Source organism: Lissotriton helveticus, chromosome 10, assembly GCF_964261635.1.
Source record: "Lissotriton helveticus chromosome 10, aLisHel1.1, whole genome shotgun sequence".
In the NCBI taxonomy this organism is placed as follows: domain Eukaryota; kingdom Metazoa; phylum Chordata; class Amphibia; order Caudata; family Salamandridae; genus Lissotriton; species Lissotriton helveticus.
This window is the reverse complement of record NC_136071.1, coordinates 757183859-757255947: the sequence shown is the minus strand read 5'-3', so window position 1 is coordinate 757255947 and position 72089 is coordinate 757183859.

The following is a 72089-nucleotide window of genomic DNA, read 5'->3' as shown; positions in this document are numbered from 1 at the left end:
CACTTATACATCCACTCATTCTTCAATATGTAAGACATATTTTAACTTTACAGAAACATACAGTCACTGGATGTTGTCATCAGTGATGTCATCAGTGATGTCATTCGAGATGTCTCCGACCATGTCATGAGTGATATAATATGTGAGGTCATAAGCAGCGCACTGTGGGGGCGTAAGTTATAGTTAGCTTTTCTATGTTTTTTAAAAATTCTATTTCCAAACTATAACATGCCTGTAACTTTTGTTTTTTTCAATGTATAAATATATTCTGCTCTTGCAAGTTTGTAAAGCTTGCTAAATCACCTAATCATGCATATATATATATATATATATATATATATATATATATATATATATATATATCCAGCCGAACGAGTCGCTTGAAAACCCTGCCGCTTTCCAAAGGCGGGCCACGGATGGGATAGCGAGTCCCTAAGTATCCAACCAGAAAGCTTTCTTCGATACAAGAAAGGAGATCCGGGCCACTTTGCATCTTCAAGTGGCCCGGATCTCCTTTCTTGTATCGAAGAAAGTTTTCTGGTTGGATATATATATATATATATATATATATATATATATATATATATATATATATATATATATATATATATATATATATTACCTACTGGCGGTCGCCAGTAGGTATATATAGTTAGGATTTTTTCTCTATGGGTTTTTTGAAAATTCTATGTCTAATAACTTTGGCGTTTGTGGACGGAATCGGCTGAAATTTTCAGGAAAATGGCACATTTTGTTTCTGAGCAGCCCTTGAAAATTTGGGGGGGGTTCGTCCAGTGGGGGCCGAGAAAAAAGGGGGGTCCCAAAACGTGTTTTTAACATTGAGTTTTCCATAGGGCGGTTGGCCTCACTTTTAGCCCGAACGGCTGAATGGATTTGCACGAAACTTGGCAAAATTGTAGGGACTGGTAGCCCGATGTGCCTTTTGTAGGTCTCAATATATGTGCTCCAGTGGATTTTGAGAAATTAACGTTTAAAAAAAGATATATATCTGTAACAGCGGACCGGTTAGCGCTCTGGTTCGCGGACTTTTCGCGCAACGGAGCTTTGTGAAGCGAAGCTGATTGGCTCTCCGGCGTCTGTCAACATTCCAAACAGTCCGTAGCGGCCGCCATCTTGTCTCTCGGTAGGATCGAGAGACAAGAGGAGGTCAAAACAAAGGGGGAAATAACTATAAGGGGGCATAGTAGATCCTCGCTGACCCCCTAGGTTTGATGTGGAGGTTTTAAAAGGGCCCCGCGGGGCAAAAAAAAATAATAATAATAATAATCGAACGGCTGAATGGATTTGCACGAAACTTGGCAAAATTGTAGGGACTGGTAGCCCGATGTGCCTTTGCTAGGTCTCAATATATGTGCTTCAGTGGATTTTGAGAAATTAACGTTCAAAAAAAGATATATATCTGTAACAGCGCACCGCTTCGCGTACTTTTCGCGTTACGGAGCTTTGCGAAGCGAAGCTGATTGGCTCTCCGGTGTCTGTAAACATTCCAAACAGTACGTAGCGGCCGCCATCTTGTCTCTCGGTAGGATCGAGAGACAAGAGGAGGCCAAAGCGAAGGGGCAAATGACCATAAGGGGGCATAGTAGATCCTCGCTGACCCCCTAGGTTTGATGTGGAGGTTTTAAAAGGGCCCCGCGGGGCAAAAAAAAAATAATAATAATAATCGAACGGCTGATGACCATAAGGGGGCATAGTAGATCCTCGCTGACCCCCTAGGTTTGATGTGGAGGTTTTAAAAGGGCCCCGCGGGGCAAAAAAAAATAATAATAATAATAATCGAACGGCTGAATGGATTTGCACGAAACTTGGTAAAATATTAGGGACTGGTAGCCCGATGTGCCTTTGCTATGTCTCAATATATGTGCTTCAGTGCATTTTGAGAAATTAACGTTCAAAAACAAAATATATATCTGTATTACCTAGCTGTTGCTAACACCAGTTAGCGACGGCTAGTAGGAGATAGCGACCATCTTGGGTCCCACTTTGCATGTGAGTGATATTTATCACTAATGACATGCAAAGTGGGCATGCCAAGATGTTAGCGACTGGAAACAGTCGCTAACATCGCTATCTCCTATTATCAACTTTTGGAAATATTCGAGATAAGCGCGAATATCTCCAAAAAGTAACAGCTGCCCTGAGCAGTTCTTAGCCATGTTATCCAATGGGAGGTGGATAACATGGCTAAGAGCATTAGCTCGGTAATGCATGAATATCGCGGAGTTTTCAGCGACATTAATGCATTGCGCTCGTTTTTTATCGTATTTGCGATAAACCTTGATAATAGCAAGGTTTATCTGCGATAATTTCTGACGGTAAAAAAATCTTTGCAATGCATCGTTAGGGATAAATATCGCTTAACTTTGGTAATATGCCCCAACGTCTGTTAACGTTCGATTCGAAGGAAATCAGGAATTGTTGAAAAACATTGTGTGCGCCATCTTGTCTTTTTTCAAATGCCACACTTTTGTCATGCACGGCAGCCATTTTAGATGCCTTGACCAGATCCACTCTGTGAACGCTGTCGATCCTTAGCATGGCTCCCCACCCTCGCAAGCATCTCCCCCAGGCAGTGGTCACCCCCGCTCTCTGTTTTATGCATGGGTAATAAACCTCCCCCCATCTGCGCTGTTCTTCCCTGAGAATCACACCCTGTGCCCGCCCGACACCTCCCTTTCGCCCTATTCACTACCGCACCCTCTGACACTCCTTTTCCTCTGTGTCCGATTGTCCAGGCCGGTCCTAGGCTATCAGCTAGCCCTGCAGATGTAGTTTATGGCCACAGCTGTAAAGAATCACCCGTCTTCAAAGGAGTTATAGTAGATCAAGGCCCACACTCGATGAGATCCGTCACAGCAGAAGCGTTGCTATTATCTGAAAACCATTCTGTATTGTGATTGGGGAGGGGACCGAGCGTGAAGCGGAAGATTCCAGGGATGACTCTTTGTACATCAAAGTTTTTACAATTATGTGTCACATTAAAAATATATAGCACTCCGACAAAGTAGTAAGATTATAAAACTTTAATAATTTATAAATATATACAAGAAAACAAAAATAGTAATAACATATAAACATTTTTAGAGAAAAACAACGAAGTAGCGGTCGGCTGTGCGAATAGTCCCAACGCAGCACAACGTCCAGATTTCCGGCGTGGGGCGTCGCGGGGGGTGGGTGATCAGTAGCAAACTGTTGTGCGAATAGTTCCAAGGCAGCAGAACGCGCCGAAATCTAGATGACACAAAAGTGATGTCTAGTAAGTTGCCACCCAGCAAATAACGGCGTGGGGCGTCGCGGGGGGTGGGTCATCAGTAGCAAACTGTTGTGCGAATAGTTCCAAGGCAGCAGAACGATGGCACCAAGGTGATGTCCAGTAAGTTGCCGCACTGGTTTTGGTATCCTACAATGCTGCTCCGAATAACGGCGTGGAGCGCCCCGGGGGAGGCGGCGTGAACGGGCCTCTCCAGGTGGAGTCTCGTCTGTTGTAGTGGGGCGCCCCTTTACCGTTTCAGTTGCCATTCCGTCCGCTTTTGGTCCACTGTGTCAAAATCCGCCATTCAGCTGAGTTGCGCCCACTCTTGCGGTGCAGCGATAGGCGGCTGTCACAGGACTCTCAAAATGGCGGCAGGCTGTTTCCTTTTTGGGCCTGGTCCACTGAAATGGCCCTGGGACACCTTGGAAATCGGACGCTTGTCTGCTAGGTCTTGGACCCCATTCTCGAAAGCGTCCCCTCCGCCTTGAGAATTCATCAAAAGTTTTGGGGGCCCCGACTCCTGCAGGCTTCTGGTGGGGAGCGGCTGCCATGATTGCTCGCGGAATGACCACGACGGAGCTACGAGATGGTGGTGCTCTCATGGTGACGCCAGCTTCAGTCTGAAACATCCAGAAACAAGGTGGGGCTTTCATCGTTTGGGGGGAAAAAAAAGTTTTCATCCAATGAAAAGTGTTGTTTTTAGGTCATATGATCAAGCCTTCCATCATTAGGAAACCAAAAGTAAAATGAACCAATGAAAAGTTTTATAAACAAGTCACATGACCTGTTATGCGGCATAGGGTATAAAATACGGAGAAAATACGTTGGCACGTGAGGCGGCGTCAGTAGCGGACCGATGTGCGAATAGGCCGAAGGCAATACAACGCGCCAAGATCCGGATGGCATCGAGGTGGTGTCATAGTTGAGAGTTCTGAGCAGCGGTTGTAACACTGTCTGAAGCTTATTTGCAGCTGCTGCAGCTTCACTACGCGCCAAGATCCGGATGGCACCGAGGTGGTGTGTAGGAAGTTGCCGCACTGGTGTGGCCATCCTACAATGCTGAAAGTCGGCGTGGGGCGCCCCGTTGGCCTGTGAGTTTGCGTCAGTAGCGGACCGATGTGCGAATAGGCCGAAGGCAGCACAACGCGCCAAGATCCGGATGGCACCGAGGTGGTGTCTAGTAAGTTGTCGCACTTCTGTGGCCATCCTACAATGTTGAAAGTCGGCGTGGGGCGCCCCGTTGGCCTGTGAGATGGCGTCAGTAGCGGACCGATGTGCGAATGGGGCCAAAGGCAGCGCAACAATATTTTCTACTATATTTCCGGTGTAGAAGAGACCACAAGGCGCTGAGATGCCAAGATCCGGATGGCACCGAGGTGGTGTGTAGCAAGTTGCCGCACTGGTGTGGCCATCCTACAATGCTGAAAGTCGGCGTGGGGCGCCCCGTTGGCCTGTGAGATGGCGTCAGTAGCGGACCGATGTGCGAATAGGCCGAAGGCAGCACAACAATATTTTCTGACTGACACCACAAGGCGCTGAGATGCCAAGATCCGGATGGCACCGAGGTGATGTCTAAGTTGCGGACTGATGTGCGAATGGGGCCAAAGGCAGCGTAACAATATTTTTTGTATGGAAGATACCACTAGGCGTTGAGATGCCAAGATTCGGATGGCACTGAGGTGATGTCTAGCAAGTTGGTGTGGTCATCCTACAATGCTGAAACTCGGCGTGGGTCACCCCATTAGCCTGTGAGATGGCGTCAGTAGCGGACCGATGTGCGAATAGGCCGAAGGCAGCACAACGCGCCAAGATCCGGATGTCACCGTGGTGGTTTCATAGTTGAGAGGCACTTCATCTGCAGTGGGGCGCCGAGATCCGGATGGCACCGAGGTGATGTCTAGCAAGTTGCTGTACTGGTGTGGTCATCCTACAATGCTGAAACTCGGCGTGGGTCGCCCCATTAGCCTGTGAGATGGCGTCAGTAGCGGACCGATGTGCGAATAGGCCGAAGGCAGCACAACGCGCCAAGATCCGGATGTCACCGTGGTGGTTTCATAGTTGAGAGGCACTTCATCTGCAGTGGGGCGCCGAGATCCGGATGGCACCGAGGTGATGTCTAGCAAGTTGCTGTACTGGTGTGGTCATCCTACAATGCTGAAACTCGGCGTGGGTCGCCCCATTAGCCTGTGAGATGGCGTCAGTAGCGGACCGATGTGCGAATAGGCCGAAGGCAGCACAACGCGCCAAGATCCGGATGTCACCGTGGTGGTTTCATAGTTGAGGCACTTCATCTGCAGTGGGGCGCCGAGATCCGGATGGCACCGAGGTGATGTCTAGCAAGTTGCTGTACTTGTGTGGTCATCCTACAATGCTGAAACTCGGCGTGGGTCGCCCCATTAGCCTGTGAGATAGCAGTTCTTTGGATTTGGGCCTGGCTCGTCTGCTGTAGTGGGGCGCCCCTTTACCGTTTCAGTTGCCATTCAGCTGAGTTTCGGCTGCTCTTGATGCTACAGCGACAGGCGGCTGCAACAGGACTCTCAAAATGGCGGCCTGTTCTTTGGATTTGGGCCTGGTCCACTAAAATGGCCCTGGGACACCTTAGAACTCGGACGCTCGATTTTTTTTTCCTTTCCTGTACATGCAAAAAAAGGTAAATGCCCGGTACGTTACACGCTTCATCTGCCACGATGAACTCTCTAGAGGAACCGAAAAAAAATATAGTTGTGGTAACTATACCATGCATCGTCATATGGAGAGGTGGCACCAATTAATTATAGTGCTGCATAAAAGAGAGATTTGGAGGAGAACCCCTGACCTGCTAGTACATTCATCAAAGAAGTGGCACTGAGAGCTTCAGAGGCAAGGGAAACGGTCCCAAATATTTAGAAGAACTTTGGAAAGATTAAAATGACATGTTTAGATTGTGGCAAATTTATTTCATGTGGACATCTGAGTGTTACTCTAATAAATACAGCATATGAACATCATCATAGTCGATGGTTGGTAGAGACATTTTGACTATATCCTGGACCTGCCCGTCCTCGCCCAAAATGGCGCCAGAATAAATGGGACTCGTAACTCCTTGTTGTGTACTGGTTGCAGAACCTTGAAATCACGAGATACGTATGCAGTTTTGAAGCACATGGCGGGCGGGGACGAGAATTGATTGAATATTTCGACATCCCTATTGATATTAAGTTCTGATGTGTTATTGATTACTGTACTGTTGAAAGTTCGAATTAACGTCACCCATGGTACTTGCCCGCAAATGTATATCTAGATAATTTTATTGTAACTGGCCCTGTCGTATTTTAATTATAAAATGTACGTCCACCGATTCCGTAACTGTTAGACACCTTAGTTCTTGCAACCTAATGGCCCGCCCGTTACGTTCCTCTACAGTGTAAATGTCTATTCATCATATACGATTACAGTTTGCTCCGTGGCCGGCCAACGTGGTTATAGGCTCGTATTTGTATAATGAAATTTTCACAATAAAGGTTTTTAAAAGAAAACATGGTAGTAGTATATACATTGGTAAAGTTTTTAATAATAGTCACTGTTTTAGAATCATTAAAAGGCAAGTGAAATAAAGCAGACCAATTACATGAAGGGTAAAAGGTATAATACGAAGGAACGCAGTAAAGATAAATGGTCAAGGGCTGTTGTGTTTTCTATTCCTGCAACATAAAGTGATCGATAAGAATCTCATATTCAGGCGTATCGGCGACTAAGACAGCAGGTCGACCCTCTTTTGCTCAACGGCTCCGTCATGGGACGAAGAAACGCTCTTTTTCTCGAAAAAAGAATATATTTTACTTGCAGGACAGTTGTAAAATTTCCGGGAAAGTACATTAGCCTGGAACATTATAACATATATTTAAGAAAAAATAATGTTCGGAAGTAATGAAAAGCGTAATTTTTAGGTCATATGACCAAGCCTTTCATCATTACAATAAGAAAAGTAAAATGAACCAATGAAAAGTTTTATTAACAAGTCACATGACTTGTTATGCTTACGTTACGCGCTGCGCGCCCCGGATGACTTCCGGATGCGCTAACGCGGCGCGTCATATGACGCATTACGCGACAACGCAGGTACAGAATATAGTCAAAATGTCTCCACCAACCAGCGGTCGGAACACAACCCCTTTCAGCAGGCTAAATAGTTCTGTTAAATGACAACAGAAGGGACAGGCAACAAGAACCATCAGTCAAAGAGGGGAGGGCTAGTTCTTCTCTACCGGGTTACATTGGGGCGCTACCGGAACTGATCGAATTGGTAGTCTACAGTGTTTCTGGATGTTTCAGACTGAAGCTGGGGTTAGCATGAGAGCAGCACCATTTCGTAGCTCCGTCGTGGTCATTCCGCAACCAATCATGGCAGCCGTTCTTTATCGTTATTTTGGGCGGGGTGGGTGGCGGAGCAGAGCTGTTTTGCAGCCATCATTGTGTGGAGTTCAGTTCATCTCACTAGTTTTGTATTTGTCATGAGGGGTTGTTCCTAATGTTTCTATTTTAGCGAGGTCAAAAAGAGATCCCATTAGTGGCCTACTGATTTTGCTCGATTCCTTTTCTTTTTTTTTACACGATTTTTCGTTATCTGCAAAGACTAAACAGAGTATTGCGACTCTGTGTTTGTTTGTAAATAGAGAATGAACCAAAGAGAACTAATTCTAAAACAGTAAATACTTGGATAACAATGAATCAAATGGAGAGAGAAGCAGGCACGACGGATTACAATGGGGGCAAAGACCTGCGTTAACTACCTTTCACTATCTGCAAAGAGAGAGTACTCCTAATAGAAATGAGGGGGGGGGCACCATTCAAAGCAGATCAGTGTGCATAAACACGAAAATGTTTTCACTTACCACGTACTTGACATTCGACAGCTTATGATATTTGCTATTAAAAAACCATTGAAATTCACTGAAAAAACCATAGGTTATAGACCATATATAGTTAGGAATTAGCATTTACAAAACCTTGAAAATTCACTGAAAAAACCATAGGTTATAGACCATATATAGTTAGGAATTAGCATTTAAAAAACCTTATTTTACTCACACAAAACCATTGAAATTCCATATATAGTTAGTTGCACTAACTATATATCGCGCACCTGCAATCCACTGCTGATGATGTCACATATTACATCATTCATGACATGGTCAGTGACATCACTGATGACATCACTGATGACATCTCAAATGACATCACTGATGACATCACTGATGACAACATCCAGTGACTGTATGTTTCTGTAAAGTTAAAATGTGTCTTACATATTGAAGAATGAGTGGAAGTATAAGTGTCTGGACAAAGGATTTAGTAGGTGCATGACTGAATGCATGAGTGAGTGATTAAATGTGTCTCACTGAGTGCATGGGTTAGTGACTAAAGTGTCTTAATTTGTGCATCATTATGTCTGTTGTTCTGTAAACTGCTGCATGTTTTGATCAGTAGCTATATGATTAACTATATGGGTTACTGATTGATTGTCCAAGTATTTGTATGGGAGACTGAGTGTGTGTGTGGCTGGCTGGGAGGTGTGTGACTCTGTGCAGATCAATGTGTACTTGTATCAATGATTGTATAACAAGGTAAGTATGTGTTAGTATATGTTTGAAAATGTAAGGTGCTCTATGTTTAACTGTATAGACAAGAAAATGGAAGTGTCATTGATTCTTTACAGGACTGACTAGGTGTGTGAGTAACTCCATGGATGAGTGGCAGACTGTGAGTGTCTGTATAGGTGTATGAGTGCATATGATAGTGTTGTAAAGATGAGTGATTGTATGTATGAATGATAGTATGGGTGAATGAGTGAAGGTGTGTGTAGACGTAGGAATCAGTGAGTGCGTATGTAGTAACTAGTATTGGTGTGTCAATGGTTTCAAAAATTATATTCTGTATTTAACACTGGGTGAAACAGAGGTTATATTAAAATGTGAGGAGATGCATTGTATTGTCACATGAATGATATCATCAGTGATGTGGTCATTGATGTCAAATGAGATGTCATCAGTGATGTCATCAGTGATGTCATTTGAGATGTCATCAGTGATGTCATCAGTGATGTCACTGACCATGTCATGAATGATGTAATATGTGACATCATCAGCAGTGGATTGCAGGTGCGCGATATATAGTTAGTGCAACTAACTATATATGGAATTTCAATGGTTTTGTGTGAGTAAAATAAGGTTTTTTAAATGCTAATTCCTAACTATATATGGTCTATAACCTATGGTTTTTTCAGTGAATTTTCAAGGTTTTGTAAATGCTAATTCCTAACTATATATGGTCTATAACCTATGGTTTTTTCAGTGAATATATATATATATATATATATATATGTGTGTGTATATATCTATCTATATATATATATATATATATATATATATATATATATATTCTACACTTGCAAGTTTGTAAAGCTATGTCCGCTTGGTATATTTGTGGACATATGGATACTCTGTCCCAAAGAAGTGCTGCTGTGCTGTTACAAGGACTACCACTCTACTGAACTGCTGCTCTAAAGGAACTGCTGTCCTTCTGTGCTGACCTTCTGCCCTCTTGCCTGGGGAAAATAAACTGGATCTGCAACTTCATCTTGAACCCAGGACCCCAGAAATATTTAAAGGGCAAGTCTGCTGGCCTCCTGATCTGAACCTCAGGGACAGAAAAAGGCTCCCCAACTGGCTCCTGAATCCATCTGCAGCAGGTTTGTGCTTCAAAGTGGTGCCTTTCAGGTGCTGGACACTTGGTGTGGCTCACAGGTTCTTAAATCAAGCTTTTGGGCTCTTCGCGACTGCGAATGGACCTGTTCAAACAGACACCGCACTGCTGGCACCGAAAATCAGTGAGACACCAGCAGCACAGCAGCCTTGACTGCCTGTGGGGGACTGCCAATTTAAAGCTCCAGGTCACCCACCTGAGAAACCCGTCCTGCTCTTTTTGCCACACCGAATTCCGCCTGCAATGCTCTCCTTGCATTCCACAATCCTCTCCAACATTAATGGGACTCTTGGCTCAAAACTTGTGAAGGTAAAACCTCAGTGGGACTGTGTCGGACCTGTGCTCTATCGCTGTTCACCTGATCTGTTGACTTTGACCCAATCCAGTGTCACCAGATAGCCGCTGTTGTTGCTTTCTTCATTTAGGTGCAAATCTACACCTTTTTTTTTTTTAAATGTATCATTCTGGATCTACCGATTGGATTTTTGTTGTTTTGGTCTTGTTTTTTTAGTTTAATTTTGCTCTATTTGTCTAACATGGCGTGGGATGTTTTTGTGATGTGGTTTCACAGCTTTACTGTTTGAAATGTTGCACAAATACTTTACACTTTGCCTCTAAGTTAAGCCTGACTGCTATCTGTCAAGCTACCAGAAGGTTAAACACAGGTTATTTTGGGGTTGGCTTGTACCTTACCCTGACAAGGATTGTGATTTCTGCTTGACCCGGGTTCACATCCCGGTCAACCAGTAAACCGATTTGGCATGATCAACGATGTACACCCTACTGAGGATCCCCAACAAGGGTTAAACTGGTATTGGGTTGCTGGTGTTCAGGAAGGACTTAGCCTGGTAGTTTGGGCTGGACTGTTCGAAGGGTTGGAATGCTACACTGAGTGATTACCAGTGGTTAGACATATTGTAAGCATTCTTCTCAACTTTTGTGTGTTTTATGTAATGCCCTAAGTGGCCAGGATATGCCCAGACGTCGGCCCAGTGCTCACTGTGCCACTGGATACAAGGTACACTGGGCTAATGAGCCCTGATCATTGTGCAACCAGTGCTGGGTTGATTGTGTTCATGTTCAGGGAGGTATAGAACCAAACTGGTGGGTCACTGTTCCTATATGGACAATCTTGTTGTCCACAGAAAGAGAAAGAATAGACTAGGTCTAAACCTCACAAGATAGGGACAATCACAGATCTTGTCTCTTGTTGCCCTCACCAATCCCATGGGATGTCATGCTTCATCATTGGGCATTGCTCCTCGTGGGGCCTGCGCTGCAATGCCCTACGGGTCCTCCAGAGGGTCTCTTTGGCAGAGATCTTTAAGTAATGCGGTGTGATGAGTGAGGGTGTGAGATTTGCAGTGGGAAAAAAGGTTTATGAGAGAGAGTGAGTGAGTGAGTTAGTAACTCAAACTGGCTAGGGGATACCAAAAAAGGCTTTTTAATGTGTGGGTTCCCCTGACAGGTTAAAAAACCCATAAGTTGGTTGTTACTGGCTAGGCAATAATGTGCCTCAGTAACTCTTCAGTCGACATGTTTTGAGCCCTTCAGTTGTCATAATGATCCCTGGCGCTTCCTCAGGACCAATAAAGTTGATTGTAAAAAAGTCTGAAATGTGAATAGGTGAAGAGCCCTAATGTAGAAAGATGAGCGGCCCCCCTTGTGAAAACTACAAGGTGGCCTAGGCTCAAATAGTGACCGCTCTTGATGCAAATTATTTTTAAATTTGTGATCACTTCATATGCTATCATGTGTTTGTCCGCACAGTAACAGGGGTTGTCGTTGGGTGCACTGTGCTCCAACACCTACCCTACACAGAGGGCTGACCAAACAGTCAGGGCCCACAGCATTGGGCTAGCCACTCCTCCCTTGCCCTTCAGCAGACCCGCCCACCCTCCCGCCCCAACCAATCCCTTCTGCTTTCTCGCAGTGTGAGAATCAGAAACATAAAATGGTAGTTTTACCACTTTATGTTTCTGCTTCTCGCACTGCGAGAAAGCAGTGGGGTTATGCTCCTCTGCCCTAATGGAAGAGCTGCTACACAGGGTTATTTCACGTGTACATTAAAAAGCCACGGTCATATTTAATTTTCTTTCTGGCTCTATGAATGCTGTATAGCTGCATTCCTTACATGCCAATGCTTAATAGAGGAAACATGGGCGGGGACGTGCAATATGGAATTTCTACCTTTGTGAGTGGTTGATCTGCCGTTATGATGTTTATGGGGTGGATGTCTTGCACAAATAAATTCCATGGAGTCTATATTTTTTTCCATTAATTTGATGATTCTTGAAACGATACAGGGGTCACAGAAGTAATTACACCCAGGCAGCACTTTGTTTTAAGGCAACAACGTTCAGGCAAGCTCACACCTTTCTTCACAAATCCTATTGCGACACTTTCTTGCAGTGAAATGTAGAATAGACAAAGAAAGATTTCAGAAAAGAGTAGCAAATAAAAATGCTTGAAAATGTTACATATGGGAGAAGTTTTGACATAGAATAAAGAACTTAAAATGTTATAGTGATTTTAAAAGCAGTAAGACTGTCTAATTGTAATGAACAAGCAATGTGTGCTTTTAGTTTATTTTCTGTTGTATCCTGCCACCATGTGCATGCCTGACAGGTGGCTCATGTCATGGGCGAAACCTCCATCAAGTTCAGGCTCTGAAGCAAATAAAATTCAGCACTTGGAACATGTCTCTTTTCTTTTATCATTATATGCATGAACTCAAACTTCTTAGGTTGTAAAATCTGCTAGCTAAAACCAGGCCAGCTTGAAAGTTTGACACATTAATAAATCCCTCATACTTTACCTTACAAGGTGTCTACACCCCATTTCACCTTCTGCATCTCATCCTGTTATCATGTATTGAATATCACCATATCCTCCCTTGATGCTTGAGACCCTGCCCTCCCACGAGGAACATCACACATTGATACATATGTACTTATTACTTTTCCCATACCCACAAAAATAAAGAAAATATATTTGAAACATCCTATCTTTGCTCTTAGGAGGCACATCCCTGATTGGTAACCCATAGCACATCACTCCGTGTTTCCTTGAGGTGTATCATCCAATGTTCCCTTGAGGTGAGTCACTAGTTGTCCCCTGGTGCACACCATAATATGTTTCTCTGATGTGCATCACTGTGTACCACCCTGGTGCACTCTATCATACACCACATAGTCAATATTGTCTTATGCTCTGAAGATGCATAGCAAGTGGCATATCTACAGCAGGTGGTAATGTATCAATGTTGGCTTTTGGACATTTGTACTTCTATGTCTCCTGATTTTATGAAAATAGTTGCTTGTAGGTGTGTTGGTTTGTGTGCTTGGTCTAAGCGTGCATATATACTTGCATATTGCGTGGCTTCACATGCACTAAAAAAAACTAAACCTACTCTTGTGAATGTGTTGTATTCAAATCTTGAACACAACTCCTTCGATCACCCTCTCACGTCAATTCCTTTGCATATATTGTTTCTAAGTCTTAAAACCACTTTGGTTTGCATTCTACTCCAACCCTTTGTTACAGAGTATAGAAACTGAAGTGAGTTGGTAGGAGGGTTTTAATCAACACGATTTGGTGTCAGAAGTAGTGTCAGTGAGAGCTGCCATAAAACTGAATATGGCAGAAATGTAAGAAAGAGACAATCCTAGGAGGCACCTGTTCAAAGGATGCTCAGATTGGTGTGAGGTGGAAGATAAAAGAGTAAATAAATAGAGGAATGAAGGCAGATTTACTGATCAAATTGAGAACACAGAAATAAATATGTGCAGATAAAAACAACAGTAAATTTCGATCAATGCGAAAGTATTAGATGTCACGCACAGGGCTTTGCCAACTTGACCTCTGCCACCTGAGGTTTCTCTTTAATCCATCATAAACAAAGAGGGCACACAAGTTAGCAAATCCCAGCCAACCTAGTTGGAGTGCAATGGTTTTCAGGGCACAAGAAACATTGGGGGATATGTACAAGTAAGTGGAGGAGAGAGGCGTTAGCCTTCCTGGTTTAATGCTTCTCTACTCCACTTCTGAAACACAAGGCTGCACAATATTTACAAGAATGTGGTGCAGCTTTGTGTTTCCCCATGCGCTGGTGCTAAGTTTAGCAACTTCGTACCATCGCAGGCAACCTTTCACCAAAGTGCAAGGGTGTCTGCGTGTAGGTGAGGATTGTTTAGGTGTAGGAAGGTTTCCCTTTCTGAACATAAACACTCCTAGAAATGTCATCCTGTCACTTTCATGTGTGCTGCTTCATGCAAAATGGCATTTGTTTTAAAGTTTGTTTATGTGCAGGAAATGACACCTTCCTACAGATAAACATACCATGGCATTTTGCTTTGCAGCACAGATAGAAAAAGCAAAAACGAGGAGAAATAATGCATTCCTCCTCGTTTCGCCATCTTAAGACCAGTTTTTAGCTGGTCTTAATTTTGGCGCTTCCTGCTATGTAAACCACCCTTGTACATAGGGGCAGCGTCAAAATGAATGGGTGTAGCGGTGAAACGCCCACAGCAATGCCCACTGCCCACCTCTTTTACGCTAACCATAGCGTGAAAGGGGGCCTTATGTACCAGGATTGCACAGCTTGGTCATTAGTAGGCAGAGTGCCCTAAACTGGTACCTTCCAGCGCAAATAATTTGAGATGCAGACGAAAGAGAATAGAAAGTAAAGCAAAGTTGAACATGTGACTTAAGATAGTTGGGCTCAAATACAAAAGCATTTATGAGTATGGGAAGTAAAACCTTTGTATATTTTTACGTGCATTCACGACCCAGCGCCGGAATACCCAAATCCCTATAAGTGAAAGAGTGCACAATCATTTCTATCTGACCCAACTGTATATGAATATTCCATGAATATTGCCATTTTATTACCATTTTTAGATATTTTGGGGCCAATTGACAAGGGCTTGTAAAAGAACATTGACAGTATGTTTAAAATGGCATTGTGGAGAATCATTTGAAAGAACAGAGAGAATGCTAATTTAGAATCACAAAAACATTGTATGACAAGTGAATTGAGAATATTATTTCTGGGTGAGGGAAAGTGTACATTGGAAAAGCAGGTGACTCAGAACTGAACCCATGGATTGGATAGAGAAGGAAATAGCACATCCGATGGATTAATACTAATTGAGAGGTCATTGCAAACATTGAAAAGAACATTAAGTAAAGAAGAAGAGGATAGATTTGAAAACAGGTTCATGATCAGAAGAGATAGTATTCAGGTGTAGCTTTTTGGGATATTCTGAATACTAAAACAGATAATAAAATAATAAACTGAGAAAGATGGAGGCGTGAGGAAAGTCACAGGAAAAAGAGAAACATTTTAGGGAAGGAAGTAGAAAAGTCAGAGGCAGTGAGCAGATCTGGGAGGATGAAGTTGTTGTTTAAAGATACAACTATTCCTTAAGTATGGGGAAACGTCATGAGTAGGGCTTTGTGTGGAAGTGATTTTGTTGATGAAAACAAATTGGCAAGCTGAGGGTGAGGAAGTTTGAAGGGTTTGCTGATGAATGTGTGCAGTTTGAAGACGCAATGAAACTGAACTATAAAGGTTAAATGCTTGATAAGGATTAGATGGGAAAAGGAGCTGAAGTGTGGTAAAATTAACAAAAAATCAATGAATGAAAGTGTCTGGCAGTAGATGTTGTCTACCAGGAAGGTGATGAAAAAGTATAAAGCCATGATGCAATAGGAGTTTTGACAAAAAAAAAGGGAAAAATAATCAATACATCATCTCATTTCAATAGAGAGAGGGGTAAGAGTGATTTCAAACATGATGTTGAATATAAAATAGCACCCAGGATGAAATGGAACAAAATATGTGGTAAGTGTGTGGGATGTAGAAAATATTGATGAGAGTTGATGACTGGGAGGGCAGGAGAGTTAATATGGATAATTTCAAGACAATCAGTGAACTTGCCAAGCAGATAGACCACTGTAGAATAAGGGGCACATGCCGAGATCAGGTTGTTTAGATGTTAATAGCAGATCGGAATCAGATCAGTGGCATCTTAGACGATATGATGTTATTGGTATATGGATGGGCACATACATTAATATGGGACCCAAAGGCAAAAGGTGTAGGGAGTGTAAGTGAGGCCCATAATGGATCAAAAATGTCATGGCTTCAACACCTTTTCTGGAAGCACACTGAAGCAGTCATGACTTGGAAGTAACATGTCACTTGGGATGTGGTTTAGTCTCTCAGACTGCGTTTTATGCATCAGAAGCTATGTCCATGCATAAAGTCTATGTGCCCTCGCAGTCTCTGGGTTCAGACACAGCAGAAATAAAAGCCATCTCCGTAGGCCAACACTTGCTGCTATTGTTTTCCTAGTATGACTTACCATGCTGACTCCCGTTTTCATGAACTCCTGTTTTTCACCTCCCTACTTGTCTTCAAATTCTCGGGGAGTCCTGATGTTGGTTTATCAGCTAACCCACTACTCTTGGAATCTGCTAAAAAGAAAAGAAAAGCTCTTACTAACATGTGATACCCAGAGTCGACAACTGAGCTGCACCTTACAATGACTCTTTATTGTGCACCAACCATAAAGCCTTCAAATGACAAAATATAAAAAGTGAAAAATGTGTATGATGGAAACGTATGTATTTCTGAATCGCATACAAAATACTGAGTTTAGGACCAGTATTACTTCATATACCCTACAGGAGTCTTGGAGGTTTGTTGTTTAATGTTATTGGAAAGCTCTTTGGAATGGTTTTTGACATTGTCTGATGTGCTGTGGATTAAAGAAGCTTTTTCATTCCTGATGTGTTTTAATATATTTCCTGCATTCCTTTTTGAGCTGGCCAAGGTGGGTTATGGTTGGGCTTGTTCACCAAAGTCTTTCAGCGGCTCTGAGCTGTCTTCTTCCAGAGTTGAGGTCTTTATTGAACCAGGATCTCTTTTTTTAAATAAAAAAAACAATTACTGAGCAAAGCCATCAAGAAGCATCCAATATTTGCACTTAACAAATTCTACAAACTTAGACCAAAATACAAAATCTTTGTACATTAATCATTGATTACGGATAGCACCAGCCAAAAAATCATCATCAAATTAACACTCAATAAAATACTCCCAAACCCGTGAATATTTCTTAATTGCCCCCACCCGTTTGGCATAGGCTTCTTTGAACTGCTTCGTTCGTTTCATCTTCATAAACCATTTCTCAAACAAAGTAATTTCCGATGATCTCCAGTTTTGTAAGGTCAATGAACGAGCAACCAACATAACAAGAGCAAGAAAAAGTCCCTCGGTTTTTGATAGTATAGCCTCCCTAGTAGCTATCCCAAACAAAGCAGATTCTGCTGTGGGTTTGTACGTTCTTTAGTAGCTCTACTAAAATAAGCAAATATTTTTTCCCAAAACATTATCAGCTTGGGACAAGAAAACAAAATATGCCGCCAACCCCCTTCCCCTAGAGTACCACAGCAAAAACAACTATTTGCCACCGCTGGAAACATTGTATTTAATGCTTCTGGAGTATAATATGCCATCCAGTGGGCAAGAAATGACATTCTTTTATAGTTAGCAGCTCTCAAAACCGTGTTTCCTCTGGTTGAAATCGTTTTCCATTCTTTTAAAAAAAAAAAAAAAATGTTGTCCTCATTTGCCCCTCCTCACCCTTTTCTCTTACGATGGCACCCTAGGGTGGTTTCATCTCATATAATAGGACATTTTTACTCTCTTGGGAGGGAGTATACTCCCTAAAAAACTGACCTAAGAGAGAGCATATTTCCACCAAGATTTGGAGAGACGTAATCATAGGACTTTCTTCCACCCTTGCTTTCACCAACATTCCCATAACCTTCACCCGTAACAATTTAGAAAAGGAGTCCAGAATCTATATCTCTTCTTGTACTGTCCGACCATATCCAGCTTTGCTACAGCCCTCATGGCTCGTATCCAAGACAGATCTGACGGAGAATCAGCAGAGACCCAAAGCTTGCAGATTTCCCTCCGGGCCAACAATATAGCATAGAACACCAATTTTACTTTATCATCAATGCTCTTACCTTGTAGATCTGCTCTTCCTGTGATAACAAGTTCAGGGCTTACCTCAATATGTTGGGCCAGTGCAGTTGACAAGCATCTACTCACATCACCCCAGAAAACTTTTATCGCTGGGCAAGTAACGAACATATGCATATCATCCTCGTTTGGGCTACTGCATTTAGGGCATCTCACAATTCCTCCGTCTTTAAATTTCGCCAATTTTTTTTTTAGACCAATACGCCCTGTGGAGAGTGAACAAGTGATTCCTTCTTAAATTCGCTGGTTTTACCACCTTATATAGAATCAACATAGTTACTTGCCATTGGTCTTTTGTGGCGATCCTCGGCAAGCACTCTGGAGAAGTGTGGCTCAGGGGTTAGAGGCAGCAGACCCGGAAGCTGAGATCGGTCCTGGACCAGGGTTCGATTCCCCGCCTCGGCGGGGTCTTGGGCTAAAAATTCCACGGACTCGATAATTCTCGCCCCGGTGCCTCCTCGACTCACGGGTTCACACTCTGCGACTCTGGGCAATAGCTTGCTTAATCTCCACAACGGCCCCTCGCGGCGGGATGCCTGACTTTCACCTTGTGGATACCCTGCTATCTCACAGGGGAATACCAGGAAGGGTTCCCTAAGCAAGCGCCGGGAAACCCACTGCGGGTAGCTGTGCGCTATATAAGCTCAACTACATTTACATTTACATTTACTCTCCCCACAGGCTCTCCGGCAATGTGAACTCTCCATCCTCCATTTCGACTAAAGCCCAATACCACATCGCCACTTCTTTTTTAAGCAGAATCTCCGATGCCAATTTTTCTTCAAACTCGTTATATTGCCCAATTAAATGTTCTTTGCCAATTGCACAGCTTTGTATCTGGAGATATTTAAATTTTGCAAAATAGGGGCCCCACTCTTGTTCGCAGTATCTCCATGGCAATAAAGTGCGGTCTAAAAACAGGTCTCCCCATTTCTGAGGTCCCTCTAATTTTAATGTTCTTGCCAATGCATCCTCAGCCCAACTCGGAGCACCTGGTGATTCCCATATCGGCGCTCTTACACTAAAATATGGTATTTTTGTGGCCCTCCTAATTCTATACCAAACCATCGCCATATCTTTCAAAACTTTTAATCTTACTTTTACACCAATAACTGAGCTCCCTGGTGTGCTCAGCAGCATTCTACAGTTTTTAAGCAAAAAAGCCCAAGAGTATATCTGGAAATCTGGTGCAGCCAAACCTCCTTTCAAAAGTCTTCTCCTAATTTTCTTCCAAGATAAGCGTGATCCCTTAGATGCCCAAATAAACGAACCAATTTCACTCTGCAGTCTCGAAAACCCCTCTTTCTCAAACATAAGAGGAAGCACATCAAATAAAAAAGTTATCTTAGGTAGCGCCATCATTTTTACCAAATTCACACGACCGTAAATTGATAGAGGCAGATGGGACCAACCCTTCATATCCGAGGAAATTTCCTTCCTAACTTTGGCAAAATTTACTTTAGTTAGATCCTTTATATCTTGAGTAATTTGAATCCCTAGATATCTTATTTCTTTTTTGCAGACAATATCTTCAGTTGCCAGGTTCCAGGACATAATTTCTGTTTTGTCGACATTTAACTGATATCCTGGAACTTTACCGAATTTTCTCGTTATAGAGTCTATGGAGTCCAAAGTTTGATGTAAATTTGATGAAAAAATAACTATGTCGTCTGCATAAAGACCAATCTTTCTGGTCCATCCCTGAAACCCAAAGGGGGAAATCATATCTGCCTTTCTAATTCTAGAAGCTAACGGTTCAATATATAAATCAAACAGAAGAGGGGATAAAGGGCATCCCTGCCTGGTGCCTCTCATTACCTTTATTGGCTCAGTTAATGTCCCGTTTACTAGAACTCTCGAGATAGGTGATTGGTATATTTGAGCTAAAACCATACCATAGTTAACCCCTAACCGTAGATGTGTTATTAAGGCCTTTAGAAACTCCCAATTGACACGGTCGAACGCTTTAGCGGCATCGAGAGCAACTACCGCCAATGGGAGTTTGTATGTAACAGCAACATCAATACTAGCTATTAGGGAGAAGGTTAGCTCTTTTAAATGTCTACCCTTGATAAACCCTTTCTGGTCTTCATGAATGAGAAAGGGAATTACTGTGCCAAGCCTGTCTGCCATAATTTTAGCGAACAACTTGTAATCGCTGTTTAACAGCGATATAGGCCTGTACGAGTCCAAATTTTTTGGTGATTTCCCAGGTTTCGGAATAACTATAATGTTCGCCTCATTCCATGATGTAGGAAGAGCCACCTTCCCTTCAAAAATTTCAGTGAAGAGCCTTGTTATTAGTGGTGTCAGACTCCCACCCAATTCCTTGTAGACCTCAACAGGAAGCCCATCCGGACCTGGTGCTTTCCCTTTCTTGGCCTGCTTAATAACCTCCTCTACTTCAACCTGTCTAATCTCCTGATTCAAGAACTCTTGCAGCTCTTCTGGTAATGGGTCTAGCACTTTTGTCCATTTTTCTACCTCATACTTATCTGGGACTAGATCCTCTCTATAAACCTCCTCAAAATAGCTGTGAAAGGCATCAACAATATCTTTAGTGTCTGTTACTAAGCGGCCTGACTCTCTCTCTTTCACTTCTTTAATCGTGTTTCTGATCCGATCTTTCCTTGCTTTCCAGGCTAATAATTTACTCGAGCTTTCTCCGTACTCAAAGTGTGCCAAATTAACAGCCTCCCATCTCTCTTTCACCCTGTTATTAACAACTGTAGCTATCTCCACCTTCAATTGTTCCAATTCTTGAACAGTCTTTTCCTTCATCGCGATGTTCTCTGTGTTAACCAATACTGCCTCCTTCTGCCTGATTTCTTTCTCTAAAAACTCTATTGTATTATAATACTCTCTTCTTCTCCTAGCCCCCATTGCTCCCAATCTACCCCTCAGAAATGCCTTTGCCGCCTCCCATACAATATCTATCCTTGCTGAACCCACATTCTGCTCAACAAATGCATCAACTTCCTGCCTGAGGATCTCCATAACCTCATGATCATACAGGACAGTACGGTCTAACCTCCAGACTGAACCCAGATCCATAGTTCCTATTTTAAGTTCCAAAATGACCGCTGAATGGTCTGATAGATGGACCCCTACATGTATAATCTGTTTCACTCTATCTTTAAGTCTCAGGTCTATTAGAAAATAATCAATTCGGGATCTATGATTGTATTTTTTGTTATAATACGTGTATCCTAATACCGACCCCGACCTCTGTCTCCATACATCGTAGAGACCGAACTGATCTAGCAGACCCTTAACTCTTGATGACATTTTACTGTTAGCCAGAGCCCTACTGTTATCTGACCTATCTCATTTTTTGTCAAGCACCGTATTAAAGTCACCAGCAAGAATAAACAAGCCTGTGAGACTCATCATTTCCTTAATTAACTCATCAAGGGGGCCTACATCATCCTGATTAGGACCATAATAACCTATAACATTATACATAAGACCGTTTATCATCAAATTCACAATCAACCACCTACCTTTGACGTCTGCTACCTTATCGACAACAACACAATCTAACCCTTGCCTAACCAATACTGCAATACCCTTAGTTACCGCCACTTGTGGTGTATAAAACACATGTTTTACCCATCGTTGTGATCCAAGAAATGTCTTACCCTCCTCCTCTGTTAAATGGGTCTCCTGCAAAATCATAATATGCACTGAGAGATCTCTCAAATATTTCATAATCCTGTCTCTTCTGGATTTAACCAGTAGACCATTTACATTCCAAGACATCCAAGTTACCACCGTTGCACTGCCCTCCACCATCCCAGAGCCTCCCACTTCCTTCCATCACCCAGGTGAAAAGATGCCTTATGAGAAAGTTTTTATGTGCCCCCCCCCTCCCTCCCTGTCCCTCCGGACCTAACCCATCCCCCTTCCCTACACTCCTGCCTTTCCCCCCCCCGCCCCCCTCCCTGGAAAACCCATCCAGCTTCCTTAGGCCTAACCTAGGCCCGTTCGAGTGCCTATTGGGTGGTCGTGGTCGTGTCTTATCTCTAAATAGTAAATAGTAAATTTAACATAAGAGAACCTATACAAAACAATTTTTTTTATTTATTTATTTATTTATTTTTTTCCCCAGAAAACTTTACATCGGTTTAGTCTATCTTTTTCTACTAGGCTATTAAAGTACCCCGCTCTGACACTGTTCCAAAAAAACATCTACATCTTCTACAAATCTAAAGGTATACATTTTATTCTTCCACATGACTTTAAGGAAGGCTGGGAACTTCAGTTGTACAGTGGCCCCCAAACTTTTTAGTGCTTCCATTCTTTTGCCAAGCTCCCACTGTCTATTCGCAGTCACCACAGAAAGATCCGACCTGACCTCTACCCTCGTGCCCTCAACCATTATGGCGCCCTTTTTTAAAGCTGCTGCGAGGATTTTTTCTTTTAAACTATGAGTTAAGAAATTTATCAGAATCCTCCTAGGTTTTTGTCGATTTGGGTTCAGTCTAAAGGGGTCTCGATGTATCCTTTGAATATCCAAGGAAATCTCCTCTTCTGTTTCCTCTATATGCAGTTCAGTTTTTAATAAATGAACTATGTAGCCTTTTATATTTTCCCCTTCTTTCCCCTCTGGAAGCTTCAAAATTTTTAGATTGTTCCTACGCTGCATATTTTCTAATTTTTCTAGGCGCTCCTCATACATTCTTTCCTTAAGTCTGACCTCCTCCAAGTCTCTGCTATGTTCCTCAACCTTACCCTGAATTTCCTTTATCTCTTCCTCGAGTGCTTCTGTGCGGGTATTCAACGCCTCAAACTTCGCCTCCAACAGTCCACATGCCTCCCTGATCCCCTCTTGATTTGCTTTTGACTCCTCGAAGCCTCTATGTACATCTAAATCCAACTTTTTTAGTAAGGCTATAACCGCACTATCCGAGTTCGCGGCTCCCAAAAAGTCTGCCTCACTCTCTGCGCTACCCTCTTGTTTTTCAGCCCCACTTAGCGCTTCTGACAAAATGGGGAGACCGTCTTCTCCTCCACACCCAGGCACAACACTGGGACCCGGGCCCGGATCCTCCTGGCTCGCTACCTCTTGATTTTCTTCTTCCATCTCCAAAACTTTGTACCTATTTGGGCTCTCGTGGTCTGCCCAGTCCACCCAACTATTCTCCAGCCCGGGCACCTTAACCCCGGTAGTAATGACCTCAGCCTGTGTGTCTTGCCCGGTTTCCTGGTCTTTTATTAAACCCTCAGAAATTCCTAGTGGAGCGCTTTCCAGGATACCACTATTTGAGAGCACTAAGGTCTTTGGAAGGGGCTTAAAAAGTCATTCAACGAGGGATTAACAACTATTCTTTTTCCAGTATGCCTATCCTGTTGCCTTGTCTCATATATTTTTTCGCATTGTTGCAACTTGCTTCTTTGTTTTTACTATGACCCTTTTGTACAGTAAACAGTTGCTCCTCCGCCGCCTTTACAACACTTCTCAAGGCATACCCTTTAATCTTTTTATTTATCTCCCTCTTAATACGAGCAGTTTCTTTTTTCTTTTCACTTGCACTTTTTAAAAGGGTTTTTAATCGAGCTCCTTCCTCCCTGGCTTCAGCGCCCTTGCTGACCACAATTCCCGGAGGAATCTGACATTTTTGTCGACTGGGGGGTCTGTCCTACCTCATTGCTTTTCTCCTTTGCAATTCCAGTCCCAGCGCCTCTTCCAACCGCCCCGCCCGCACTGAATTGAATTCGTGCAGCGGCGCGTCTTCCTCTGCCTCGTTCTACCGCTGCTCTGCTCCAGAGCTCGCCTCCGTGACTCAGATCCTCCGGCGGCTCCACAGGCTTCACAGGAGGCTCCTCCTCCTCCAACACCCTCTGCCCGAGATCCTGCTCTCCGTCCACTGCCGCCATACACCACCGCCGCCGCTGCAATAATCCAAGAACTCGGGGCCCAAAATCGGTAAATAAACACTTTAAATTTTACCGCGGAACGCACGTATTTTTAAAGCCTAAAACCACACGTATAGGTCTACCTACATGCTACACGCCACGGCTCCCTTAGGCACTCGCGACCGACTTCCCTAGCTGGCCGCCATGTTTTCCCCTGTGCCATTCTTGATAAGAAAAAACACATTGAGTTTGAACTGCAACTTTCTCCAGCATCTTTCAAACCAATGGGGATTCATCTTGAGAGCTCATTAAACGATACCAATTGCCCACTCCAGACAACTTCGATATATATAATGCGGAAGCTGTTCTTCCTGGGGGGATGTTAGATATAAGATTCCTTTTTTTTTAAATGAATAATTTGAATACATTCAAAAAAAGAAGGTTTATTGCGACCAAGGCTACTGGCCTGTACTTTTTCCCAAATAATCATCCTGCCCTGAATGCCAAATTGACTAACTGTCCCCAAGCCAGAATCGTTCCATTTTTTCAATTGGGTGGAATGAATATGTAAGCCTAGATCTTGACACTCGGGTAATTTTAATGAAAAAAAAACAGAGAAATCTTTTTGTTTAAAAATAGCACGAAGTTTGTTTAAAAAGTCTACTAACATTTTATATCTTGTTCTCTTTGGGAGTTTAGATGTCTTTAAAAAAGTAGGAAGTTGAGTTCCTGCTTCTTGAATCATTTTGTTAACAAAGAAATTATCGACCTGATGCAGTTTAGACAGTAAGCATGCAACATAATCAAAAAATGATGAATCATAATATAAACAAACATTTGGAAGTGCTAAACCGCCTAACTGAGTATCTAATTGCAGAATTGGCAACTTAACTTTTGCTGTCCTTTTATTTCTTACAAATGACCTAATCATTGAATTGATCCCTTTAAAAAAACTAGCATTAACATCTGAAATGACTACTTCAGATAGATACTGCTTTTTGAACAAGGAAAAAGAAGCATTTGAGGCCTACATGAAAACTTGCTGAATCATTATCACATTATAATTAATATAAAAACACACATGAATATGAATAATTTTGTTTCCCTAGTTAATTCTCTCATTAATCTTTCCTTCAGAAGTTACATGTCAATATTAGGTACCACTAAAAAAAATCTCCCATGTTTTTATTTTCAACATAGATCAATATGTGTTTCATTTCTGTTATTCACATTTGTATCACATAATGTTAAATTGAACTGCAAGCATCTTTAAACTAAACATTTTAATCGTTTTCAAGTGTTTCATTACGTAAGCATTAGTTTATTTGTCACATTCGGTAATCATCCGCAGTACATTTTCTAGGTTAACTATGTTTAAATTCTAAAACACATGATTACATCACTTAGGCAAATAACCTATTCTCTCTCTTTATTTACGTCTCTCACATTTTCACATTTCAGGACACTTCTGCATGCTTTTACGATGCAGTTGAAAATCTCAAGATTTTCGTCTTAAACAATTTTGCAAATCTTTATCATAGTTATTGTAAACATCATTTAATGTTGAGAATCATTAAACATTTACATTCCATCACAGATGCTTGTGAAACCTCCAGCCAGTGGGCAGAGACTAGGCTCTGCATTGCTAGAGGGAGAGAGGCATTGTTACCCTTGTGCCTTTCTCTCAGTTCCAGCCATGAAGCAGGGCAAATAATTATGGTACAACCTGGTGCATGGAATTCTCTTGCATAGCCGGTAGTGGGGTAGGAGTTGACTTGACAGTGCTGCTTTCTACAGATAGTTCCTTCCTAATTTACCTTCTTGTTGTTTTGCATGTTTCAAAGACACCTGGGTTGCCCAAGGATTGCCCAGGGTTTGCCCAAACTTGAGAACCTTATTTACAGTACCACAAGATCCAAGCTATACCTCATTGAGGAGGCCTAACAATGCTGAAACTGGTCTTATTTACTGTAGTTTCTTCTGGAGGTGGATTGACCTAGTGGTTGGGAAGGCCTGTCCCAGTGAGGAGCAGGATCAGTAATGATCTAAACAAGATGGGCCTCTACCTAGAGGGGCATAATGGGAGTAAATTATAGGTGGAAGGCTACCCCAAGAGGTTGTCAGTGGTAAGATAATTTGCCGCCATTCTTCCCTTCACCTTTTCTGTGTTCTACATCTTTCATATTTGGAACCCCCCCCTTGTAATAACACTCTGTAACTCTGTACACAATTTGTAAGTATTTGTCTTCACATATTTAGGATAACATTGCCAGGTAAGACGACGTTCGATACTGTCACAAATAATATTACTTTCTTTTACACCTGAACACTGAGGCTCATCCATCAATTTTTACAACTTATTGGTTAACTACAGCGTACAACTGATGAAAAGCAGATTTAAGGTGCCACATATATTTCATTTTTTCCATAGGAAGGATGTTTATGAGTCTTCTCTCTATATCATTACTCCAACTGTCAGGTCTTATCTGCAGGCTGTTATATGGTGCTTGCCAAATATATTTGCTACGAGAAAATACAGATTTACTCATAATAAGAAAAAGATCTGATTATTTTTCTACTCGCCTTCCTTCAATATATAAGGACGTTTTGTATTATTACCTTTATACTTTCTCCGTAGATTGAAAGGGAAAATCTGTAAGTGCATACAAAAAAGCAACTGCAATAATAAATCACAATAGAGGCATAATTAGATTCACAAAATGAGATTATTAAATGTCGAAAAGTAATTGGGATGATATTTTTCAGCTTATGGCAATTCATTTTTAATACTCTATTGGGAAAACTAAGGAGTTTGGTTAAGCATATAAAGTAGCTGATGCATCTGTGTGAGCATATTTTTTATAAAGCTATAACAATACATTGTAAATGATGCCACGAAAGCAAAGTTAAGTACGCCCGCTGAAAATTCATATGACATAAAAAATATTATTCTACTTGGAGAACAGCAGTATTCTAGATTCCCTTCTCAATGGCAATACAATGGGTTCAGTGATCTGCATCATTTGTAAAGAGTATTGTGTACATTATAAGAAAAACAAATGTGTATTCCTCTATTTTCTTTTCTTTGTATCACAAGGGTCCATCTTGGAATAGTTTTTTAATCAAGATTGAGAATAAGAGATCCAATATGGTTGTCATGAATGGGAATACAGGAGAGTGGGAGGGAGAAAACAGTCTCTCATACCTCAATCCAGACCATAGCGGTATCATCCAGTCACAGCATGGTGAGACCGAAATATCTTTGATGGGACAAAGACAAGAATAAGGAGGAAAGCCATCAAATCAGGAGCATAAAAGTGTGTAGACAAGAAAGCAACTGAATCATGATCAAGGGAGGGACTGATAGCCTAGTGTAAGTCTATCTTGGATACAGCTTTACCTGTGAGCCAACACCTAAGGTGTGTGTAGATGAGTCCTAAAAATATGGGTGATCAATGTACGTATCTTGGAATCATGCTTTCTTGAAATATGATTATTGAGAAAGAAGTCCTTTCAAAAGCCTCATTAGATCTTTGGAGCACTTTTTAAACGTAATCATTGGTTAATAGTTTTTGTACAAAATATGTCTCAAAATTACAGCAGGAGAACATCATTAGGAGAGTATCCTAGATAGACTCATGTGAAAATATCTGCATAGTTTTGAACAATAATGTAAAAAAAAAAGTTGCTTCTTCTGCAAAATGTGTATGCCAAATGCCAAATGCTAATCAGCCATTGTGCTTACTTGTGATTGCAGCCTCTTTGGAACATAAGAGGTGAGTTATCTCTTCAAGCGCTGAAAAGAAATGTATCCCAATTATTCCCAGTTATTTGTTTTTTATTTTCTTGTTAACTTTCAGTGAAATTACCTGCTGTTCCTGATCCATAGTCATGAGCCTTAGGACAAAAACAATGCAGCCAGTGTTTCAGCGTATTTATTTGCTGGAATATGTCCAGAGTACCTAGGGAAGCTAGGCTATCAATACTGGCACTAGTTTCTGGGGTTTGGTAATTTGCATAATAGAGAATTCATGTCATTTGTTTATGAGGATACTATTTTCCATATACTGGTACAGCATACAAATAAAGGAAACAAGTCCTTCATCTTGTATGCTGGAATTTCCATTCCTCTCAATGTAACCATGTCATTCCAGGATATCAGTCAATTGTGCAGTTTATAATTAAAGTTCATCAACATTATTTTAGGACATAATTGGCTAAAGGGTGTGGACAGTTCACAGTCTATGGTTTTTGGCAAGTGTTTAATGTAAAAGAGTGCAATTGATCTCTTTTATATTGAGATGTTGCCAGTGACTTATCTGCAAATATCCTCACTAAAGGAAGATAAGGATTTGACATTATTAATACATTCAACTGCTGTCCAATATTGCTTCACTGACACAAGAAAAAGGTATTGTAACACTTGACAGAAGGGTAATTTGAGAAATAGATACCTTTAAATATTTGAGTGTGAGGACAGTGCATAATCGTTTGGCCCAGCCGGAGATACAACATAAATGGAGTCATAGAAGGGCTGAATACATTAGAGAGGGTTGGAGTCAAGCCACCGCAGTTGTTAATGAGATGTCTGTCCTGCATTACAGTGATAGGGCTACATATGTATTTACTACAAAGCATGATGAGCATGGTCTCCCATACTATTTTCCCTGAGTTAAATAGTTTCATGTCCTCTGTGACATGGGCAGGATGGAGTCCTAATATTAAGTGATTTAGCTGCCACAGCTGAAAAGACTCAATGAACAAGGTGTTCCTGCTTTCCTAGACCTGGCGATATATCAACTTGTGTCCCTCTTACAATATATGACTCAATGGTGGGTAGATGTGCCAACACAATGAATAATAGGTTTACAAAAAAATAAAATAGAAGAACACATACCATTTTATCCGGCACATCTGTGATCCTTACCCCTTTTTTCTGAGGTCGGCAATTGCTCACTAAATTCAGAGGAGTTGTTCTACAATTGCCCTGTGTTCGGCTGTGGTTTGTTTAAAACACTTAATGAGGTGCATATGCAACATGTTATGCAATAGGGATAATTAGATTTCTATGCATATACTGCCAAATTACCGTCACCGGAGTTTCTTCAACAGTCACTAGAGTGTAGAGTACTGAAAACATATTAGGCTTGTCATCAAGTTACCATGTGATATTTTGAGGAATATCAATAACTGACACAGAAATATGGCATCTAACCTGTGGCTATCTAGAACACAATACATCTACAGGGAAGCTTAAACCTTACATATTTATTTCAATGTCTCTTCCTAGTTTTGTAATATGAAGCATATATGTGTATGCTCCACCTGCACCATTAAAGGAATTTTTAGAATCTCTAGTAACTGAGATTTTTATTTTAAAACCCATCCATAACAAGGTTCACTCATACACCTTAAGGGCTCAGATATTTTGGGCCTGATTCACAAATGGCCTCAGTACTTGTGGCGGGGGCCCCAGAGTCGTGGTAGGGGGCCCTTGGCACTCGTGGTGGGACCTAAGCATATCAGAAACTCATTGCGGGGGTCTCGCCACAAGTGCCGGACCCTGCCACAACTACAAGGTGTCCGCCACGAACGCAGAAGCCCTTTGTGAATTGGCCACATAGTATAAAAGACACAGCTTTTGGACTTGTTTCATTTTGAGAAGCTAATCATAACTTAAAATAAGAAAGTATGTGCTTTATAAACTTAAGACCATGTTTAGAGCTTGGTGTATGAGATCTTACATCAAAAAGTGTTAAATATCCTGCCTGGCACATTAAAATTGCCAAAGGTTATAATGCGCTTGTAATCCATCCACTGTATTTGTGACAGTATTTAGTGCAGTGACTGCTTACTACTGTGTGATAGATTTGTGTTAGTGGAGGTGGTACTGTGTGACAAGACCATCTGTGCATTTTCTGGCTGACTCACTGCAGTTGAGCAACAAAAACACATTAGAACAACACAAACAAATTACCAAAAACACAACACAATAAAACTACTACAAAACATACCTTATCACCTTTCATCTTATTATTTCTGCTCTTGTTTTATGCAGTTATGATTTTTTTGCAATAACCCCTACTTGCTCTCCCAACTAATTAATTCACAATGTTGCAGGTATTCTGTTAGAAACAGAACTGTGCCTGGGATCACAGGATGTAGGGACTGAGTCACCATACCATATAAGAACCTATGTGGTAAATCCAACTAGCTCACAGTGCCTTACCTGCCCTCCTAACCTTCCAGAGTAACAGGAAAATTGGCAACCTAGAACCCACACAACCCTCTAGTCCCCCAGGGAACCTTGCAACACTCTTGTACCCAAGGGAACTGTGGAAACAGATCCTCACTTTTCATTTTCTCACTCATGCATGTCCACAATAAGCAAAATAGAGACACAAGGAAAGTTAACAATATTTATTGAAACTATCATGCTCTATTGTGAAGCAACTGTGCTGCGATTGTAAAACATATACAACTGACAAGGTAATAAGCATTACAAGCAAGCTATATACAATAAAAAGCCCTATCATGGCAAATGATATATCTGCCTATGCCTACTATCACTGAGGTGAGCACAGGGTTATATCAGTGATCCCTGGGGTTAGCACTGGACCCCATAACTGGCACTTGTAGTTTGGTGGTCTGCATCTCAGATTGAGGAAGGCTGGAGCACCCGTTACAGAATCATTCCCCTCTGCTACAATTGTCCTCTCTGTTTTCCAAAGGGCAAGTCTTGGTTTATATCATAAGAAGTGCCATGTTGGAAAACTGCAGCTGTGCTTCTGTGCTATTTCTAAATGTCAGTATATGTTGCTGATTGATCACAGACAAATAGGGCACCACGTTGTTTGACCTTGTATGGAATATTCAGACTGACTCCCGAGAAGAACGGAATAACAAAAGCATGTGCATCGTATTTCCAAAATAATATAATGGCACACAATAAAAATGTGTTACTTGTGGCTGTGCAAAGCAAAGCGGCCTAGAACGTGCAGTTAGGCTAAAACAAGGGAGAACCAAAAGGGCCCTAAAGGGAACTTACTGCAACAATAGATTTCTTGTTTCATGTGACGTGCTTTAGATTTTCACTACACAAATATGACTGCTAGATAAATATAATAAATTAAATAAAGCAGAATTTTTCAACCGAACAAGAAAACACAAGAAAACAATGCAGCAACGCAGCACGACGTATCAATAATGCAACATAAAACAGCATGACTTTCGCAAAACAAACACAATACACTTTGAAACACACCAACGGAACAAAACAATATAATCATGCAAAAAACCAACAATGGAGCACAGAAAAGAGAACACAACAATAATTCAACAGAACAATGACACACTATAAGAACATACCAAAATATGAATGCATCAATGCAAACTCCAAAATAACACAGCACCACAAAAATAACATACACGGCAACAATACAATAAATAAATGAAGGCAAGAACAGCACAACATCACAATACAACAACAAGCAAAAACTGTGTGAACATCATTAAACCAAAAAACAGACAACACAGCAAAAAACTCACAAACAAGCCATATACAATAACCTAGTACATTAGCATATACAAACCACAACACAATACCATAATAACACAACAAAATAGCAAAACAACTAAGCAATGCGAAACCAACTTGTGTTGTGTTGCTGGTGGTGTCTATTAGGCTGGTCCAAAAGGGGGTGGTGATGGACGGAGCATCTGAACCAATCAAACACTCACACCCAGTCAAAAGATCTGAGTTTAATCCATCACCGTTCTTTAGCCCACTCTGCCACCCCAGTTCAGACATGGCTATATGCAAATCAGTCTGACCCTGTGCCTCATGGGAACAGTCCAGCCCGAACTGCCAAGCCATGCCTTCCCTGGACCGGAAACAAGCTTCCGAGGACCGGTTTCTGGCATTACAGCCGTCTTCAGCCCGGCTTGTTTGAATCCAGTGGCAAAGTGAGCAAGGGACTCACGTCTGAGCATACCCTGCCACACTTATGGTGGCCAAAAGCGGTACAAAAGGGGGTGGTGATGGACGGAGCATCTGAACCAATCAAACACTCACACCCAGTCAAAAGATCTATTAGGCTGTACAGTTCTTTTGTAGTGCTGTGCTGTTTTCCTACTGCCGTTGCTGTCTACTGCTGATGTGATGTTGCTATGCTTTACTGTAGTTTCCCTCAGCGCTTCATCTTTACGTAACAGAATGTATTCCAAGCCCTGACACATACCTAGCTAGCCCTACTTCCAAATCCTGACACAGACCTAGCCATAATACAGTCATCCTTCTCTTAGGGACTCTCTCGTTCTTTGCACCCTTCTCTCTCACTGTATCTGTTCCTTTGTCATATTAGCACCCATCTGCCCCTTCTCCTCTCTCTATCTATAGACTCCCAGCCCTCTCTCTGATTTCTCATACAGACTCCCTCAAAATCGTGTTCACAAAGCACTATTTTATCCATATAGTGACGTTGAAATAATAATTTAAAAAAAAACATTCTCTAGACCACTTCTATATTAACAGATTTGGATTGAGACCATTGCGAAGGAAGCATTTAAACTTATAAATTTAGGCACAGAGTGATTTGGAGCGAGTCACATTTTATGCAAATGCATTCTGAGCATGCCTGTGAATTCTGAAAATGTAAGAACCCAATCTGTTGAAAGGTGAACGATGCATGTAATGCATATGTGTAACGAGACTTATGTGGGAGGATTGCAGGACTGCCTGAAACACGAAAAACATCACCTCGTAAAAAGGTTTTAACAAGTACTTTGAGCGATGTCGAAATCTGTTTCTTTTCACTTAAAACCCCAGAGGACAGCGGACTTGTTCCCATGCATTTCCTTTCCAGCGAAAACACATCAGAATGACATTTTCCCATCGAAACTACATCAGAAAAAAACCTCTTGGGAGGATGTGAGTAAATCGCTTTGCCAAACCAGAGTTTAGGATGTAAGTGAAATATCATTTGACAGTTACAGAGAGAAAAGGAATGCTGACTGGGTCCACGTAACTATATATAGAAATATCTGCACTTTCCTAAACAAAATATTTTAAAACTACATAAAACTCCAGTTAAACAAGGCCCAGTTAGGTTTGGCTCTAAACTCCCAAAAGAAGTGTAGAGCCACTAAGCATAATACTCGCTGCCAAAAAGTAACTGTACAAATGAGGTGGTAATGCTCTGTCATATCGAATCAAATAAAGTTTCACCTATCGCAATATCTATAATAAAACTCTTTATAGCACATATACGTTAAACGGTCACATCTGTTACCGTTTTAAATGTATACAGTTAAATCGTGGAGCCCATGGTTTATGTATGATCCTCATTTTGAAGGCACCAGTAACCCCAATCCGGCCTCTTGTTGCTATTCTGTGGTGTTTCAACCGGAGGCTCCAAGTGATGAATGCAGGTGTCATCTCCGGGTGAAATAGTGGGGACATTTGGAAATTTCTGATGAACGAGAGGTTATCGTCGGTAATCTCCTGTAATACGACGCCCTGGTGCTACAGGCGCATATAAATATAAATGCCATTTCATTTAGAAGGGAAGGTGTTCAAATCTCTCATTATAATGAGTGAATCTGCTAGACAGAGGGGACAGACCAGGGAAACAAAGAATGTACCCTGGCCCAAAATATTTTGCATTTGGATTATTTCATTAATATTTCCGTTACTGTTGGCTGTATTTGAACTTGAGTATCTGAATGTAATGCTATCAGAATAGACAGTAGCGGTGCTGGAGTGCTTTAACTTAGTTTTAGGAATTTGCTCATAAATTAGCTTTTTTGTTCTTTTGGTAACACCATTATTTTTTCATCAGAATGTGTACATTCATGTAACAAATGGTATGTAATAATGTTTCTTCCAGCATCAAGTCAAGCAAACATTCCATGGATCATCTCTCAGACAGTTGGAGTTACCTACAACCGACATCATTGCAGATTCGGCACCAACCAACCTCCAGACCGCCTAATTACGTCGCGACCAGACATGGTGCAGTTGCTTACTCACATTTCCCAAGGGGGAGCTTATGCTACAACTGTAAACCGGCTGTAGCAGAAGCTCCCATAGGGAAATGGGAGGTTGTGTTCATCCCTGCACCGCATGGCTGGCAGGCACGGCAGGGTCCCCGTCGTACTATGCAGGGATCAACAAGGGGCCACTAAGGTGCCCCCTCAGCCCCCAACCAGAGGCCGCAAAGAAGAAGTGGCCCTGCAAGAGGCCCCCAAACATTGCTTTCTTACAGGCTTTTCATGTCGGAAAGCCCAGCATGAAAAGCCTCTGGTAAACCGAGCATCGTACTCCAAATGGCAGAAACACCATCTATAGGGATTACGGGCAGATCTCTGACAGGCAGAAGGGCTCCTTGAGCCCATCGGAATCCAGCGTGAATGACTGGCTAGTTTCAAATCTGACCACCTACATTGTAATTACGCGGTCGAAATTGAAACCGATGATGTCGATCGGATGCTTTGCGACTAACATTGTAATAGACCCCTTCATATGAGATAAATTTGGTACATCCCCACGATTGCACAATGAATTTGTTCAAGTAAAAGTAAGTAAGTATTGGTTCTATAAATGTAACCCAGGGTTCAATTTCTCCCTTTAATTCATGCATGAGAAGACCCTCTGCATCTGCTTAATGGGATACATTTCTGGAAGTGATAATTTGCTAAATGAGTTTGGTATTGATCAGAGGCCCAAAATATTATCCTCTTGAGAAAAGGCACATCCATCTGCATTTGAGACATACTCTAAACAATCAATTGCACATTTATATAAACAGGGAAATAATGCAACTCGATAAAATGGGTCATTCAAAAAAGAGAAAAGAAAACAATTGTCTTAGCCCAGTTCTTCATCTTTAACAATCACCAACAATATGCATTGTAGAATGCTTGTTTGTTTGATAATGTCAGAAAGGGTTTTCAGATCCATTTTGACATAATTCTTTGAATGGCCCTTTTAACTTTAATTAGAAGTTCATGAAGTCCATACAAAGAAGACATTTGGAATCATTGCTCTCATTTTTTCAGGCTGTACATTTATTCTGTTATGTTTTTCGTGTTTATAATTATCCACATTAGTTTTCAATATTATTTTTTAGCCTTCCAACTGTTGTAATTATTCTAATTCATGATGTGAATTTGTAGATTTTTATATATGTATCAAAAGCTATCAAAGTTGCTAGAATTCAATTTGTGATCCTGACTAAGAAGTGTTGTGATTTCAGCATGCCCCCTGAAAACACAAATTCAACAAGCTTACATTTAGTTTAAATGCCCATTCTACTATTTGTATTCCACTTTAATTATGTGTGACATTTTAGGTATTGTCCTGAAATATCCCAGACATGTTTGTCCACAAGAGAAACAAATGTATTGTAAATCTCCTAAATTCAAGGCAATTCCAAGAATTGTATCAGGTTGGCTTACTATGGTAATGTGACATGCTTCATCATTTGCCACCTCGTCCCACCCTGGTAAGATGTTACTGCCAGGGTGGACTCAACCTCAGAATGGGGCTTCTCTGAGTGAGTTCTTAGATATTTCTTCTCTCAGGACAATAATTTAGGTCCAGTTTATGACTAGCACTTGTGCCCTGAGTCTAGCATGCCTTTACGTACAAGAATTTAAAAGTAAAACCATCTATGTAAATGAGAACCCTTCCCACAACCAGATTAGGCTGTGGAAAAGGTACATTGACATTATCTTGGTGATCTGGAGGGGCACCAGCAAAGAAGCCATGGAGTTTTCACTTTGGCTTAACAATCTTGATCAGTTTCTCAGATTTACAATGACAATGAGCGAAAAAGAGAAGCCCTTTTTGGTTTTATGGACCTACCATGACAAAGGCCTTTTGAAAACGGAGGTTTTTTATAAACCTACAGACAGAAATTGCTATCTAAGATTTGAAAGCTATCACCCGCACACTAAGGGAAGGTCTACCAATTGGACAATTCTTAAGGCTATGATGAAATTCAACAGCAACCAGAAAATATAAAGAACATGCCAAGAAACTAAGTGATAAACTCAAAGAGAGAAACTACCCCAAAAAAACGTTCACAAATGAGAAGAATATAGCTTTGAATAACAATTAGGAAGCCCTATTAGAAACATTCAAAAACAAGAATCTAGACCTATCTGTGTAATTACGAATGCCCCCACTTCCACTCAGTAAGAAAGCTGGTCATGAGACACAGGGGCATACTGAACACTGGAAATCAGGAGATATCACAACCCATGTTTGCATTTAAATACAGTCAGGACATCAGAGACATGGTTGTGCATACACACCCAAGAATGAGGAGAGTGGAGTCACAACAGAGAGTCTGGAATCTCTGTCTACCCACGGACCACTAATCATGTGGAAGCTGTGAAGTATGTATACTCACAAAGAAATGCACTGAGGTGGATGCAGGCCTTTCCTCCCCCTCGAAATTAAAACATCTGACAAATTGTAACTCAAATAACATGACCTATATGCTGAAATGCCTGTCTGGACTGCTATACATAAGGATGACCTAAAAAAAAGTTAGGGTAAGGATAGCAGAACATGGAAGCACTATCAGATGCAAGAAAAACATTACCAAACTGACAAGACATTATATAGAAAGACAAACATACTGAAAATGACATAGAATGGTATGTTCTAGAAAAACTGGAACAACTAAATACCGACATCACAAGAGCCCTGTTCACGTTTGAACGATAATGGGTGTATCGATCCTGAACTGATTCATAGGGACTAAACGATGATACCCCATTGGGATCATTAAACAGGAGGTTGCAACATTTGGTCTTTCCATCATAAGGTCATCATAAGCCTTTGTGTAAAAAAAACTGGGCCTATCTGTAAATAATCGTAATGCATCTCCCCAAGCCGAGCCATCGGAGACAATGTGAATTTGTTAAAAATCCTACAAAGAATTAAAAATTTGATACACAATTACTCGCTAGTGAGTACCGGTCCTCCAGACAAATTTGTTCTTTTCAAAAAATCTAAAAAACAGAGGCTGGTAGCACATTTGAAAAAATCCAAGAAAATATATAATTTTCCTTTTAGAAAATGAGGGCTCTGTCCCATATGTCATCCAGAAATATTCTGGAGGGTTTCTAGATCTCAATAATTTTGACCATGAGCAGACGTATGATGTCTTACTACTCTGATTGGCACAATATAAATATATTTTTTCTTAAGAAAACTACAGGTTGTCCAGCTATCAATACGATGAGGGATTTCATGTCCCATACTGCAGCACAAAATAAATCCTCACATGAGGTTAAAAGGCAATCCCAGGTTAAACAAACTGGATTTTTGGTCAGGTTAAACAAACTGGATTTTTGGTTACATTGCCTACTCCCGCACACATACTTAGATGCCATAGGCCTTGGGGAAACATCCCTAAATTGACATACGATCAAGGCGCAAGGTGGGGGCATGTCGGGCCACGGGGCAGGTCACTGGGATCCTGATGCATTCTGGGCGAGGATTCCGGCTTCGTTCCAGATTTTTTCACCTGCTCCTTGCCTACAGGCTGCAGACATAGGTGCAAATGATCATCTAATTTTACAGTGACCTAGAAGCTTAAAAGCGGAAACTTCCAGGCAAAAAATCATGGCACCAGACAGCTGATAAGTGGGTTCTCCACCTGGATGAAGTAAGTCTTGCATTGAGTGTTTTGAGAATTGTTAGAATGCAGGCCCTTCAAGAGGCAGTAAAACAGGATATTTTGGTATCCTTGTAAATTGCTCCTATTACAAATGAGGACAGGGGCATGATTTTATGTTTAAGGTTTTAAGTGCATCTGAAATGTTGTTGTGCATCCATATATAACTTTTACTACATGTGTTCTGCCTGAATATTTTGCCTACCATTCCTGTTCTAACCACAGTGGGGCAGTATGTATATTTTTTTCAAACATTCTTCGCTGTTTTCCATAGAGATGATATCCATCTAAACTCTGTCTTATATATCTATTCACGATTCAAGAGTGTGACTACAGGAGAGACTCAGCCCAAACAGACCATGAAGCACCTAGCTAAATAGTTCTAGGTGTTATATGATAAGCATGAGAGTAACCTTATATATGCCACCATAGGCTAGAGATAGTCTACTCACCCTAATCACTAGTCTGTTGTTATTTCATTTGTGTCACATATGCTACATATTTTAACCTCTTCCGTGCTCAGGACGGACCCCGGCCGTCCGACGTCATGGTGGGCGTGTGCTAAGGAAAGCCGGGGGCCATCCGAATCCCGCTCACTTATTATTTCTCCCGCACAACAGGAGAATTTGCGCAGCGCCGAAGGGGTTGAACATTTTTGGTAAAAGCGACCATCTCTCTGATCGAATATTGTGCTAAGTTAAGCCAACTGTAACTCCTTGTTCCCCTTTTTCATGAACAACAATTTTTGCTGCTTTTTGTATTCATCTAATAGTTTATCACTAATTATGATACCAGTTGAGAGGTAGGTCCTCTGTTTTATCTAGGCCCAACCAGCACTTACTAATTGCAGTGTAGGGGGCATAGACACAGCCCTGATGAATGCCCTGGAACTCCCTAAGAAAAGCCCCATTATGAGGTCAGGTCTGCCCCGGTAGTAACATCTTACCAAAGCATTGGTCTTAGGGTCCCACAGCCCAAAATGTTTTTTATATAATTTGCAGAGAAAACGCAATATTTGCATTTTTTTTTAAAGCAAGAGCGGGCTCCAATGCTTGCTTTTAGATAACCCCCAGGTGGGTAAGGTCCCAGGTGCTTGTCATAAAAATAGGAGGGGCACATGGGGCACCCCTCCTAGGGCTTTTGAAAGCACCAGGGACCACCACCTCCCTGCGGGATTGTTTTTTATGTATGGGGCAGGTGCCTATGTGGCACCGCCCCTCCCCGGGGACTGCCACCTGGCTGGGGCACTTATCAAATATGTATGCAGATGGGACCTCTGGGGCCACCCATACCCTGAGGACCACTACCCCCTGGTGCTAAGCATGAAATGAATGCGGGGTCCATGGAGTATCCCTGCAGCACGAGGGACTGCCACCTCCCAAGTGGATTGTTTTTTATGTAAGCGGCAGGAGCCCACACAGCACCATTGTGCCCTAGGGACCTCCACTCCCAGGGGCAACTGTTTAGAGAAAAATGTGAATGGACCTGTGCACCCCCACAGCCCTGAGAACCATAATCTCCCAAAAGGCACTTATAAAATATGTATATAGGTGGGCCCACTGGGCCCACATGTGCCCCGGGGACCACCACCTCCTCGGGTCTGAACATAAAATTAATGCAGGGTGCTACGGGTCATCCCTGCAACCTCGGCCCACCACCTCCCGGGGCATAACATTCAAATTAAGGGGGGCCACGCGGCCCCCCTCATTGAGACATGGATGGCCCTGGGGACTACCCCCAAGACATAGCTGTTTGCAGTGGCTTGGCGGGAGCTTCATCTAAGTTACAGCAAACACAGAGCAGTGAAAATGCTCTCGCTTCCTGGAAGTAGAGCATTTGTTTGTTCCCTGCCCACTGTCAAGCGAGCAGGGAAATATATGAATTGCAGGGGCCTTCAGAAAACCATGTCCTGGCCCCGGGGGATGGGGTCCTCAGGGATGAACTCGTCCAATGGAGGGGACCCACACGGCCTCCTCCAATATAAAAAAAATAACAAAAATAAAAGGTCAGGCCTGGAGGATGGGGTCCTGGTGCCGAAATTGGCCATTGGAGGAGGCTGCATGCCCCGGCACCGATTTGGTAACTGGCGGGCCCCAAGGGATGGGGTCCCTAGGGTTGAAATCCACTGGGGCAGGGGGGGGTCGCGCAGCTCCCGTCCTCTATTAAAAATTAAATTAAATGTCTGGCCCCAGGGGGTGGGGTCCCCGGGATTGAACTCGGCCTGGGGAGATGGCAGCATGGTCCCTCCCGCGTTTGATAATGGCCAGACCTCGGGAATCGATTGCTGACATGTCAATGGAAGCCCTGCTCCCTTTCTCAACCGCTCTGCACAGGGGCAGCCTGGCATACTACTGTTTGGGGGATGAACTCCCTTTGGCTGCTGAGTATCCTTGAGGGGCCATGAACCCCTATTGTTGTGCAAGTAAGTCCCCCACAGCCAGATTGCTTGGATGTCGTCACAGTCTCTTCCCCCGTTCTCAACCACTTTGCACAAGGGGCCTCATGGTGCGCCACTTTTTTAAGGATCAACTCCCCTTGGTAGCTGAGGTTTGTTGGAGGCCAAAAACCCCTATTGTTGTGATAAGTAAGTCTCCCACAGCTGAATTGCTGAGTCATTGTCAGAGGCTCGCCCCCTTTCTCAACCATTCTGCTCAGGGGCCTCCTGGCATACTACTGGTTGGAGTATGAACTACCCTTGGCTGCTAGGGGTTGTTGCAGGCCAAGCCCCCATTTTTTGCTACAAGTAAGTCCTCCACAGCTAAATTGCTGAGATGTCATCAGCGGCCCGACCCCCTTTCTAACCCACTCTGCCCAGGGGCCTCCTGGCATACTACAGGCTGGCAGAAGAACTCCCCTTTGGCTGCTGAGCATTGTTGAGGGTCAAGAACCCCTATTTTTGTGACAACTAAGTCCCCCACAACCAGATTGCTGAGACCTAGTCGGAGGCCCCACACCCATTCAAACCATTCTGGAGCTTCTTGGTGCACTACTGGTTGAGGAATGAACTCCCTTGTCTGCTGGGGGCTGTCCAGCTGCTGGCAAGCACCCGTTGCTCTACCCGCATGCGCTAAATGATACAAAAAGCTCTCTAACGGAAAACAAAATTCTGGTCCATTGCAGAATGCAGAGATTATACAGAAATCTGCGGAATGTAAAGTTGCTGGATACCGCTTACTCCACAAGTGGAGTGGAATTTTATGCCCATGCCTAGAAAAAACTAAAAGTTACAGGGAAATTTTAGTTAGGAAATTGAATTTAAAGAAACCTTAGAAATTCATTGATAAGTTACAGAAACGTTATAGTTAGGCTAACATTTCACTCATACAAAACCAGTGAAATTCAGCAGTAATAGTTACATGAGTAAAGTATAACTTACACCCCGCAATGCACTGCTTATGACCTCACATATTACAGCACTCATGACATGGTCCATGACATCACTGATGACAACATTGATAACATCTCAAATGTCCCAGTCAGAAACTCATGAACCCACTCACAGACCCACTCAGACACTCATGTACCCCCTCACAGACGTACTCAAACACTCATGCTCCCACTCACAGGTCCACTTAGAGACTCATGCATCCACTCACAGACCCACTTAGATATTCATGCACCCAGTCAGAGATCCACTCAGACACTCCCACTCCCACTCAAAAACTCACTCAGAGACTCATACACCCACACTCAGTCAGACACATACACCCAGTCACTCTCAGACTCACTGAGACATTGTTGCCCCTACTCACACATTCACTTAGGAACTGATATATGTACTCACAGACCTACTCAGACTTATGCACCCACTTATACACAGACTTAGACACTGACAAAATTACTCACAAAGTCTTTGTAACACGTATGGACGGAAAATAAGAGTTATATATCTTATATGTGTTGTTGTGCATTGAATTTGTGCGTTTGCTTTGTAGGTATGTGGACACTTTGTGATGCATACATGGAGGTACATGCATTAGGAGCAGTACTGTCAATGGCAGACGGCAACCTGTGTACAAAGTTGTGGCCACCATTTTATGAAGTGGGAGTGGTCCTGGGGGATAAAACAAACATTAGACAGAATATAAGGTGTCAGGGTAGGGGTACACTGACCCCATGGATGCATTGTAGGGGTGCCTGAGGGACCTCTTATGTGTTTAAAATGCCACAAACTTATTTCTTTATGTGGCCTGAGTCACAGACCCATCAAAATGCTCGGTGTGGGCCCCCAGTACGCCAAAACCAAAAACTATATATAAATACGCAGTCAAAGAGTAATGTACCTACTCACAGACCTACACAGAGTCAGAGTCACACAGCCAGTCAGATACTCAGTCAGAGACATACGCCCTGACTGACAGACCTACTCAGACACTCAAGTACCCACTCACTCACCCAAACTGAGAGTGATGCATCCACTCACAGACCCACTCAGAGAGTCACACACTCACTCACAGACCCCCCACTAATAGACTAGCCACCCACTCAGAAACTTATGCACCCACTCAAGTCCCATGGGAATACTTATGCACCCACTCACAGACACACTCAGAGACGTACACATCGACTCACAGACCCACTCACACACTCACACAACCACTCAGACAACCGCTCACACACCCATGCTGATACTCACACGCCCTCTCACAGATCCCCAAAGAAACTCACACACCCACTCACGTACCCTCTGAGCGACTAATGTACCCACTCAGAGACCCACTCATATACTCACAGTCCGACTGAAAGACCCACTCATGCAGTCAGATACAGACCCACTGTGAGACGCATGCACCCACTCACAGTCCTATTCATTGATATATGCACCCAGTCACATTCCCATTCAGAGTCATGAACCCACTCACAGACCCACTCAGACACACAATACTCATACACCCATTCACATGCCTAGTCAGGCACTGGTGCAACCACTCTCAGACCCACTTAGACACTCTTGCCCCCACTCACACATTCATTCAGGAACTGATATATGCACTCACAGACCACGCATACTTATGCTCCCACTTAGACACACACTTAGGGCCTGATTAGGCCGAGATCAACGGTTTTACTTTTGACTGCCTAATGTCAATTTAGGCGGTTGGAATTGTAAACCAGCCTGTCATTCCAGCTGGATTCTGACAGGTTCAAGGAGCCCGTCGGTCAGTTGGATACTGGCCAGTAATTATATGGATAGTGTTTTACACCGTCCGGATTATGATGCTCATTTTCTGGCAGGCCTCCCATGCTGGACTTTCTGACATAGAAAGCCTGTCCGAAAGCAAGTTTGGGGGCCCCTAGCAGGGCCCTCTTCAAGCAGGGGTTTCTGGTTAGTGTTGGTGATCCCTGTACCATGTAGCAGGCACCGTGAGGTGCCTAACATGCAGTGCCGGGATGTACACAAATTCCCTTTTCTGCATTGGAGGTTCTGCTGCAGTCTTCTCTTGTGTGCTACTGCTCCTTACTTCAAAATGGTTAGAGTGTGGATTGTGGATCACAGCTATATCTACTGGGCCAAAGACTCTGCTAGAAGAGCGTCCCCTGAAAGTTTGGGGGGGTTTCGTCAAGAGGGGGCTGAGAAAAAAGGGGGGTCCCAAAACGTGTTTTTAACATTGAGTTTTCCATAGGGCGGTTGGACTCACTTTTAGCTCGAACGGCTGAATGGATTTCCACAAAACTTGGCAAAATTGTAGGGACTGGTAGCCCGATGTGCCTTTGCTATGTCTCAAGATATATGCTCCAGTGGTTTTTACGAAAATTAACTTTGAAAAATATATATTGGGCTACATTGGGCTATATATATGTTAGAGCCCAAATGTAGCCCAATGTAGCCCAATGTAGCCCAAAGATGGCCACCAGAGACAAAAAAAACCAAATGTAGCCCAAATATCAGCCAGATGTAGCCCAACTATAGCCCAGTGACAGAATGTCCCAGAGTGTTCTAGAGAACAACTAGAGCGCTAACAGTCTTACTTATGACAAAAGTATGGCACACCTGAAGTCATCTTGATTGGAATAAAGTGGTAACACTTAAAACATTTAATTTGCAAAGGAACAAAATGAGGGGGTTCATTTTGCCATAGAAATTATGTTTAGTGCTGAAGAAAGAAAAATTAGGGCACATTTTGAGTGACTTCTCAAATCCTCTTATATTTCATTAAAAGAATTCTGATATGCAGTCTCCCAAGATGGCCACCAGAGACAAAAGAGCCCAAATGTAGCCAAAATATCAGCCAGATGTAGCCCAACTATAGCCCAATGACAGAATGTCCCAGAGTGTTCTAAAGAACAACTAGAACGCTAACAGTCTTACTTATGACAAAAGTATGGCACACCTGAAGTCATCTTGATTGAAATAAAGTGGTAACACTTAATACATTTAATTTGAAAAGGAACAAAATGAGGGGTTTCATTTTGCCATAGAAATGTTATATATATATATATATATATATATATATATATATATATATATATATATTACCTACTGGCGGTCGCCCGTAGGTATATATAGTTAGGATTTTTTCTCTATGGGATTTTTGAAAATTCTATGTCTAATAACTTTGGCGTTTGTGGACGGAATTGGCAGAAATTTTCAGGAAAATGGAACATTTTGTTTCTGAGCAGCCCCTGGAAATTTGGGGGGGGTTCGTCAAGGGGGGGCCGAGAAAAAAGGGGGGTCCCAAAACGCGTTTTTCCAATGTTAATTTCCATAGGGCGGTTGGCCTCACTTTTAGCCCGAACGGCTGAATGGATTTGCACGAAACTTGGCAAAATTGTAGGGACTGGTAGCCCGATGTGCCTTTGCTAGGTCTCAATATATGTGCTCCAGTGGATTTTGAGAAATTAACGTTCAAAAAAAGATATATATCTGTAACAGCGGACCGGGCAGCGCTCCGGTTCGCGTACTTTTCGCGTTACGGAGCTTTGTGAAGCGAAGCTGATTGGTTCTCCGGCGTCTGTAAACATTCCAAACAGTCCGCAGCGGCCGCCATCTTGTCTCTCGGTAGGATCGAGAGACAAGAGGAGGCCAAAGCGAAGGGGCAAATGACCATAAGGGGGCATAGTAGATCCTCCCTGACCCCCTAGGTTTGATGTGGAGGTTTTAAAAGGGCCCCGCGGGGCAAAAAAATAAAAAATAAAATAATAATCGAACGGCTGAATGGATTTGCACGAAACTTGGCAAAATTGTAGGTACTGGTAGCCCGATGTGCCTTTGCTATGTCTCAATATATGTGCTCCAGTGGATTTTGAGAAATTAACGTTCAAAAAAAGATATATATCTGTGACAGCGGACCGGGCAGCGCTCCGCTTCGCGTACTTTTCGCGTTACGGAGCTTTGTGAAGCGAAGCTGATTGGTTCTCCGGCGTCTGTAAACATTCCAAACAGTCCGTAGCGGCCGCCATCTTGTCTCTCGGTAGGATCGAGAGACAAGAGGAGGCCAAAGCGAAGGGGCAAATGAACATAAGGGGGCATAGTAGATCCTCCCTGACCCCCTAGGTTTGATGTACCATTTTGCCAAGTTTGGTGTAATTCCGTTCAGCCATTCAGGCTGTAGACGTATCTAAATGTCCTATGGAAAATTGCATGGGGAAAACACATTTGAAAGTGTTGAAATTTAGAACCAATTAAAATGTTACTTTGGTTTTGTATTTGTGTGTGATGAAAGTTAATTGGTTATGTATATATCTAAAATGAGAGGAAACCACAGCCATTTTGTGATACTACTGTCTGAGGTACATTTGTGAGGAATTTTTGGTGCTCAATTTCTGGTGTTTGATTTACACAGTACTAACGCTTCTCCTACTTTCAAAAAGGTGAGTTGTTAATTTGTAAGGGGAACTATGTTGTACACTTTAAGATAATTTGAAAAATGTTTTCTGTTATTTATTTACAGTCCTTCTGTTATACTAAATACTTGATAAAGTTAGTTTTATATTATGTATTACTAAAAACGATAAATGAAAGTGATTATTTTTTTCTGCAAATTACAGCAAGAAATTTCAAAATAAAATGGATCACAATGAAGAGACCGTGGCAATTTCTTTTGAATTATCCACTACATTTATTGAAATTGACAGCACCAATAATGAAATATTCTCACAAGGAGGAGATGACTTGAATGATTTTTTTGATCAATCTCTTGACGGCGAATTTATCGAATGTTTGGAGACCATAGAGTTACAAGAATCATCATTGCAGACTTTTCATGAGGAGATTCCTGATGAGATGATTGAAGAGGAAATTCCTGATGAGGACATGTTACTAGTTCTTTCAAATTATGAAAATTCAGAAGAATAAATTTATATTTAGAAATCAAAAATTGTTTGAGACATTATTCATTTTTATTTTTAATTTATGAGGTTGTAGCGAAGTGATTGTAGTATAAAATGAGACTTATAGTATAGAGTGCAACATTTTTATGTTACATAGTAAGTTTACTCATATTTACTTCCCTTCTCCCACTATATTATCTCCAATGTGTATTTGACATCTCTTCTTCATCTCCGGCCTCCTTTCTCTCACTGTCTGTCTCTGATGCATCCTATCGCTGCCATTTTGTGTAATTACAGAAGAGAGTAAAATAAAATAGTTCAGAACGTGAAAAGGGGGCAAAGTAGAGTACCCCTCACCCCCTAGGCCTTCTCAGGCGGTCCCAAAAGGATCAGTTCCTGCTTTCCTGAGAGATTATGGTATGAGTTCCATATACCACAATAACTTGCATTACAACATGCAAGATATCTACAGAGGACACGGTGTACATTTCTCAGATGAGGGGAACAGAGTCTTTCTCTTGAATTTTAGACTCTGCATCGGTACCTACTTGTAGGTACTTAAATCACCCACATAACACAACAGCTCTTTTTAGAGCTACCCTACCTCTAAGCACTCCAAATTCTTATTTTACACTATTTTCTTTCACTGTTTTTCCCTGTGCTACGCTCAGGGTACGCGTACCTGGAAGCGTACATGGGAACGCACCCAGCGCTTACCCCGTGAAAATTTAAAAAAAATAAATAGTTTTTTTGCCCTTCAGGGTCCTTCTAGGCCCCCCTCAGAAAATCTAGGGGGCCAGGGGGGTCTACCCTGCCCCCTTTTAATCATTTCCCCCCATTTATTTTCACCTCTTGTGTCTTGATTCTACCGAGACACAAGATAGCGGACTCTCCGGACTGTTTAGAATGTTGACAGACACCCAAGAGCCAATCAGCTTTCCCCTCGCGCACTTCCGTGGCGAGCAGGGTGCGCTCCCCGGTACGCGTACCGGTAAGCGCTAGAAGCGCGCATATAGATATATATGTGTTTTTGAAGTTAATTTAAAAAAAAAAACACTGGAATAATTTTCACCAAATATAGAAAAGGCACTTCTGCGTACCAGTCCCTACAATTTTGCAAAGTTTGGTCTAATTCCGTTCAGCGGTTCGGGCTGTAGCCTTGTCTATTCGTCCTAAGGAAATTAACATGGGGGAAACATGTTTTGGGACCCCCCTTTTTTCTCGGCCCCCACTTCACGAATCCCACCGAACCTTTCAGGGAAGGAGCAGAGCGGAGCTGGCCTTAATTTTGGAAAGTTACAGGCAGATCCCTCAATCTGCACCAAAGTTATTCCCAATAGAATGTTGCGGATTTCCTATGGAAAACAATCCTAACTATAACTACCTACTGGCGACCGCCAGTAGGTAATTACCTACTGGCGGTCGCCAGTAGTTACCTACTGGCGGTCGCCAGTAGGTATATATAGTTAGGATTTTTTCTCTATGGGATTTTTGAAAATTCTATGTCTAATAACTTTGGGGTTTGTGGACAGAATTGGCAGAAATTTTCAGGAAAATGGAACATTTTGTTTCTGAGCAGCCCCTGGAAATTTGGGGGGGGTTCGTCAAGGGGGGCTGAGAAAAAAGGGGGGTCCCAAAACGCATTTTTCCAATGTTAATTTCCATAGGGCGGTTGACCTCACTTTTAGCCCGAACGGCTGAATGGATTTGCACGAAACTTGGCAAAATTGTAGGGACTGGTAGCCCGATGTGCCTTTGCTTGGTCTCAATATATGTGCTCCAGTGGATTTTGAGAAATTAACGTTCAAAAAAAGATATATATCTGTAACAGCGGACCGGATGGTTCTCCGGCGTCTGTAAACATTCCAAACAGTCCGTAGCGGCCGCCATCTTGTCTCTCGGTAGGATCGAGAGACAAGAGGAGGCCAAAGCGAAGGGGCAAATGACCATAAGGGGGCATAGTAGATCCTCCCTGACCCCCTAGGTTTGATGTGGAGGTTTTAAAAGGGCCCCGCGGGGCAAAAAAAAAAATAATAATAATAATCGAACGGCTGAATGGATTTGCACGAAACTTGGCAAAATTGTAGGTACTGGTAGCCCGATGTGCCTTTGCTATGTCTCAATATATGTGCTCCAGTGGATTTTGAGAAATTAACGTTCAAAAAAAGATATATATCTGTGACAGCGGACCGGGCAGCGCTCCGCTTCGCGTACTTTTCGCGTTACGGAGCTTTGTGAAGCGAAGCTGATTGGTTCTCCGGCGTCTGTAAACATTCCAAACAGTCCGTAGCGGCCGCCATCTTGTCTCTCGGTAGGATCGAGAGACAAGAGGAGGCCAAAGCGAAGGGGCAAATGACCATAAGGGGGCATAGTAGATCCTCCCTGACCCCCTAGGTTTGATGTGGAGGTTTTAAAAGGGCCCCGCGGGCCTGGGGAGCGTACTACAAGGAAACAAGAATGATTGACTTTTAACTTATTGTATGTTTATAGATTTTTTTTTTTTTTTTTTTCTGCTGAGTGACGTCTCGGCCTATCTCCACGGGATGCAGTCCCTACCATCTCGGCGTTTAAGCCCAGGGGGACCGGTAGTGTGGTAGAGATAACGTCTGTTAACGTTCAATTCGAAGGAAATCAGGAAGTGTTGATAAACATTGTCTGCGCCATCTTGCCTTTTTTCAAATGCCACACTTTTGTCGTGCACGGCAGCCATTTTAGATGCCTTGACCAGACCCACTCTCTGCACGCTGTCGATCCTTAGCATGGCTCCCCACCCTCGCAAGCATCTCCCCCAGGCACTGGTCACCCCCGCTCTCTGTCTTACGCATGGGCAATAAACCTCCCCCCATCTGCGCTGCTCTTCCCTGAGAATCACACCCTGTGCCTGTCCGACACCTCCCTTTCGCCCTATTCACTACCGCACCCTCTGACACTCCTCTTCCTCTGTGTCCGATTGTCCAGGCCGGTCCCAGGCTATCAGCTAGCCCTGCAGATGTAGTTTATGGCCCCAGCTGTAAAGAATCACCCCTCTTCAAAGGAGTTATAGTAGATCAAGGCCCACACCCGATGAGATCCGTCACACCACACGCGTTCCTACTATCTGAAAACCATTCTGTATTGTGATTGGGGAGGGGACCGAGCCTGAAGCAGAAGATTCCAGGGATGCCTCTTTGTACATCAAAGTTTTTACAATTATGTGTCACATTAAAAATATATAGCACTCCAACAAAGTAGTAGGATTATAAAACTTTAATAACTTATAAATATATACAACAAAACAAAAACAGTAAAAACATTTAAACATTTTTAGGGAAAAAGAAGGAAGTAGCGGTCGGTTGTGCGAATAGTCCCAACGCAGCACAACGTCCAGATTTCTGGACGGCACCCAGGTGATGTTGCCTGGGTGCCGCACTGATTTCGGTATCCGGCGTGGGGCGTCGCGGGGGGTGGGTCATCAGTAGCGGTCTGTTGTGCGAATAGTTCCAAGGCAGCAGAACGATGGCACCAAGGTGATGTCCAGTAAGTTGCCGCCCTCCGAATAACGGCGTGGGGCGCCCCGGGGGGGGGTGAGGCGGCGTGAACGGGCCTCCCCAGGTGGAGGCTCGTCTGCTGTAGTGGGGCGCCCCTTTACCGTTTCAGTTGCCATTCCGTCCGCTTTTGGTCCACTGTGTCAAAATCCGCCATTCAGCTGAGTTGCGCCCACTCTTGCGGTGCAGCGATAGGCGGCTGCCACAGGACTCTCAAAATGGCGGCAGGCTCTTTCCTTTTTAGGCCTGGTCCACTGAAATGGCCCTGGGACACCTTGGAAATCGGACGCTAGTCTGCTAGGTCTTGGACCCCATTCTCGAAAGCGTTCCCTCAGCCTTGAGGATTGTACAAAAGTCTTGGGGGCCCCCGACTCCTGCAGGCTTCCGGTGGGGAGCGGCTGCCATGATTGCTCGCGGAATGACCACGACGGAGCCACGAGATGGTGGTGCTTTCATGCTGACGCCAGCTTCAGTCTGAAAATTCCAGAAACAAGGTGGGGCTTTCATCGTTTGGGAAAAAAAAAAGTTTTCATCCAATGAAAAGTGTTATTTTTAGGTCATATGATCAAGCCTTCCATCATTAGGAAACCAAAAGTAAAATGAACCAATGAAAAGTTTTATAAACAAGTCACATGACCTGTTATGCGGCATAGGGTATAAAAAGCGTAGAAAATCCGTTGGCACGTGAGGCAGCGTCAGTAGCGGACCGATGTGCGAATAGGCCGAAGGCAGCACAACGCGCCAAGATCCGGATGGCACCGAGGTGGTGTCTAGCAAGTTGCCGCACTGGTGTGGCCATCGTACAATGCTGAAAGTGGGCGTGGGGCGCCCCGTTGGCCTGTGAGGTGGCGTCAGTAGCGGACCGATGTGCGAATGGGGCCAAAGGCAGCGCAACGCGCCAAGATCCGGATGGCACCGAGGTGGTGTCATAGTTGAGAGTTCTGAGCAGCGGTTGTAACACTGTCTGAAGCTTATTTGCAGCTGCTGCAGCTTCACTACGCGCCAATATCCGGATGGCACCGAGGTGGTGTCTAGCAAGTTGCCGCACTGGTGTGGCCATCCTATAATGCTGAAAGTCGGCGTGGGGCGCCTCGTTGGCCTGTGAGTTCGCGTCAGTAGCGGACTGATGTGCGAATAGGCCGAAGGCAGCACAACGCGCCAAGATCCGGATGGCACCGAGGTGGTGTCTAGCAAGTTGCCGCACTGGTGTGGCCATCCTACAATGCTGAAAGTGGGCGTGGGGCGCCCCGTTGGCCTGTGAGGTGGCGTCAGTAGCGGACCGATGTGCGAATGGGGCCAAAGGCAGCGCAACGCGCCAAGATCCGGATGGCACCGAGGTGGTGTCTAGCAAGCTATGCAGCTGAGTTGCGTGCGCACTTGCGGCGAATAGGTCGAAGGCAGCACAACAATATTTTCTGAATAGAAGACACCACAAGGCGCTGAGATTCGGTTGGCACCGAGGTGGTGTCTAGCAAGTTGCCGCATTGGTGTGGCCATCCTATAATGCTGAAAGTCGGCGTGGGGCGCCTCGTTGGCCTGTGAGTTCGCGTCAGTAGCGGACTGATGTGCGAATAGGCCGAAGGCAGCACAACGCGCCAAGATCCGGATGGCACCGAGGTGGTGTCTAGCAAGTTGCCGCACTGGTGTGGCCATCCTACAATGCTGAAAGTGGGCGTGGGGCGCCCCGTTGGCCTGTGAGGTGGCGTCAGTAGCGGACCGATGTGCGAATGGGGCCAAAGGCAGCGCAACGCGCCAAGATCCGGATGGCACCGAGGTGGTGTCTAGCAAGCTATGCAGCTGAGTTGCGTGCGCACTTGCGGCGAATAGGTCGAAGGCAGCACAACAATATTTTCTGAATAGAAGACACCACAAGGCGCTGAGATTCGGTTGGCACCGAGGTGGTGTCTAGCAAGTTGCCGCATTGGTGTGGCCATCCTACAATCCTGCTCCGAATAACGGCGTGGGGTGCCCGAAGGGGGGGGGGGGGAGGCGGCGTGAACGGGCCTTCCCAGGTGGAGGCTCGTCTGCTGTAGTGGGGCGCCCCTTTACCGTTTCAGTTGCCATTCAGCTGAGTTTCGGCCGCTCTTGATGCTACAGCGACAGGCGGCTGCAACAGGACTCTCAAAATGGCGGCCTGTCCTTTGGATTTGGGCCTGGTCCAATAAAATGGCCCTGGGACACCTTAGAACTCGGACGCTCGAATTTTTTTTCCTTTCCTCTACATGCAAAAAAGGTAAATTCCCGGTACGTTACACGCTTCATCTGCCACGATGTACTCTCCAGAGGAACCGAAAAAAATATAGTTATGGTAACTATACCATGCATCGTCATATGGAGAGGTGGCACCGATTAATTATAGTGCTGCATAAAAGAGAGATTTGGAGGAGAACCCCCGACCTGCCAGTACATTCATCAAAGAACTGGCACTGACAGCATCAGAGGCAAGGGAAACGGTCCCAAATATTTAGAAGAACTTTGGAAAGATTAAAATGACATGTTTAGATTGTGGCAAATTAATTTCATGTGGACAGATGAGTGTTACTCTAATAAATACAGCATATAAACATCATCATAGTCGATGGTTGGTAGAGACATTTTGACTATATCCTGGACCTGCCCGTCCCCGCCCAAAATGGCGCCAGAATAAATGGGAGTCGTAACTCCTTGTTATGTACTGGTTGCAGAACATTGAAATCACGAGATACGTATGCAGTTTTGAAGCACATGGCGGGCGGGGACGAGAATTGATTGAATATTTCGACATCCCTATTGATATTAAGTTCTGATGTGTTATTGATTACTGTACTATTGAAAGTTCGAATTAACGTCACCCATGGTACTTGCCCGCAAATGTATATCTAGATAATTTTATTGTAACTGGCCCTGTCGTATTTTAATTATAAAATGTACGTCCACCGATTCCGCAACTGTTAGACACCTTAGTTCTTGCAACCTAATGGCCTGCCCGTTACGTTCCTCTACAGTGTAAATGTCTACTCATCATATACGATTACAGTTTGCTCCGTGGCCGGCCCACGTGGTTATAGGCCCGTATTTGTATACTGACATTTTCACAATAAAGGTTTTTAAAAGAAAACATGGTAGTAGTATTTACATTGGTAAAGTTTTTAATAATAGTCACTGTTTTAGAATCAGTAAAAGGCAAGTGAAATAAAGCATTCGAATTACATGAAGGGTAAAAGGTATAATACGCAGGAACGCAGTAAAGATAAATGGTCAAGGGTTGTTGTGTTTTCTACTCCTGCAACATAAAGTGATCGATAAGAATCTGATATTCTGGCGTATCGGCGACTAAGACAGCAGGCCGACCCTCTTTTGCTCAACGGCCGGGACGAAGAAACGCCCTTTTTCTCGAAAAAGGAATATATTTTACTTGCAGGACAGTTGTAAATTTTCCGGGAAAGTACATTAGCCTGGAACATTATAACATATGTTTAAGAAAAAATAATGTTCGAAAGTAATAAAAAGCGTAATTTTTAGGTCATATGACCAAGCCTTTCATCATTAGAATAAGAAAAGTAAAATGAACCAATGAAAAGTTTTATTAACAAGTTACATGATCTGTTATGCTTACGTTACGCGCTGCGCGCCGCGCCCCGGATCACTTCCGGATGCGCTAACGCGGCGCGTCATATGACGCATTACGCGACAACGCAGGTCCAGAATATAGTAAAAATGTCTCCACCAACCAGCGGTCGGAACACAACCCCTTTCAGCAGGCTAAATAGTTCTGTTAAATGACAACAGAAGGGACAGGCAACAAGAACTATCAGTCAAAGAGGGGAGGGCAAGTTCTTCTCAACTGGGTCACGTTGGGGCGCTACCGGAACTGATCGAATTGGTAGTCTACAGAGTTTCTGGATGTTTCAGACTGAAGCTGGCGTTAGCATGAGAGCACCACCATTTCGTAGCTCCGTCGTGCTAGCCGCTCCCCACCAGAAGCCTGCGGGAGTCGGGGGCCCCCAAGACTTTGGTAGAATCTTCAAGGCTGAGGGGACGCTTTCGAGAATGGAGCCCAAGCTCTAGCAGACAAGCGTCCGAGTTCCAAGGTGTCGCAGGGCCATTTTAGTGGACCACGCCCAAATCTGAAGAGCCGGCCGCCATTTTGAGAGTCCTGTGGCAGCCGCCTATCGCTGCACCGCAAGAGCGGGAGCAACTCAACTACATGGTGAGCGAGACGTTGTAGTCGAAAGAGCGGGCGGTAAACAGCTGAATAGCGGAAGAGGCACAGTGTAGCAAAAGCGGGCGGAATGGCAACTGAAATGGTAAAGGGGCGCCCCACTACAGCGTGTCTTTAGGTGAAACGGATTGTGGGACAAGGTCAAGAATGGAAGAGTTACCAAAAGGCAAAAAGTTCCGCTTGATCCCGGGAGTCGGCCACCTATGTCGGGGGCGATCTCAGGCCACACCAGGAGAACACGACTTGGGGAGGGGGCCAGAGCCAAGCGCCCCCTCCGAGTCCGCGCCATCACACCGTCCCTCGGGGGCCTCCGTTAAGCGGTTCAGGGTGGCACCGCATCACATTGTTTACAAATGCAGTAACGTACTCAAACAGCCCCCACTTACTTTTAGAATAGTGAAGATGAAGCAAGTGCAAATAGGCTTCAGACAGTGTTACAAGCACTCTTCAAAACTTTGAATCATCAGAGTGCATGAGTTTCATGCTCGATCGATTGAGCTAGCCGGATCGGGCAACAAAAAGTTTAAAATAGTTATGTAAATAGTTGTTTAATAAAATGTTTTACCCTGTTACTTTGCTGGTGTGTTGTATATATTTGCATAGAGTTTATCGTTATTTTGGGCGGGGTGGGTGGCGGAGCCGAGCTGTCTTGCAGCCATCATGGTGTGGAGTTCAGTTCATCTCACTAGTTTCGTATTTGTCATGAGGGGTTGTTCCTAATGTTTCTATTTTAGCGAGGTCAAAAAGAGATCCCATTAGTGGCCTACTGATTTTGCTCGATTCCTTTTGTTTTTTTACACGATTTTTCGCTATCTGCAAAGACTAAACAGAGTATTGCGACTCTGTGCTTGTTTGTAAATAGAGAATGAACCAAAGAGAACCAATTCTAAAACAGTAAATGCTTGGATAACAATCAATCAAATGGAGAGAGAAGCAGGCACGACGGATTACAACGGGGGCAAAGGCCTGCGTTAACTACCCTTCACTATCTGCAAAGAGAGAGTACTCCTAATAGAAATGAGGGGGGGGCAGCATTCAAAGCAGATCAGTGTGCATAAACACGAAAATGTTTTTTCTTACCACGTACTTGACATTCGACAGCTTATGATATTTGCTATTAAAAAACCATTGAAATTCACTGAAAAAACCATAGGTTATAGACCATATATAGTTAGGAATTAGCATTTACAAAACCTTGAAAATTCACTGAAAAAACCATAGGTTATAGACCATATATAGTTAGGAATTAGCATTTAAAAAACCTTTTTTTACTCACACAAAACCATTGAAATTCCATATATAGTTAGTAGTACTAACTATATATCGCGCACCCGCAATCCACTGCTGATCATGTCACATATTACATCATTCATGACATGGTCAGTGACATCACTGATGACATCACTGATGACATCTCAAATGACATCACTGATGACATCACTGATGACATCTCAAATGACATCACTGATGACATCACTGATGGCATCTCAAATGACATCACTGATGACATCACTGATGACATCTCATTTGACATTACTGATCACATCACTGATGACATCATTCATGTGATAATACGATGAACCTCTTCAGACTCTAATATAACCTTAGATACACTCAGTGTAAACAGACACTCACAGACTGTCACTCATCCATGGAGTTACTTACACACCTAGTCAGTCATGCAAAGAATCAATCACACCTCCATTTCCTCAACTATACAGTTATACACACCTTACTTATTCAAACATATACTAACACATATTTACTCTCTTTTACAATCCCTGATACAAGTTCACAATCATCCATACAGCCACTCACACATTCACTGGCTCTTATGCACAGTTATTTATATATGCCAACTCTCACATGTACTGTGTTTTACATATGTACTTACTTTGACATGTAGCACTGAGATATCCATTCACTAACCAATGCACAGAGTCATACACCTCCCAGCCACCCACACACACACTCAGTCTCCCATACAAATACTTGAGCAACCAATCAATAACCCATATACTTACTCATATAGCTACTGATCAACACATGCAGCAGTTTACAGAACAACAAACATAATGATGCACAAATTAACACAGTTCAGTCACTAACCCATGCACTCAGTGAGACACATTTAACCACTCACTCATACAGTCAGTCATGCACCTACTAAATCCTTCATCCAGACACTTCTACATCCACTCATTCTTCAATATGTAAGACATATTTTAACTTTACAGAAATACACAGTCACTGGATGTTGTCATCAGTGATGTCATGAATGATGTCACTGACCACGTCATGAGTGATGTAATATGTGACGTCATCAGCAGTGCATTGCACGCGCAAGTTATAGTGAGTCCAACTAACTATAACGTGGGAATTTCAATGGTTTTATGCGAGTAAAATTTCCTGGTAACTATAACTGGTGTAAAACCTATGGTTTTTTCGGTGAATTTCATAGGTTTTTTAAATGGTACTTCCTAACTATAACGTGTGTAAAACCTATGGTTTTTTTCAGTGAATTTCATAGGTTTTTTAAATGCTACTTCCTAACTATAACGTGTGTAAAACCTATGGTTTTTTTAGTGAATTTTCAAGGTTTTGTAAATGCTAATTCCTAACTATATATGGTCTATAACCTATGGTTTTTTCAGTGAATTTCAATGTTTTTTTAATAGCAAATATCAAAAGCTTTAAAATGTCAAGTACGTGGTAGGTAAAAACATTTTCGTGTTTATGCACGCTGATGTGCTTTCAACGCTGCCCCCCCTCTTTTCTTTTAGGAGTATTCTCTCTTTGCAGATAGTGAAGGGTAGGTAACGCAGGCCTTTGCCCCCGTTGTAATCCGTCGTGCCTGCTTCCCTCTCCATTTGATTGATTGTTATCCAAGCATTTACTGTTTTGGAATTGGTTCTCTTTGGTTCATTCTCTATTTACAAACAAGCACAGAGTCGCAATACTCTGTTTAGTCTTTGCAGATAGTGAAGGATAGGTAATGCAGGCTTTAGCCCCCGTTGTAATCCGTTGTGCCTATTTTTATCCCTCATTTGATTGATTGTTTGGCCGAACATTGATCGTTCAGAATTGGTTCTCTTTGGGTGATTCTCTATTCACAAATAAGCACAGAGTCGCAATACTCTGTTTAGTCTTTGCGGATAGTGAAGGATAGGTAGTGCAGACTTTTGTCCCCTTTGTAATCCGTCATGCCTATCTCTGCCCCGTTTGTTGGTAGTTGGTTCAGCCCGGACCGTTTATTAGAGGTAGATCATCCGACTCCACCGGAGGACACCCCTAATAAAAAGGACATATATATAAAATGCAGACTAGCCGCTGTATCGTGCAAGCAAACTATACCATGAAAATCGTTGGAAAAAACAAAAGGAATCAAGCAAAATCAGTAGGCCACTGATGGGATCTCTTTTTGACCTCGCTAAAATAGAAACATTAGGAACAACCCCTCATGAGAAATATGAAACTAGTGAGAGGAACCGAGCTCGACGCCATGATGTCTGCAAGACAGCTCGGCTCCGCCGCCCACCCCGCCCAAAATAACGACAAACCCTATGCAAATATTATAAATATATACAACACACCAGCAAAGTAACAGGGTAAAATGCTTTATTAAATAACTATTTACATGGCAGCCTGCTGCAACATCGATCCAAATGCATGACGCTGTTCCTGTCCCTCCTTGTGCAGCAGGTCCGCGGCTACGCCCATCCGGAAGACGAGGCCCCCGGCACGTATAGGGCGGGGTCTTGCTGGCAGCCATCGGCCGAAGAGGTTGTTGGGTGGATGGCCCGGAAGCACCACGGCCACGATGTTGTTGTACTGGGCTTCCCATTCGTCCACCCTGAGGTGGCATCCAGCGAGCCACGGGTGGGGGGGTGAATGCCTTGCTGATGACCCCCCCCTCTTATTGCCTGGTCCGAACATCACATATACCTGCGCCAGGAGACGGCGTGGGGTGCACTGGGAGGGAGAGGCGGCGCGAACGAGCCTCCCCCACCTCCCCAGGTGGAGGTTCCTCAGCTGCACCCCAGCGCTTCACTCGGCCAGCTGAGTTGCGCCCGCTCTTGCGGCACAGTGCCTCGCTCGGCCAGCTGAGTTGCGCCCGCTCTTGCGGCACAGTGCCTCACTCGGCCGGTTGAGTTTCGCCTGCTCTTACGGCTACAGCGTCTCACCCGCCTCCGGCCGCAACCACAGCGCCAACGATCGCTGCTGACGGAGGGGAGCCTTGCCGGTGAGAGCCACTGATCTGAAGAACCGCTGCCTGCGGTGCCTCCCTGAGCCGCTTGACGGAGGCCCCCGAGGGGCGGTGTGGTGGCGCGGACTCGGAGGGGGCGCTTGGCTCCTGCCCCCTCCCCAAGTCCTGTTGCCCTGGTGTGGCCTGAGATCGCCCCCGACATAGGCGGCCGGCTCCCGGGGTCCGGCGGGACTTTTAGCCTTTTGGTGACTCTTCCATTCTGGACCCTGTCCCACAATCCGTTTGACCTGGGGACACGTCCTGCGGTGCCCTCGCAATGCAGCCTGGTCCCTGAATGTATGCGGGGGGACGGTGGTGATTGGATCAAGATGGCGGCTGGTGCCCTTCTTCATGGCTGACGTCCGGACCGGGCGACTGTTCCACGCCCCCGAGGGGCGGTGTGGTGGCGCGGACTCGGAGGGGGCGCTTGGCTCCTGCCCCCTCCCCAAGTCTTGTTGCCCTGGTGTGGCCTGAGATCGCCCCCGACATAGGCGTCCGGCTCCCGGGGTCCGGCGGGACATTTAGCCTTTTGGTGACTCTTCCATTCTGGACCTTGTCCCACAATCCGTTTGACCTGAAGACACGTCCTGCGGTGCCCTCGCAATGCGGCCTGGTCCCTGAATGTGTGCGGGGGGATGGTATTGATTGGCTCAAGATGGCGGCTTCACACAAAGCTGACTCAAGTGTTGCTGCTGATGCTATGCAGACAAAAACTGGTTTTCAGTTTGTACATTCTTCAGGATTTTTCCATCCAAGGCTGGTTGAGAGTTTGTAGAACAATGGCTTCAGATTTTCAACATACTACTCTTCAACATTCTTCATAAATGTAAGAATGTGAGACTCACTAGGAGAACGCCCGTTTATCTTTCCTTTCAAAATGCTGCCAACAATATTTTCTGTATGGAAGACACCATCTTGTAGCATAAAGGGCTGCGTCAAGGGTGGTATTGCCCAGAATGTCTTGTTTTCAAGTGCTCGTAATGACGAAGCCAGGACTGTGGCAGAGCGTCCAAAATCTACAAAAAACACCACTGCCAACTCTTCAATAACTTCCATCACCCAGCACCGCATTTCCAAAGAAACAGCATAGCAAACTTTCGTGGCCTTTAGAGTTTTCGGAAGCAGTTTCCCAAGACCATCACTGCAGCCATTGCAATCCAACAGAGGAACTTTTTCCAAGATCGGCATATTAACAGGGCTGCTGGTGTAATCGGGGCTCTTGCAGCCATTCAACTTAATTGAAGCTTTCACAATGACAGACCGCCCACTGAACTTCGTGCCATGACATTTACTTATAACATTCTGCTGGGTCTTCGCCGAACTGAAGTCTACAAATGCAAAGCATTTCATTCCGCTTTGACATTTCTTGACATGTAGTGGGTTGAAGTCTTTAAAGAGGTCCACAATTTGCTCCTCAGTCACATCACTTGAAAGATTCCCCAAGCCAGGCAGGTCCCACACCACTTGAAAGGACCTGCCTGGCCTCGACCAAAATGGCGCCAGTATGGGAGCGACTTGCAATTCCTTATGACGTGCTAGTTACTTAGCCTTGACGTTATGGGGGATGTATGCGGTCTTTGTGCACATGGCGGGCGGGGAAGGGTACTGACTGGGCATACGGACAACCCTATTGATGTCGGTTTTTCATTATTGATTATTGTATTATTAAAGCTTCGAAGTAATGTTACCCATGATACTCGCCCTTGGTGTGCGTATGGATGATTTTATTGTAACTGATCCTGTTATACTTTCGAATAAAAAATCAACCTTCACTGATCCTGCAACCGTTTGTCACGTTTATTTTTTTCAATTAAATGGCTCGCTTGTTACATACTCCTATACCCCTGGCTTTTGACCCTTTCCTACGCGGGGTCTGTACTACCGCCCTCGGGCGATCTATGTAATGAACAGACTACCATTGCCGAGACACAAGGGAATGCATCTCAGAGAGATAAGTCAAGTACGTGGTAGATAAAAACATTTTCGTGTTTATGCACGCTGATGTGCTTTGAACGCTGCCCCCCCTCTTTTCTTTTTCTGCAGGTTACATTGGAATTTCAGCTAAAGTATGGAGAAGACCTGAACCGCACCATGTTCCACGCGAGGAAAAATAGGCTAGCTCTGTGAGACGGTACATTATATGTACGAGCTATCTCTGGGAGAGTGAAAGATTGTATGGTATGAATGTGCGCATGGGCCCTGATTTGTACGGTATGAATGCGTATGTGTGGCGCACGACTGGGGTCAATAAAAGAATGCTTTTTGTATGACTGAGGCGTTGATCGAACGGTTAATGGAATGAGAAAAATAAGCCCGAACATGGTATCCGCATGTGAAGGACGAAAAAGAATATAGCACTTTCTTTACTTAGGAACGACTCTCTCTGCAGCTAGTGAATGGGAGAGTAGCCTACACCAGAAACTTGAAGGGTTATTTCAGTACGACGAACCCGACCCCAACCGATATTCCAAATGTACACCCAAAATAATGCGCACTAGTAAGTCAATTTATGTGCTGACTAGATAAGAGAAGTTAGCTCGGCTCCGCCGCCCACCCCGCCCAAAATAACGACAAACCCTATGCAAATATTATAAATATATACAACACACCAGCAAAGTAACAGAGTAAAACGTTTTATTAAATAACTATTTACATGGCAGCCTGCTGCAACATCGATCCAAATGCATGACGCTGTTCCTGTCGAGATAGCATAGGTGGCGGCCTAGGGGTGGAGCACCGTTGTGCAAATAGCCCGGGGGCGACCCACGCGCCAAGGCCCATCCCCGTGGTCAGCTGCAGCAGGGCGACCCTTAGCGTTTCACTCCCCGGTCAGCTGCACCATGACTGCCATTGGCGTTCCACTCGGTTGGATGGCCGGGGACCCGCTCCGGTGGCCGGGGTGAAGAGCGGCTGTTGCTGCGGAACGCTCAAAATGGCGTCCGACTCCCCGGATTTGGGCCTGGTCCACTAGAACGACTCTGGACTACCCTGGAACTCGAATAATGGCATAGATTTTCTGTCAATACAAACTCATATATGTCTCCTCAACCAATCATATTTGTTCCCGCACAATTTCATATTCAAATTAACATTTCAGTTGGTTATCCTTTCAATATTTTCAAATTCCAATAACGGTCACCCTTCACCCTCTGCCTTCTCTGGCTGTTACCATGGTAACAGCTCAATCTGCACCTAGCTGAAGGCACAGGTCAAAAGTTCATATCTCAACGTTCTAAATCCAAGCAAAAAGGATAATTTCCCTCCAAACACACCTGCCTATCCACTCTTGTTTTACATTTCTTTATTTTCCACGACCAATAGAAGATTTGTTTATAATAAAACTATAACATACAGCGTAGTCTTCAATCTTGAAGTATATCAATTAACCAATCATGTTCAGTTTTCCTTTAACACCAAACCTCACACACTTTTTTTATCGTGACTTTCACCATCTACTTGCCATTCCACTTCACGAACCCATCGGAGTACTACTGCATCTACCTTGAAAATGAAGGTTTGGCTTGTAGGACACAGTTATATTCACTGGAGTGAAAAATATGCTGCAAACAGACGAATTTGTAACCTAGACTTACCAAATGTGCAGATTACGTGGATTGGCCAAAGAGGATTAAGATGTCACCAATTGATACCATTGGTGAAAACTTTTATGCATCTCCCTGAACCTGACCTGATAATTGTGCACTGTGGTGGCAATGATCTAGGCACATTAACAGGGGTAGGTCTGGAAATGCTTCTAAAAGACACCTTTTGTCAATTGATGTCACTTTTTCCTCGAACTGTCTTGGTGTATTCAAATATATGCCAAAGACAAAAATGGAATTGGTCCAATGAACGTTGTCCACAGATTGAGAAAGCAAGGAAACATGTAAATAAATCTGTTTCTGCTTTCCTCCTCAGAGAATATAACATGGGTTCTATATACAACAACAAACCTACGTTTCAACATGGAAGGCATCTATCGGAGAGATGGTGTTCATTTCACGGATGAGGGAAATAGAATTTTCCTCTGTAACATGAGACTCTGCATCGGAACTTACTTATAAGTTCAGCAAAAACTCAATTAACACAAGGGCTCTTTTAAGAGCCACCTTAGATCTAAACACTCAAACTTGTAATTTATCTCCATCTTTCCTTATGTTTTTTGATCGCCGTGTGCGACCGAGTGCGCGCACCTCGTAACTTATTTGTGAAAAAATGCTACTTTTACACTTTCGTCATCCTTAATAAACCCCTCAAGAAACCTACGAAATCAAACTCTCTCCACCCTGCTCCCTTTCCATTCTCACCACTTTAGTTTTTCACAGACTTGTAAATAGGGGTGCACGACCGAATGCATGCACCCCGCAAATGTTTTCTCCCAAAAAAAATAGTATTTTCACGTTCAGGGTCCATACTGTACCCCCTTAGAAAACCTACCCAGCCAGACAATCTCTACCTTCTCCCCTTTCCATGTACTAACCCTTTGTTCTGTATTATATATTCACTCGCACTAACAAAATGGCGGACAACACTTCCTGATTTCCTCCGAATCGAATGTTGACAGACGTTAAACAGCAAATCACAATGCCGCTCGCGCACACCCGCATAGGTGCGCGCACCCGTGCTCGCTTACAGATATATAACTGATTTCAACTTTAATTTTCTCAGCAACTACTGAACGGATTTACACCATTTAAACAAAAGCGTGATCTGCGACCCACACTCTACCTTTCTACCAAATTTCTTATAAATCCATTCAGCCGTTCGAGCTGTAGCCGTGTCTAAACGTCCTATGGAAAATAACATGGGAAAAACACGTTTTGGGACCCCCCTTTTATCTCAGCCCCCACTTCACCAATCCCCCCAAAACTTTCACAGAATGAGCGCAGCGGACCTAGCCATCTTCTTTGAGAAATTCGCAAACATTCGTCCACCAGGGCCAAAGTTATTCCCAATAGAATGTTGCGGATTTCCTATGGAAACTAGGTCCTAACTATAACTACCTACTGGCGACCGCCAGTAGGTACTATATATATATATATATATATATATATATATATATATATATATATATATATATATATTACCTACTGGCGGTCGCCAGTAGGTATATATAGTTAGGATTTTTTTGAATAGGGATTTCTGAAAATTCTATGTTGAATAACTTTGGCGTTGATCGACGGAATTGGCTGAAATTTTCAGGAAAATGGCACATTTTGTTTCTGAGCGTTTCGTCAAGCGGGGGCCGAGAAACAAGGGGGGTCCCAAAACGTGTTTTTAACATTGAGTTTTCCATAGGGCGGTTGGACTCACTTTTAGCTCGAACGGCTGAATGGATTTCTATGAAACTTGGCAAAATTGTAGAGACTGTTTGCCCGATGTGCCTTTGATAGGTCTCAAGATATGTGCTCCAGTGGATTTTGAGAAATTAACGTTCAAAAAAAGAAACCTACTAAATCAAACTCTCTCCACCCTGCTCCCTTTCCATTCTCACCACTATAGTTTTTCACAGTCTTGTAAATAGGGGTGCACGACCGAATGCATGCACCCCGCAAATGTTTTCTCCCAAAAAAAAATAGTATTTTCGCGTTCAGGGTCCATACTGTACCCCCTTAGAAAACCTACCCAGCCAGACAATCTCTACCTTCTCCCCTTTCCATGTACTAACCCTTTGTTCTGTATTATATATTCACTCGCACTAACAAAATGGCGGACAACACTTCCTGATTTCCTCTGAATCGAATGTTGACAGACGTTAAACAGCAAATCACAATGCTGCTCGTGCACACCCGCATAGGTGCGCGCACCCGTGCTCGCTTACAGATATATAACTGATTTCAACTTTAATTTTCTCAGCAACTACTGAACGGATTTACACCATTTAAACAAAAGCGTGATCTGCGACCCACACTCTACCTTTCTACCAAATTTCTTATAAATCCATTCAGCCGTTCGAGCTGTAGCCGTGTCTAAACGTCCTATGGAAAATAACATGGGAAAAACACGTTTTGGGACCCCCCTTTTATCTCAGCCCCCACTTCACCAATCCCCCCAAAACTTTCACAGAATGAGCGCAGCGGACTTAGCCATCTTCTTTGAGAAATTCGCAAACATTCGTCCACCAGGGCCAAAGTTATTCCCAATAGAATGTTGCGGATTTCCTATGGAAACTAGGTCCTAACTATAACTACCTACTGGCGACCGCCAGTAGGTACTATATATATATATATATATATATATATATATATATTACCTACTGGCGGTCGCCAGTAGGTATATATAGTTAGGATTTTTTTGAATAGGGATTTCTGAAAATTCTATGTTGAATAACTTTGGCGTTGATCGACGGAATTGGCTGAAATTTTCAGGAAAATGGCACATTTTGTTTCTGAGCGTTTCGTCAAGCGGGGGCCGAGAAACAAGGGGGGTCCCAAAACGTGTTTTTAACATTGAGTTTTCCATAGGGCGGTTGGACTCACTTTTAGCTCGAACGGCTGAATGGATTTCTATGAAACTTGGCAAAATTGTAGAGACTGTTTGCCCGATGTGCCTTTGATAGGTCTCAAGATATGTGCTCCAGTGGATTTTGAGAAATTAACGTTCAAAAAAATATATATATCTGTGACAGCGTCCCGGTTAGCGCCCCGGTTCGCGTACCAGACGCGTAACAGAACTTCGCAAGGAGAAGCGGATTGGCTCTCCGGTGACTGTCAACATTCTAAACAGTCCGGAGCGGCCGCCATCTTGTCTCTCAGTAGGATCGAGAGACAAGAGGTGGAAATAAACGAAGGGGGAAATGAATGAAAGGGGGCAAGGTAGACCCCTCCTGACCCCCTAGGATTGATGTGGGGGCTATTAAAGGGCCCCGCGGGGCAAAAAAATAAAATAATTTTTTTTTCGATTTTTCGCGGTGGAAGCGCTACCCGGTACGCGAACTGGGTAGCTCACCGGTAGCGTAACGGGAGTCCGCCATCTTGTGTTTCGGACGAATTTAGTCACAAGATGGAGAATAAACAATGTTGGGAATGGGTATAAGGGGGCACGGGAGACATATCCTGACCCCCTAGGTTTTCTGAGGGGGGCTGAGGAGGCCCATATATGTAAATTTTCGCATGGTTAGCGCACGGTTAGCGCCCGGTCCGCGCACCGGGTAGCGTTCCGGAAAAGGTAACAAGGGAAAAACTAAGGGAAATATTAAAATAATATTTTAGAGTGCTTTGAAGTAGGGTAGCTCTGAATAGAGCTGTTGTGTTGTGTGGGTGATGTAAGTACCAACATGTAGGTACCAATGAAGAGTCTAAAATTCAATGTACACCGTCTCCTCTGTAGATATTTTGTATGTTCTAATATGGGTTATTTAAATGTAAATGTGTGGAAAAGCACTTCATGCTTTAAAGCAATTGTATTTTTGAACTGATTGTTCTTTCCTCTTAGTCCTACTCTTTGTTTTTTTTCCCCACACTCTTCTTCAGCATGATAGTTGATAAATTCGTTCCCTCAAAAAATGTATATACATAAAAAAATTATATTAAATACATATAAAATATATTTTTCCTTTAAAAGAAGAATACATTTTACAGCTTTTGATATTTGCTATTAAAAAACTATTGAAATTCACTGAAAAAACCATAGGTTATAGACCATATATAGTTAGGAATTAGCATTTACAAAACCTTGAAAATTCACTGAAAAAACCATAGGTTATAGACCATATACAGTTAGGAATTAGCATTTACAAAACCTTATTTTACTCACACAAAACCATTGAAATTCGCATATATAGTTAGTTGCACTAACTATATATCGCGCACCCGCAATCCACTGCTGATCATGTCACATATTACATCATTCATGACATGGTCAGTGACATCACTGATGACATTACTGATGACATCTCAAATGACATCACTGATGACATCACTGATGACAACATCCAGTGACTGTATGTTTCTGTAAAGTTAAAATATGTCTTACATATTGAAGAATGAGTGGATGTATAAGTGTCTGGATGAAGGATTTAGTAGGTGCATGACTGACTGTATGAGTGAGTGATTAGATGTGTCTCACTGAGTGCATTGGTTAGTGACTAAACTGTCTTAATTTGTGCATCATTATGTCTGTTGTTCTGTAAACTGCTGCATGTGTTGATCAGTAGCTATATGAGTAACTATATGGGTTATTCATTGGTTGCCCAAGTATTTGTATGGGAGACTGAGTGTGTGTGTGGGTGGCTGGGAGGTGTATGACTCTGTGCATAGATGTGTGAGCAGTTGATTCACTAGATGTATGGGTTCAAAAGTGCATGTGGAAACAGCTGTATGGGCGGTTGACTGTGTGCATGAGTGTATTGGTGAGTGAATGGATATCTCAGTGCTACATGTCAAAGTAAGTACTTATGTAAAACACAGTACATGTGAGAGTTGACATATATAAATAACTGTGCATAAGAGCCAGTGAATGTGTGAGTGGCTGTATGGATCATTGTGAACTTGTATCAGGGATTGTATAAGAGAGTAAATATGTGTTAGTATATGTTTGAATAAGTAAGGTGTGTATAACTGTATAGTTGAGGAAATGGAGGTGTGATTGATTCTTTGCATGACTGACTAGGTGCGTGAGTAACTCCATGGATGAGTGACAGTCTGTGAGTGTCTGTTTACACTGAGTGTATCTAAGGTTATATTAGAGTCTGAAGAGGTTCATCGTATTATCACATGAATGATGTCATCAGTGATGTGATCAGTAATGTCAAATGAGATGTCATCAGTGATGTCATCAGTGATGTCATTTGAGATGTCATCAGTGATGTCATCAGTGATGTCATTTGAGATGTCATCAGTGATGTCATTTGAGATGTCATCAGTGATGTCATCAGTGATGTCATTTGAGATGTCATCAGTGATGTCACTGACCATGTCATGAATGATGTAATATGTGACATGATCAGCAGTGGATTGCGGGTGCGCGATATATAGTTAGTGCAACTAACTATATATGCGAATTTCAATGGTTTTGTGTGAGTAAAATAAGGTTTTGTAAATGCTAATTCCTAACTGTATATGGTCTATAACCTATGGTTTTTTCAGTGAATTTTCAAGGTTTTGTAAATGCTCATTCCTAACTATATATGGTCTATAACCTATGTTTTTTTCAGTGAATATATAGATAGACAGATAGATAGATAGATAGATAGATAGATAGATAGATAGATAGATAGATAGATAGATAGATAGATAGATAGATAGAAAGTCAGCTATAAGTGACAGTTTAATGTACTAAATTTAGAGTATTACTTATATAAGCAATGCCATAGTTAGGAAATATATCTATTTTTTAAAATTAGAAATTCACTGAAAAAAACCAAAGGTTACATGGTCATTATAGTTAGGAATTAGAATTTTTTAAAAATTCAGAAATTCACTGAAGAAAACAAATGTTACAGAGGAATTATAGTCAGGAAATAGAATTTGAAAAAACCTTAGAAATTAACTTAAAAAAAGAAAGGTTACAAGAACATGATATTTAGAAAATAGAATAAAAAAAAATACCTAGAAATTCACTGAAAAAAATCAAAGGTTACAGGGACTTTATAGTAAGACTCAGATTTTGCTTGTACAAAATCATTTAAATTCCACAGTTATGCTTACCTAAGGTCACTATAACTTACGCCCCGCAATGCACTAATTACGACCTCACATATTACATCACACACATGACACGTTCAATGACATCACTGATGACATCTCAAATGACATCACTCATGACATCATCCGATAAGTCTATGTTTCGTAAACGTTTGAAGATATATACTAAGCTACAGCTAAATTACTATTCTTTGTGTACTAGTAATTAGTTATTCTATTTCTAATATATCTCATCTGACCGACTGTGTGACTGCCTGTATCAGTGCATGAGTTTATGTCTGAGTGGTTGTATGGGTGTGTGAGTGGCTGTATTGGAGAATGAATGACTGTGTGAGTGACTGTATGAATGAGTTAGTGGGTGTGTGAGTGGCTGCATAGGAGTGTGAATGGGTGTGTGAATGCTTGTATGTGTAACTGAGTGGCTGTGTGAGGGGCTGTATGGGTGAGAGAAATTACATTTCCCTAATATAGTCAGTGCAACAGTAGGGAAAGTTTTGGATAGCTAAGGGGTAAAAATTATTATTCCAATTCCAATGAGTGCAACAGTAGGGAAAGTTTTGGAGAGCGAAAGGGTAACATTTACTATTCCAATTCCAATGAGTGCAACTGTAGGGAAAGTGTTGGATAACGGAGGGATTAAATTTACTATTCCAGCTCCATTCAGTACAACAGTAGGGAAAGTGTTGGATAACGGAGGGGTAAAAATCACTATTCCCACTCCAGTGAGTGCAACAGTAGAGAAAGTGTTGGATAGCGGAGGGGTAAAAATTACTATTCCCAATCAAAGAAATACTATTTATTTAAAATAATAAAACACTTCCCACACTTTAACCCTATAATCCCCACACCACACAGCTAAAATTAAACTGTCAAAAAATTAATTACACAATTAAAACGTATTTAAAAAAAACTATTACTATGGAATAACTATTTATAAAGTAAGTAAAATGTATTTAATATCCACCTTTTACCCCTTTAAAAGTAAAAACTACACACCAAAAAGTAAACAATTACCCTAAATAGATATTAATTAATTAATTAATATTAAATAACAAATAATTATTAATTAATTAATAATAAATTACTTCACAACCTTTATCACTATATTCCCCACAACAAACACCTAAAAGTAATTACACAATTTCCATATTTAATTTTAAATCAATTTATTCATATCAATTAACAACTGATTTTGAATTAAAAAATAAATTACTTTCCACCCTTTACCCCTACGAACCCCACAACCTACATCTAAAATTAATTAAACAATTCCCATAATTAATTTTCAATACATTAATTAATATCAACTAATTATTCATTAATACAAATAAATTGCTTCCCACCCTTTACCCCTAAAAACCATAAATCGCACACCTAAAATTAATTACACAAATGCCATAATTAATTACAAATTATTTTATTAATATTAATTAACCAATTATTAATTTATCAATAATGAATTATGTTACACAATTAACACTATACAATCTCAATTAAATAAATATTAAAAAATAAAAAAGAATCATTAATTTAATATAATCAAATTACTTCCCCCCATACTCCCCTATAAACTCAAAACCCACTATGGAACTAAAAAACACAAAATTCAATTAAAATAAAATTACTAACTACTAAAAAATGTAACACATATATTTAAAAATATAAGCAATTCTTATGCAAATATAATACATCACATACATTTAAAATGTATACTAAAATATATAACACTAATTAAACAATCAGTGTTTTAAATAACTATATTTTTGCAAACGATATTAAACACTTCTATATTTTTAAAATCCATTTTTCATACCTTAAATCCATATTCTTGACTACGATATTCATTTAAAACTCAATAGTTTGTCTGCATACTTGTGTATAATGAGTGTGTGTGAGTGGCTTCATTGGAGAGTGAATGTCTGTGTGAGTGGCTGTAAGGGTGAGCGAGTGGGTGTGTGAGTGGTTGTATGGATGTGTGTATGGGTATGTAAGTGGTTCTGTGTGTGAGAAGTTTTATGGGTGAGTGATTAGTTATGTCAGTGGCTTTTTGGGTAAGAGAATGAGTGAGTGGCAGTGTGAGTGGCTGTACGGGTGAGTGTGTGGGTATATGAGTACCTGTATGGGTGAGTGTGTGGCTGTGTGAGTTTCTGTATGGTCGATTGAGTTGGTGTGTGAGTGGCTGTAAGAGTGTATGAGTGGGTATAAAGGTGTCTGTATGTCTTTCTGACTGGATTTGTGAGTGGCTGTATTGCTGAGTGAGTGGGTGCATGAGTGGCTGTATGGGAGATTTAGTGGTTGTGTGAGTGGCTGTATGAGTGAGTGGATATGTGAGTGGCTTTATGGATGAGTGGTTGGTTGTGTGAGTACTGATATGGGTCTGTGAATGGGTATGTGAAGGGTTGTGTGGGAGTGGGAGTAGGAGTGGGTGTATGAGAGGTTCTATTGGGAGTGAGTGGTTCTGTGGATGATGTCATCAGTGATGTTATTTGCAATGTCATCAATGATGTCACTGAACATGTCATGAGTGATGTAATATGGGAGGTCATAAGTAGTGCATTGCGAGGCAGTAAGTTATATTTAGTTCATGTGACTATCACTGCTGAATTTCTAATGTTTTGTTCATTTGAAATCTGAGCCTAACTATTATGTCCTTGTAATTTTCAGTTTTTTCTATGAATTTCTAAGGTTTTTAAATTGTATTTCCTAACTATAACTTCCCTGTAACCTCTGTTTTTTTGTTATTTCCTAACTGTAGCCTGTAACCTTTGAGAGTAGGTGTGTGAGTGAGTGCATGAGTGTCTCATGGGTATGTGAATGTGTGCATGAGTGCCTGAGCAGGTGTCTCAGTGGGTGCATAAGTGGCTGAGTGGGTCTGTGAGTAGGTGTGAGAGCGTCTGAATGAGTTTGTGAGTGCCTTCATGTGAGTGTAAGTCAGTCTGTGAGTGAGTGCATAAGTGTTGGAGTAAGTCTGTGAGTGGGCTCATGAGTCTCTCAGTGGGTCTGTTAGTGGATGTGTAAAGCTTTGAGTGGGTCTGTGAGTCAGTACATGAATCTCTGATTAGGTATGTGAGTGGATATGAGAGAATATTGGTGGGTCTGTAAGTGGGTGCATGAGCATCTGTGGGGGTCTATGAGTGGGTGTACGTGTCTGAGTGAGTCTGTGAGTGGGTGCATGAGTCCTTGAATGGGTCTGTGAGTGACTGTGAGAGTGTCTGAATAGTTCTGTGAGCGGGTGCATGAGTGCCTGAATGGGTTTGTGAGTAGGTGTGTGAGTGTCTGAGTAGGTCTGTGAGTGTGTGTGTGTGAGTGGGTCTGTTAGTGGGTATATCAGAGCCTAAGTAGGTCTGTCAGTGGGTGTGTGAGTACCTGAGTGTGTGTCTATGTGTCTGTGTGTGTGTGTCAGTACCGGTGTCAGTGACTGGGCCTCAACACAATTGCACCTGCTCCTTTATCCACAAAGAGTCCACAGTTTTGCACAAAATATCTACCCAAGCGGAGTACTTTCTACTGGTTAATTACTATGTGCTATCTACTTGGGTAAATGTCCAGTATGCATTCTGCACTACAGCTTCAGGATTCTGTTCCTCCTGGCCAATTCCCAGAACCGGACCGCATAACGCTATGATGTCCCAGAAACGGGAGAGAATAGAACCACAAAACGGTCCACGTGTTGACAACCCTATACAGTTCCAAGAATTGTCAGGTTCTGTGAATCGCCCATGAGAAACAGAATCCCCAACAGAGCTGCCCATACTCTTGGACAGTGGGAGCAGTGAACAGTCATATGGGCCCTGATGAATCCCTTTTGGACGAAACGCGTTGGCCGGGCAGAGTTGACTACTAGTGATGAAATTGAATAAATCAACATCGGAATTGATACAAAACACAAGACTCCTCTGTGATGTTTATGGGGAAGAAAATTAAGAAACAATCATTGAAAATGCAATAGGTCTCTAGAAGAGTTTGACATTTTTCGTTTTTCAAATGGATGAGTGGCGTTGCGTGGATGAGTGGCATTGCGTGGATGAGTGGCGTTGCGTGGATGAGTGGCGTTGCGTGGATGAGTGGCATTGCGTGGATGAGTGGCGTTGCGTGGATGAGTGGCGTTGCGTGGATGAGTGGCGTGTGTGAGTGGCGTTGCGTGTGTGAGTGGCGTTGCGTGTGTGAGTGGCGTTGCGTGTGTGAGTGGTGTTGCGTGTGTGAGTGGCGTTGCATGTGTGAGTGGCGTTGCGTGTGTGAGTGGCGTTGCGTGTGTGAGTGGCGTTGCGTGTGTGAGATGTGTGTGCGACAGATGTGTGTGTTTGTGTGTGCGGTTGTGTGTGTAGTTGTTTGAGTGGTTGTATGTGTGAGTGGTTGTTGTGTGGGTGGTTGTGTGGGTGGTTGTTTGTGTGGGTGGTTGTATGTGTGGGTGGTTGTATGTGTGAGTGGTTGTATGTGTGAGTGGTTGTATGTGTGAGTGGTTGTATGTGTGAGTGGTTGTATGTGTGAGTGGTTGTATGTGTGAGTGGTTGTATGCGTGTATGGTAGGAAATTAAACAGCAATCGAGTTTTGCATGCGGTGACTGTTGCCATGTTT